General features: G+C 43.1%; 3 non-coding genes across 3 annotated transcripts; 1 reads left to right on the top strand and 2 right to left on the bottom strand.

Moving 5' to 3' along the window:
- Positions 1 to 30,665: 30,665 nt before the first annotated feature.
- Positions 30,666 to 30,740, bottom strand: Trnas-cga (transfer RNA serine (anticodon CGA)). Its single transcript has one exon. It is a non-coding gene; the product is annotated as a tRNA-Ser (tRNA).
- Positions 30,741 to 30,965: 225 nt separating this feature from the next.
- Trnal-caa (transfer RNA leucine (anticodon CAA)) lies at positions 30,966 to 31,040 on the bottom strand. Its single transcript has one exon. It is a non-coding gene; the product is annotated as a tRNA-Leu (tRNA).
- A 544-nt stretch (positions 31,041 to 31,584) lies between these two features.
- Positions 31,585 to 31,659, top strand: Trnas-cga (transfer RNA serine (anticodon CGA)). The gene has a single exon. It is a non-coding gene; the product is annotated as a tRNA-Ser (tRNA).
- The last annotated feature ends 40,430 nt before the right edge of the window (positions 31,660 to 72,089 follow it).

Genomic DNA, 72,089 nt, shown 5'->3' on the forward strand with positions numbered 1-72,089 from the left:
CAGCCATCTGCCGCGTTTGTAACCGCAGCTGCTGCGCCTGCGCACCCTAGCGACAAGTGGACAGATAGCAGCCTTTTGTGTCCGTGTGTGGTGTCGACGCACCGAGCTGCTAATCTACGCCCCCCTCCACGGTGCACAGACGCCAAAGCGTCGCACGCGGCCGCATAGCTGAATCAGCGCACCAGAATTTATTCCGAGATAAGGCATTTTCCATTTGCTTGGAACGCCTCCATACGCTGGCCTTTGAAGGGTATCGAGCAGCTAACATCCTCCACGTGCTACGTGCTCAATTCCACCTCGAAGTCTTGATGCTGCCAATAACGAGGGGAAGGCACGAGATTGCAGACTGTGAGACAGCTAGAGGTTGTTAGTCACCCCAATCTGATTCTATTTCTTCCCTGTAGGACATGGGCTATCATCTTCAGTTACGACTGAATTTTGGGTATAGAGTGTTGATGCAATTGCCCACTGTAAGAAACGAATGATTTCATTTCTGTCATCAAAATGGATAAATCACTGCCGATCATTTCCCTACGTTGGGTATAAAGGCGGTTCCTCACCACTGCTTACATCTACATCTACATCTACATCCATACTCCGCAAGCCACCCGACGATGTGTGGCGGAGGGTACCCTGAGTACCTCTATCGGTTCTCCCTTCTATTCCAGTCTCGTATTGTTCGTGGAAAGAAGGATTGTCGGTATGCTTCTGTGTGGGCTCTAATCTCTCTGATTTTATCCTCATGGTCTCTTCGCGAGATATACGTAGGAGGGAGCAATATACTGCTTGACTCTTCGGTGAAGGTATGTTCTCTAAACTTTAACTACACGAGGAATTCGCCATCATCAATTAGCTTTCCTGAGCAGCAGTGGTTTTATTCATCGTTGGATCAGTTTTAAAATATTATTAGGCATGGCGTGATATCAAAATTTAAGAACAACGAAAGTAATGCAATTCATATGCTGATAAAATTATTGACATACATACATCTAACACGACATGGATGATCGGTGTTACGCCACCAGTCGTCTCTGAAACTGTCCCCCAACTGTTTCAGAATGTTTTACGCTCATTTCCCTTAATCTGATGGCCGATTACCGACGGTGCGTATTGTAATTAAAATCGAGATTCTGTACCTCCCTTTATTGCACTCTGCTCACTTTTTTTTCCTTTTTTTTTTTTTAGCATGCTGGAGGGACTGACCAGGTGAAAGCCTACGAGCTGATTACCGATGGAGAACTACCATTTTAAGAAGAGCTGGCCACCATAAAAATGTTCCAAACCGAGGAGAAATTTCAGCCGCAGCTACACGATCATGTATTCAGTACCCTAACTCGACGCTCTCCTTACATGATATCGGCAGCCGCCTTCTGTCGAAAAAAGTATTATTACTGGCAGAAGCCTTTAAGCAAGGTAACAGATCTGTGGTCAGGTGTCGATTCCCCCTCGAAACAATGTTCGGTTTAAACTTTCAGAACCGTGCTTTCTGCTTGCTTGTTAATGTATGTTTTTGTAGAGGTCCCAGTTTCTCGTCCTTGCCTACGTCTCAGGCTTCTTATACGTTCTTTTAAGTATTGTGCCACGTGATTGGAGAGATTTTCTGCCCTCCTTCACACCTCGGAACGTTGTTGGTTGAAAATGGTAAAAATCCGCAAGACTAGGATATTTTTAGAATCCGTACTTAAATTATATTGGGCGAAAGTCGCAGTTACCATCAGTGTTGGCCGGCGAGTACCTGCTCTGGCGAAAAAGCTGCCATATTACAGAGCGTCTAGAAAAAGAACGGTACACGCTTAGCCTGTATGGTAAGAGATGTTGTACTGAAGACTTGTCGCTCGGCGATCGATGAGGCGAACCTTGTGGTCACACAGAAAGATGTTGCCACTTGTGTATTGTGGACAGAGAGAGCTGAACGCAAAGTCTCCTGCGCTGCCGCAGTTGCCTTCCGCATTAATCTGCAACTGAAGATGTGCCATCGTCGCGGTAAGAGTTCAATGGGGATAGGGTATTAGTTCACTCCCTTCACGATCCAGTTATTGCGTTTTAATACAGGGTGTTTATAAATGAATATCGGTTTTTTTTAACGCTTTATAATATTTATTACACTAAACTCACAGTTATAAATGATATTTCAAATGAAAGAACAACTCAAACAGTTTTACCAAGAACCTCACTGGCATAGCGAGGAACACGACTGGTTGTACTTCACTGTACCCAAGCGCTGGATGGGCCGCAAGGGGCCCAATGACAGGGATTGCTTTGCATGGCCTCCACGTTCACCCGACCTAACGCCATGCGATTTTTTCCTTTGAGGCTTAATCAGGGACCCTGTGTACGTGCCTCCGCCGCCAGCAGGCCTCCCTGAATTAAGAAACCGGATTGAAATAGCTGTTGCTATAACCACAGAAGACACACTTATCAACGTTTGGGAAGAACTCTGCTGTAGACTTGATGTGTGCCGTGTGCCAAACGGGGCCCATAGTGAACGTTTATAACGTTCTTGGTGAAACTGTTTGAGTTGCTCTTGCATTTTACTTATCATTTACAACTGTAAGTGCAATATAACAAATACTATAAAGCGTTAAAACCCCGATATTCATTTATAAACACCCTGTACTTCACAGCCAGCTAGTTTGCCTTCTATATGCGTTTTGGCGATCTCATTGTTGTTGTTCGAGCTTCTCACTTCGTATTCTTCCTATAATTTATAAACCATACTTACAGCCACTGGTTATATTATTGTATTATCAGTATAAACTTGCATGTATCGTGCCCAGCCACCTGTGCCAAGGTTACAGTTCACCAGTATAGGCCCCCTCCCCCCATGTTGAAGTATTCAGTGCTCATATATATCGACAGGTAACTCAAGGTTTTCTTACCGATAACAAATCTGATTGTTACAGTGACCATTTGTGTTTCTTATAGATTAGGCAATCCTCCTTTTCATGAACATGTATATGTACACTGTTTGGTACCCGTATTGTTATGGGCGACAGGGCCACCCTTATTAATTTTTATTTCCATTACGCAACATTGTTATTCCTTTTAATTAACTTGCATGATCGTATGGGATGTTTCCCTTCTCTGTCTGTCACCAGAGATCGTACTTCAGCGCCATATTAGTATGCAAAACAGCGCAACCAACAGCTCCCTACAGGTAGTCAGCCATGGTCTTATATGGGGAACCACATTTGCATTAATTAATTTAATACAATTGTCACTTATTCTGCAGTCTCAGTTACACGTTTTTAAATACATGACATATTTCGATCTCTCTGGATCATCTTCAGCTCTATGTAGTTGCATCAGCAACCCGCTGTTTCGGTGTCAGATCACAATATCAGAGTATTGTAATCCAAACATGTCACGAATTTAGAAATGTGCAACTGATATTTAATTTATGTGCTATATTGCGGAGTACTTAAGGGAGACCTCAGAAAACCTAAATCGGGATGACCAGATCAAGATCGGAATCTTCATCCTCCCGAATTTCAGATTAAAACATTGCTACATCCTTCAGCGTACTCCTAGTGTAGAAGAATGTTTTGTAAAAGAGATATTTCATAATGTAGAAGGCTAGTGCTACACTGTTCATTTATTTCTCGCTCCCAGTCACAGCACCCACTACACACGGCATACGCACATTATTTCATTATGTAGCCTTATGCTCACTATTACCTCACGTCAGAATCACAGCGGCAGTTTTTGATTTGTTTTGTGTACTGCAACTCTACATTAACTAGCCTGAAAAATTCAGTTAGTAAGGCTAAGGTGATAATACTTTCCACTGAGCAGCTTTCGCAGTAGGTGTTTTCAGAGTATAAAAAGGAAAAAAAAGAATAACGTGACAGTTTTGTGTGAAATGATAGATGTTTTATTGTTATTAATATTGTTATTACTATCATTTACTTGTGTTTCATATTTCACCGAATCCCTGTCTGGAACCATCTAAGCAACCTTCAGTGTATAGACTGCACTTCTTATGAGGTAGGTCCTACTGTTATTTGAATACATTTCTTATACTCGTCTCTTTAATCTACTTGGACAGTTTTTCATACAGTTTTATTTCGTGTTGAAAATGCTGTTTTGTGTTTTATGTTTATTCTTTCTTGGTAAGCTCACTCTTGGTCTTGTTCCGTGACTATGGGAAGAGCTGTTGGTTCAGTAATTATCAGTGTCATCTTTGATGTGCATAACTGATGGGTAAATATACTCATTTGGTGTAGTTAAAATCCCCGCGTTTTTGACAGGCTTTTACATTTTGGGGGAAGTTGCGGCAGGGGGCTCGTAATACAGATATTAATTTTTCCATGTGGATTAATGAATTTGTTAAAGGTATTCTTACTTGAGGAAACCTCCATAAATAACTTCTACATTACGTACAAATATTGCAATTATGAAGGCGAGACACTATTGGAAAGCACTTTATGAACTCAAAATTTTGGGAAATACACTACAGTAGTGGAAATAGGGAGTAATCAGTAATAGTCTTTCAGGCAATTATCTTACGAAAGATTTTAGAAACGCTTTAATCTCTGTGTGAAGTGTTCTGAGCTGGAGGACTATTACACGTTTTGGAGACAGACATTACTACATCATCATTGTGGTGTACTCTTTGGAAAAATGTGGTCACTGTCGTATCATGTTTGAGAGAATTATAATATTATCTTTCCATTTTTTTAAAGTGTACTTAAAGAAAATTACACCTGTGTGGATATTATTCAGTTCGTTTCCTTTACTTTGCCGATATCTGTTATGCGTGCGTGTTGAGAATCATCTTTCTGTTTTGTTTCTTAAAGGTATTATCTGTAACGCTATATGGTTCATCTGTTGTTAACATTCCAACAAGAACGGCTAAAAAAAATCTTACGCCGTAGAAAAGAAGAGGATGATTTTCAAAGTATTTTCACTTGGGGCCTTAAATTTTCCAATTATTTCGGCTACAATAGTTAAATATGACATGTCGCAAACGTCACAGGTACACTGAAGAATCACTTAATGATGTTAGATTCAAGACTTGTTTATCGTATAATAAATAACTTATTCTCAAAATGTCACAGTTCTTAAAAACAAGAAGAAATCATTTTCTTGCTCTCCAGTTTAGAGCGTGGCTCACCGACCTGATTTGCAGACTTCATTAAATTGCTTGTCTGCTACAGGCGTTCTGGAATAAATCTTGTCACTTACAGACTTGTTTTCAGTTGCAAAAAGTTACTTGATAGGAATGTTAAAAGTATACAAGCACATAGTTTTACTCTGTTCCGACGGTTTAAAAATTCAATGATTAAATTCGTGTTTTCCCTTAAGTGTTTAACTGAGTAGAGAGAAGCAGGTGTCATCTTTGATACTGTGCCACTGATAAAATCTCTTATAAGTGTGAATTGAAATTCAGCATCCAGCAGCTTTCGAAACGTTATATGTCAGTTAATGAAACGAGCAGACAGTGTTTTAAAATAAGTTTCACTTATATCAACAGTCCATTGCCCCATGTTACTAACAGCACTGCAAATGCGGCTTACTCTTCTCTTTACCGACATATTTTAATATTGATAGAACCCAAATGTTGATATAAATGTCCCGTGTAAGAAGATACTGTTATAATTCAAAACAGTTTCACCATTATTAGCTTGGAAGCGTTTACGTTTGATGCACAATATTTCAATCATAGCTAGACAGAATGAGGGACGCTTTTGTGTAAGACGTTACTCATGATCAGATCGGAAACAGTCCATTATCGGCACTGGGTGAACAGAGTATTGAATGTCAACCCGAAGTGACATTTCACAATTTCGTAGAACATTACAGAAGAGAGAAATATGTTGAGTTGAAGTAATAAACAACTGACTGCGTGATGAAATCTGATACCAGCATCTTTGTTTTCCGAGAATGGTCTGAAGATGTCCAGACAATACAGTATACCTACTTGGTAATAGATATGTCTCTCCGAGCTTAGGATCACACATGCCGCCTGACACAAAGCTATCATGTACGCACGGAGAGTGATCAGATGATTTTTCATGCAAAAAGCTTCCCGAGGCAGGAAAAAAGTGGTGTGTTTTCTGTCATCGATGTACACGGGAACAGCAGTATTGCCTTTTTTATTGCTGAGTCACATTTCACACTTGGTTGAAGATTTTCATCGAGACCCTTTCACAAACTTCGTAGCCACGTCAGCGGTGTGGGAAAGACGTGGACAGCGACAACAATATTCCCCTCTGGACCGCTTTTCGTGTTAGGAGAATGTTCGCAATGGCATGAGTTTCGTAACGCTGCCGTGCTATCGCGCATGCAGTTGTCTGTAGAGATTACGTACTGCAACGGCGTGTCTGCTTTTGTAGTGTTGAACACTGAATTCGGTTAATCCGGTAGCAGCTAATACCGGACCACATGCGGCTCGTCTGGCGGAAGGCCGAAAGGCACCCATAACAAGTGGATACATGCGCGGACAGAAGGGAGAAGGGAAGTGGCGTGACCAAGCCCCCTCCCCTACCCCCTCAAAAACACATTTGATTTAAAATTTTTGAATTCTGATTTATATCGTTATCAGATGTAGGGTGAAGAAAAATTCGCTCGCTCTGACTTGGCAGCGTCATTCCTCACGTACTAGCAATTCAGAAATACACTCCTGGAAATTTAAATAAGAACACAGTGAATTCATTGTCCTAGGAAGGGGAAACTTTATTGACACATTCCTGGGGTCAGATACATCACATGATCACACTGACAGAACCACAGGCACATAGACACAGGCAACAGAGCATGCACAATGTCGGCACTAGTACAGTGTATATCCACCTTTCGCAGCAATGCAGACTGCTATTCTCCCATGGAGACGATCGTAGAGATGCTGGATGTAGTCCTGTGGAACGGCTTGCCATGCCATTTCCACCTGGCGCCTCAGTTGGACCAGCGTTCGTGCTGGACGTGCAGACCGCGTGAGACGACGCTTCATCCAGTCCCAAACATGCTCAATGGGGGACAGATCCGGAGATCTTGCTGGCCAGGGTAGTTGACTTACACCTTCTGGAGCACGTTGGGTGGTACGGGATACATGCGGACGTGCATTGTCCTGTTGGAACAGCAAGTTCCCTTGCCGGTCTAGGAATGGTAGAACGATGGGTTCGATGACGGTTTGGATGTACCGTGCACTATTCAGTGTCCCCTCGACGATCACCAGAGGTGTACGGCCAGTGTAGGAGATCGCTCCCCACACCATGATGCTGGGTGTTGGCCCTGTGATCCTCGGTCGTGTGCAGTCCTGATTGTGGCGCTCACCTGCAAGGCGCCAAACACGCATACGACCATCATTGGCACCAAGGCAGAAGCGACTCTCATCGCTGAAGACGACTCGTCTCCATTCGTCCCTCCATTCACGCCTGTCGCGACACCACTGGAGGCGGGCTGCACAATGTTGGGGCTTGAGCGAAAGACGGCTCAACGGTGTGCGGGACCGTAGCCCAGCTTCATGGAGACGGTTGCGAATGGTCCTCGCCGATACCCCAGGAGCAACAGTGTCCCTAATTTGCTGGGAAGTGGCGGTGCGGTCCCCTACGGCACTGCGTAGGATCCTACGGTCTTGGTGTGCATCCGTGCGTCGCTGCGGTCCGGTCCCAGGTCGACGGGCACGTGCACCTTCCGCCGACCACTGGCGACAACATCGATGTACTGTGGAGACCTCACGCCCCACGTGTTGAGCAATTCGGCGGTACGTCCACCCGGCCTCCCGCATGCCCACTATACGCCCTCGCTCAAAGTCCGTCAACTGCACATACGGTTCACGTCCACGCTGCGATGGAGCTCCGTATGTCACGGCAAACTGGCTGACACTGACGGCGGCGGTGCACAAATGCTGCGCAGCTAGCGCCATTCGACGGCCAACACCGCGGTTCCTGGTGTGTCCGCTGTGCCGTGCGTGTGATCATTGCTTGTACAGCCCTCTCGCAGTGTCCGGAGCAAGTATGGTGGGTCTGACACACGGGTGTCAATGTGTTCTTTTTTCCATTTCCAGGAGTGTATATCTCATCCTGGACGAATTTCGGGCAGTAGATGGATGTTAACGATTTTCAGTCTGGCATCACTATAGTCGCGTGAACAGTAACTACCACTGTCATCGCATAGCGCACCACTGTGCAGATCGTGTAGCGGCTAGCGTTTTGTTTAGCATCAGGAGGTCGATGATTCGATTGTGGGCTGAGGCGTACTTGTTCTCATTTGCTAAATGTAGTTTGGGTGGTATGGTACCAGGCGTTCTAATCGTCATTCAGCGATTACAGTGGGTGTTCTGCAAAACATAAGCAGTTGTATACTACTAACACTAGAAATGGAAGTACAATCGTTTTCATTGGTTATCATTTGTGCTAACTTCCAAACCTGTTTTCTGTGTACCCTCCCTCGATTGTGCCATTGAGATTGTTTTCAAACGATATTTTCAGCCCTGTTGGTAACGTAAGACCCTAATGAAATGTAATGGGCGTGAACATGGCAAAACTAATAGTTGGTATCAACCGATGGGACTAATTAGGGGAGGGTACACACAAAACAAGTTTGGAATGTAGTAGATGCAGTGGCGGGAAATAATTCGCGTCCACGACGTGCAAAGGCTTCTTTGAAAGGTGACCAACGAAAACGATTGTACTTCCATTTTTGTGTTCGTAGTATGTAACTGCTAATGTTCTGTGGAAGTCCCACTGTAAACGCTGTATGAAGATTAAGACGCCTGGTACCGCACCACGCTGACTACATTTAGCAAATAAAAACAAATAGTCCTCAAGTCAGAGTAGAGCCCTGGACATCTTGCATGCTAATCCAAAAAGCTATACACAGCACCAGCTGCACACCATTAATGTCTATCCTGACAGAGGTAGCTACAGTACGTGTGATTGTAGTATTGCGAGAATGCAAATCTTTAACGTCCATTTACTGCCCGAAATATGCGCAGGACTGAATTGTGTGACAGACATTTATGTGTTGTTAGTATGTGAAGAGTCGGAATACGAAGTCTGAGTGCGGGAATTTTTCTTCACCCTGTATATCAGACACGGTAAAATGCCTTCATATTTGAAGAAAGAAGAAATAACCATCTTACGGTTGAAGCTCTTTTTGCCGTGTTTTCTTTAAGAATATGTATGTTTTTGGATAGGATTCACCTTTAGCAAAACACAATTTTTTTTAACCCAAACGTATTTCACTGTAGTTGCAGCATCTTCAGTGGGCTTGTATTTTATGGCTGTTAAAGGTAAAGAATATTCTTTAGTGTTTGTATACATGTAACTATTAGTTTTTAAATCGTAATTACAGATATTTGAAAAAAAACACATAAAATTATGAATTCATAACTTTCTGCCTCATTATATGGATTTTCTGATGCATTGTGTGTGACACACACACACACACACACACACACACACACACACACACACACACACACACAGAGAGAGAGAGAGAGAGAGAGAGAGAGAGAGAGAGAGAGAGAGAGAGAGAGATGAAACAAAACAGTCACTGTAAAACACAAAACATCAGAAAAACCACACCATGTGGCAAAAAGGTACGAATTCATAATTTTATGTGTTTTTCAAATACCTGTAATCACGATTTAGAAACTATTAGTTACATGTATACAAACAGTAAAGAATATTCTTCATCTACAACAGCCATAAAATAAAGGCCCACTGAAGATGCTGCAACTGATTCGGTTAAAAAACAAAATTTGTTTTGCTAAAGGTGGATCCTATCCAAAAACATATGTAAAGAAGATTAACGGACCATCAGTTTAACACACTGAGGAGACAAAGTCATAGGTTAGCGACATGCACATATACAGATGGTGGCTGTATTGTTTACACAGGGTATAAAAGGGCAGTGCATTGGCGGAGCAGCCATTTGCACTTACGGGGTGAAAAGCGTCCGATGTGATTGTGGCCACATGACTGGAATTAACAGGCCTTGATCGCGGAATGGCGCTGGAAACAGGGGACATTGCATTTCGGAAGTACTTACGGAATTCAGTACTCCGAGATCCACAGTGTCAAGAGTGTTCCGAGAATAGCACATCTCACACATTATCTTTCAGCACGGAAAGCGCAACGACCGACAAACGTCATTTAACGACCTAGAACAGCGGCATTTGCATTCAGCTGCCAGTGCTAACAGAAACAAAACGCTGAGTGAGCTAACCACAAAAATCAATATGGGAAGAGCATCCGACGCATCCGTTAGGACAGTGCGACGAAATTTGGAGTTATTGGGTCATGGCAGTAGACGACCGATGCCAGTGCTTTTGCTGACAGCACGACATCGCCTGCAATGCTTCTCCTGGCCTCGTAACCATATCGATTCGATCCCAGACGACTGGAAAACCCTGTCGTGGTCAGATGAGATTAGATTTCAGTTTGTAGTAGCTTATGGTAGGTTTCCAGTGTGGCGGAGACCCCACAAAGTCATGGATCCAAGTTGTCAACAAGGCATTGTGCAAGCTGATGGTGACTCCATAACAGTGTGAGCTGTGTTTAAATGGAATGGACTGTGTCCTCTGGTCCAACGGAAACGATCATTGACTGGAAATGGCTATATTCGGTTATCTGGAGACCATTTGTAGCCATTCATGGACTCCATGTTCCCAAAAAACGATGTAATGTTTATGGATGACAAAGCGTCATGTCACCGGACCACAGTTGTTCTCGTCTGATCTGGACATTTAGAGCGAGTAATTTGGCAGCTCAGATCGTCTGACAAGAGTAGCATCAAACATTTATGGGACGTAATCAACAAATCAAGTAGTGCAGAAAATTCTGCATCGACAACACTTTCGCAGTTATGGACGGGTAGAGGGGAACAATGGCTGAATATTTGTTCATGGGACTTCCAACGACTTGTTAAGTCTACACCACTTCGCGTTGTTCCTCTATAAAGTGCAGAAGTTGGTCCGATTCAATAGCAGGACATATCAAATGACTTTCTTCACCTCGGAGGAAATCATGATGGTTGCAAACACTTTAACGATAAATACATATAAAATAATGAAAAAGCTGGTGGATGCCGATCTCGATGACGATCATTTTGGATTTTGGAGGAATGTAGGAATATACGAGACAATACTGTCTCTATGACTCATCTTAGACTTGAGAAAATAAACTTTAGTTTATACCAATCGTAGATTTAGACAAATATTTTGATAACGTTGACTGGAATGTAGGAGTATATGAAATTATGAAGGTAGCAGGGATAAAATACACGGAGCAAAAAGTTATTTATTTTTGTACAGTGATTAGACTGCAATTATGAGTCGGAGGTCGCGAAAGGAAAGCAGCGTTTGAGATAGGAGTGAGATCCATTCTTAACCCCTCCTCGATGTAGAGTCGCTCACTTTGTCGTCCACTTCACACGGTGGAAGAGTGGTGAAAGTAAAAGAAAACATGTCTCGGCTAACCCGTAGATAATCGACAGTTGCTGTGAAATGACGGTTACAAATTTCGTCGTAATTTACATTACCTTTAGCTCACGGTGATCTCAGCCGAGTTCGTGGCACCGTGTATAACGTCACGGACTGTCACTCTTGCAGTCCGTGTTCGAATCCCGATTACCGTTATTATTTATTTATTTCATTTATCCATCCATGTCCGTAGACTACACGAATGTTTCTTATCCAGTTGGTAAATACAAGGGCGTCATATCAATTGTAATATTACAACCGCCTTTCACAATAGGTACTATACATTTATGACATACTGTATACGTGTATGGTATTGTAAGAGGTTAAAACCTTTTTTAATTCTCATGGTCTTATAGTTGAGTAACCCAGATAGAAAAGACGCTAGCTGCATAATGAGCGAAATGGAGATAATCGCTAAAAACTCATCCCATCTAAACTACTAAAGACTTCATTTCCTTTCCAAAAACAATAAAAAATAGTTAATTACATGCTATTAATGGCTGAAATCTATGATTATATTTTATACGTTAAAATCGTAAGTGAAATATTGACTTAACGGTTTTTGCACTCGATTTATGCAGTTAGTGCGTTTTGCAAATTTGTTGATACAATTACATAACATTCATTCGGTTGCAAAATCCGCTATCGGTGCAATTAAGGGATGACAAAAAGGTGGGATTTAATTATTACGAATATAAACAGAATACGATTCATTTCAAAGGGAAATCTGAAAATCGTACAGAATTCTCATATAAAAATGAACCGAACGACTTGTAATAACTATCACAAGTGTATGGTACATCCTCGCCTATACCTTTCCATGAATCCAAAAATGTGTTCTGAATGCGGAATGATTGTCCCGGCTAGTAGAACGGGCAGAGATTAAGGACTGTCAGTAGGGCTACATAACCAATAACTTCATCTCAAAAAACTTTTTCAATTGCAGTAAGCGTACTAGGCCTTAATTGCAAGAGAGAAAATAAAATTCAAGGCGACAGTAGCGAATTCGTTTGTCGAAAACAAATTCGTTTAGAAAGAAATTGATTTATACTTCGGGTAGAGATAATGGACTACCACATGGGTCATGTTTATTACCTATGAGAATGCTGTATACAAATTATCCAGTTATTAGGTACTTTAAAACAGACGGGATGGTGTTTATAGTAAGATAACGTGAAAATGGAGTCTCTTAGTGGTCATTAGTAAGTTAGCTTCTTAAAATAAGAGTATGAAGCTGGACATCCACGATGGCCTTCTGCCTAGAATAGCCAAGTGTCTCTTACGTTACAATTTTCCTTAATTAGTAAGTTTTAACGCAAAATAGGTATGCTGTGTCAGACGACTGTTAAAAAAGCTTTCTAATTATAACTTTTTCGTATCTACACAATTAGTCTGTGCTGAGAAAGAGAGATGTTGACTTGAGAAATAATATATACAATGTTTGTGACAGAAAGTAAGTAGCATGTTCTCCTACATGAAATGTGTAAGAGGACAATTAAGACCTAATGGTAAAGTTGATTTGGTTTCACATACAGCTAGCATGTTTCTATGAATCAGGTGTGTCATGAATGGTGTAAAAATTTAAAAACCTTTTACTTTATGGTCAAACTTACATTGCCAGCTGTAGTAGGTCCTCTTAACTGTAAGCCATTACAAACTGTTTCAGAAAACTTCTGTGTGGATACTTTCAGTCTTTCAGTCTTCAGTCTTCAGTCTTATAAAAAGTCAAATGCAGTGAGACACTCGTAGATGTTGGCTTTTGAATTCCCTGCTAATGAATGACCCATTTTGGATAATCGTTTCCGTGTTGCTTTGAACCAAAAAATAAAATTTCGTCTGACTGTCAAGTTCTGCCTCGTGACTATATTCAGAGCTCGAATTATGCTTCCGAAAAAGGACATTTTTGGTACGCTAAATTATCCTGAAATATACATTTATATGTCCTCAGCTTTCGAACATCATCTTTCTTTTACTGTTAACTATTCCGACACGCCGCGTGAGTAGTTTGAGGTTACTACTTGCTCGCGATGCAGTGCCTTACTGGTCCCGGCAGGAAATGCTTGTGGAGTTCGGTGAGAGGGTGCGGTAATCCAGCGGAAGGAACTGAGAAACTGTTTCTGTAGTGAAAGAGGCAATACATTGTTGTCAGTTACATTTTCACAAATACGATTCATAAGCGACAGTTTCGCCAGCACTATTCGTAATGTGATAGTTCCATTTTCTCCGATGTCGATATCTAGTCCTTATTCCACCACCACTATATTTCATTTTTCTTCTTCTTTGCCGGCTCTAACCCCCTCAGAGCGCTAGCACTTTGTGTCAAATATATTCTCCTTCCGTGCGCCCTCGAAGGATCGAGAAGAAAACTCAATGTGAATACGACGAAATAATTCAACATAAGAGGTCTCCCGATACCCGCGGGCAGGGGAGAGGCGCTGGAAGGAAATGTTGCCGTCTCTGCAGCTTCCACTCGTGGCGAGAAAAAGTTTCAGCGCTGTCGAAAGGTGTATCACACACATTTCTCATAGTTTCCAATCTGTTCGCGTATCTGAACGAAAGTCCGAACTTAACAAGTTCTTTGTCCCTACCCATCGACCTGGAGCATTACTAAAGCACAGGACTCTTTTTTAAGGATACGAGCGTTCCGATTTCAATGCGTCATTTCCCAAAATTATCCTACAGAGAGGTTCGGATGGCTGCTTCAGAGACGAGGCCGATGATTCAGTAACTATAACTGCAAAACAAGAAACAGTAAAACCATAAAAACTTTACCAGCGTCCATTTGCTGTCGTCATGCTTCCTACCTGCAATCAAAATAGGAAATAATTAAGAAATGGAACATACAAATTTATGCAGCATGCGTATTACCACTGAAATCGTTGCAGTTCGATTTATTGAAAAATTTTAATACCTTTAGTACACAGTACAGCTGAATTTATTGCTGTTACCAGCTCGAGGAAGGGATTTCCTGGGCTCCATTATACGAGCCATTAGTCTAGGCTGTGGACGACACACCGTAATGAGCGACAAGGGCCAAGCAGTGCCGAAAGACCGTGAAATGTCGATGACCTATTGTGTCAGTATAAGCCAGAATACTGGGGCAGGTATGTAGCACATCGCACTGCTCGCCTTTAATGTCCGTTTTTCGAAGGTGAAGACCTATGGTTTACTTCAAGTAGGTTGTGAGATTAACTCTGTAGGTTCAGTGCTGCCTGTGCCAGAAAAAGTTGTCCGAAACTGCCTATATAATCTCAACTGATTGAGCTCTAGGCACCTCCGCTAAGGTACATTAGAAATGCCACGAAGGATTCACCCTCTACGTTCATGGAAACTACGCTAGTATCGTAGCACTAATTATTTCACTTTCAATGGCGAGTTAAACCGAGATGCCAGATAAAGAAGGTTAGAGAATTCCCTCCCTAGGCCCGACAAGACGCCTCCTGAGACGCGGCGAGGCAGGAGTAGCCAAAATGCACCAGGGAATAACAATATTAATGTGCTAATAGTAAACTGCAGGAGCGTATATACAAAGGTCTCAGAACTGCTCTCATTAATAAACGGTCACAACGCCCATAAAGTACTAGGGACAGAAAGTTGGCTGAAACCACATGTAAACAGTAATGAAATCCTAAACTCAGATTGGAATGTATACCACAGATACAGGCTGGACAGTGAAGGGGGAGGCGTGCTTATAGCGATGAGAAGTGCAATAGTATCGAAGGAAATTGACGGAGATTCGAATTGTGAAATGATTTGGGTGAAGGTCACGGTTAAAGTAGGCTCAGACATGGTAATTGGATGTCTCTATAGGCCCCCGGGCTCAGCAGCTGTTGTGGCTCAGCACCTGAAGAATAATTTGGAAAATATTTCGAGTAGATTTTCCCACCATGTTATAGTCCTGGATGGAGATTTTAATTTGCCGGATATACACCGGGAGACGCAAACGTTCATAAATGGTGGCAGGGCCAAAGAATCCAGTGAAATATTTTAAGTGCTTTATCTGAAAACTACCTTGAGCAGTTAAACAGAGAACCGACTCGTGGCGATAACATATTAGACCTTCTGGTGACAAACAGACCCGAACTATTTGAATCAGTTAATGCAGAACAGGGAATCAGCGATCATAAAGCGGTTACTGCATCGACGATTTCAGCCGTAAATAGAAATATTAAAAAAGGTAGGCAGATTTTTCTGTTCAGCAAAAGTGACAAAAAGCAGATTACAGCGTACCTGACGGCTCAACACAAAAGTTTTGTCTCAAGTACAGATAGTGTTGAGGATCAGTGGACAAAGTTCAAAACCATCGTACAATATGCGTTAGATGAGTATGTGCCAAGCAAGATCGTAAGAGATGGGAAAGAGCCACCGTGGCACAACAACCGAGTTAGAAAACTGCTGCGGAAGCAAAGGGAACTTCACAGCAAACATAAACATAGCCAAAGCCTTGCACACAAACAAAAATTACGCGAAGCGAAATGTAGTGTGAGGAGGGCTATGCGAGAGGCTTTCAATGAATTCGAAAGTAAAGTTCTATGTACTGACTTGGCAGAAAATCCTAAGAAATTTTGGTCCTATGTCAAAGCGGTAGGGGGATCAAAACAAATGTCCAGACACTCTGTGACCAAAATGGTACTGAAACAGAGGATGACAGACTAAAGGCCGAAATACTAAATGTCTTCTTCCAAAGCTGTTTCACAGAGGAAGACTGCACTGTGCTTCCTTCTCTAGATTGTCGCACATTTGACAAAATGGTAGATATCGAAATAGACGACAGAGGGATAGAGGAACAATTAAAATTGCTCAAAAGAGGAAAGGCCGCTGGTCCTGATGTGATACCAGTTCGATTTTACATTGCCCCCCTTCTTGCAGCGGTGTACCGTAGGTCTCTAGAAGAGCGAAGCGTTCCAAAAGATTGGAAAAGGGCACAGGTCATCCCCGTTTTCAAGAAGAGACGTCAAACAGAGGTGCAGAACTATAGACCTATATCAGTTGTAGAATTTTGGAACACGTATTATGTTCGAGTATAATGTTTTTTCTGGAGACTAGAAATCTACTCTGTAGGAATCAGCATGGGTTTCGAAAAAGACGGTCGTGTGAAACCCAGCTCGCGCTATTCGTCCACGAGACTCAGAGGGTCTTAGACACGGGTTCACAGGTAGATGCCGTGTTTCTTGACTTCCGCAAGGCGTTTGACACAGTTCCCCACAGTCGTTTAATGAACAAAGTAAGAGCATACGGACTATCAGATCAATTGTGTGATTGGATTGAGGAGTTCCTAGATAACAGAACGCAGCATGTCATTCTCAATGGAGAGAAGTCTTCCGAAGTAAGAGTGATTTCAGGTGTGCCGCAGGGGAGTGTCATAGGACCGTTGCTATTCACAATATACATAAATGTCCTGGTGGATGTCATCGGAAGTTCACTGAGGCTTTTTGCAGATGATGCTGTGGTGTATCGAGAGTTTGCAACAATGGAAAATTGTACTGAAATGCAGGAGGATCTGCAGCGAATTGACGCATGGTGCACGGAATGGCAATTGAATCTCAATGTAGACAAATGTAATGTGATGCCAATACATAGAAAGATAGGTCCCTTATCATTTAGCTACAAAATAGCAGGTCAGCAACTGGAAGCAGTTAATTCCATAAATTATCTGGGAGTACGCATTAGGAGTGATTTAAAATGGAATGATCATATAAAGTTGATCGTCGGTAAAGCAGATGCCAGACTGAGATTCATTGGAAGAATCCTAAGGAAATGCAATCCGACAACAAAGGAAGTAGGTTACAGTACGCGTGTTCGCCCACTGCTTGAATACTGCTCAGCAGTGTGGAATCCGCACCAGATAGGGTTGATAGAAGAGATAGAGAAGATCCAACGGAGAGCAGCGCGCTTTGTTACAGGATCATTTAGTAATCGCGAAAGCGTTACGGAGATGATAGATAAACTCCAGTGGAAGACTCTGCCGGAGAGACGCTCAGTAGCTCGGTACGGGCTTTTGTTAAAGTTTCGAGAACATACCTTCACCGAAGAGTCAAGCAGTATATTGCTCCCTCCTACGTATATCTCGCGAAGAGACCATGAGGATAAAATCAGAGAGATTGGAGCCCACACAGAAGCATACCGACAATCCTTCTTTCCACGTACAATACGAGACTGGAATAGAAGGGAGAACCGGTAGAGGTATTCAGGGTACCCTCCGCCACACACCGTCAGGTGGCTTGCGTAGTATGGATGTAGATGTAGATGTAAAGAACAAAACTTGTCTGGATTCCAGTTTATTGCATAAAAAATTATTATAGTTATGTTTCTCCCATTGATGTGTTCAAATGGCTCTGAGCACTATGTGAGTTATCTTCTGAGGTCATCAGTCTGCTAGAACTTTGAACTACTTAAACCTAACTAACCTAAATACATCACACATATCCATGCCCAAGGCAGGATTAGAACCTGCGACCGTAGCGGTCGCCCGGTTCCAGACTGTAGTGCCTAGAACCGCTCGGCCACACTGGCCGGCCATCGATGTGTAATATATAAATAACACATAACATTTAATGTGCCCTTTACAATGAGTGACTCATTTTATACAGAACTGTGGAAAAAGAAAAGTGAGGGAAAGTATAAGGAAAGTGGTTTCATGAAGTTTCTTCTTCTCCTTTCTTTTCACCCTCTTTGGGGTACGCTGTATCAATCATTTGTTTGCGCGTTGTTCTTTTCTTAGGGCCCAGTATTTCGTCATTATATCTGATAATCTTTTCCTCTCTCCTTCCGAGATGCAGGGTTTGGACTTTTGTGTAGATTTGTCTTGGAACCTTATGTATTCATCTTCAGTAATTAATCTAGCTGTTAGATCAATAAGTGAATTTTCTGAAATCCTTAATTCTACTAGGTCTTTCTCAGATTCTTTAAACCAGTTGGGTTACGTTTTGCGGTTACGGAAAAAGTCAAAGATTTGTTTAGTTAATCTGCTGGAATCCATTCTGAGAAAATGACCTTAAAATATTATTCTCCTTTTTCGCATAGTATCTGGAAGTTTTTCAATTTTCTTGTTGAGTGTTTCATTTTTGATGTATATAATCTTATTGTCTTGAAATTTTGGTCCTATGATTTTTCTTAAAATTTTTCTTTCCTTCACCTCGAATTACTCCATTTGGCCTTTGAAATTCATGTTTAGTGTTTCTTCTGCATACAGTGCTTCTCCCTTAATCACTGTCTTGTAATGCGTAGTTTTGAACCCCGCCCCCCATGAAAGGCATTTTTTGTTAGAATATTCACGGAGTTTGATACAGTGAGAAGAACTAAAACAATAATTTGGTGTTAATTTGGTTGAACAGAGAGACAAATGTTCTATTTGTCAGACTGCTGATACCACTATAACTTATTGAATGTTATAACTCGTGTTTCCTTTTCAAATTACATTTTCTAAGGTATAGGAAATTTTGACGCAGGTAAATACAAATAATTCGTGTTTTACCGCTGACGAAGAAGATTAAATTTTTAAAGCGCTGTAGCTCTCGCTGTACTTCGTATCATAGGGATTTCAGAAAAATTGTGATCTCGTTTATCGGAATTCGATGTTTGTTTTATTACACATCAATATTTGGCAAATATTTGCTTAAGAGTTCCAGCAGAATCCTTACGATTCTCGGACACATCTTGAAATCTAAGGCTCCCTCACAAAATTAGTTCTTTTTTTTTCTTCAATGTTTTCTTCTGCTCGTATCCTGTCAACTTCTTACCACGTTTATTGCACGATGCTCTCCGAAGGTACTCCTATTCTGAATGCTCAGATTCCTAAATCAGTTTAGTTCATGTAGTACACATGCTTTATCAAGTTACGAACTTATTTGTTCAATTTTTTTCAGAATTTATGTTCAAAACACGGTTTATTGTTGGCCCACCCTGCATATAACCAGCACTCATCCCAGTAACTGGTACATTCAGTGGCACTGTATTAAAGATGACGACTGCCATTGCATCAACGGAAGAAAATGGCAGTTATTTTCTAATGTTCTTGGATAAAGCGCAGGTGTGCCTAGTTTTCAAGAAATGTCATTGAACAGATGTTCATTGGGATAATTATAGTCCTACATCTTCGTTACACAACTGGTACTGGAAAGTCTATACATTCTGTATACAACCTCAATTGAAATGACTTTTTACGGGTTGTAAGTGTAAGCATAAGAGGAATTTGTCGCCCATTTATACTTCCATGTGAATAAACGATTGCGAAATAGAAAATCAACTGAAACTACTCAACAGTGGAAAGACATCTCGATAGGATGATCAGCTATGAGACTGTCCTTGTCGGTAGCAGCGCGGCCTGCTCGGTGAACTGTTGACCGATGGATCCTTGTTCCACTTCCGGCCCAGTTTGAGATCTTTTCCGCTCGTCGACTGCGTGTTCTGTTGTCCTCACGTTCGTGTCGTTGTAATTGATGTTATACTACTGAGCCGGCTCTATTGGGAGGTCCCAAAAGCCAGTACATAAAAACTATGAGGTTATGTATCGAATATGTGAAAGGACTTGCTTCTGTTCTAACAGCACTTTCTCGTACAACTTCTGAGCAAATAAGATCGTCCAGAGATCGGACAAACGCAGGTCATTCCCGCTTTCAGAAAGGGTCGTTGGGCAGATTTATATAAGAGATAATTATAGTCTTACATCTTAACTGTAGCCCCATATCGCCGAAGTAAGTCTTTTGTAAGATTATAGAACAAGTTTTGTGCTCATGCATTATGGTGTTTTTGGATAACGAAAATGTAATCCATAGAAATCAACACTGGAACCCTGAAAAAATGAACCTGCTTTCAGAAGAAAATGTGTTGAAATATTTATTGGTCACTCCTCGTAGCCGGCCCTGGTGGCCGAGCGGTTCGAGGCGCTTCAGTCCCAAACCGCGCGACTGCTGCGGCCGCAGGTCCGAATCCTGCCTCGGGCATGGATGTGTGTGATGTCCTTAGGTTAGTTAGGTTTAATTAGTTCTAAGTTCTAGGGGGACTGATGACCACAGATGTTAACTCCCATAGTGCTCAGAGCCATTTGAACCATTTTTGAACCAAATGTGACAAAACTAACGCGTGACATAGTTGTTTCAGGAATGCTTGTCTTCTGGTACAGTTTTTACTGTTCCCAAAATAAATCAGCTACGCATTGATTTAATTCAGAGTACTTATTGCAAAATAAATTCATAACGGGTAACTCTCATTTCTCACAACGTTACAATGGACATAATATTGGAAACCACGAGGAAATACCAGTATTCGCTGGCGTCACCGAGCACAGGTAAATTTACAGCAATATTTTGGATCACTCTCTGTGTCGTTGGAACTCATTTTCATTATCTATTTGTTCCTTTGAATAATGTAACTGTAGTTTTCCTTAAGTACTTGTATGTCATATTGACGGCCGTCTTTCTCTTCTCTTGAATCTTGTTGCCGAACTTCAACTTCGTTTTCACAATCTTTGTCCACTTCATTTTCAGAATCCTTTGAATTTGATTATTAAGTTCTTCAAAAAACAGCTTTTGGGTTTACTCAATATGTTTCGGGTCGAGGAGCAGGATTAGCCTGCGTGATCTGGTACATTACAATAAAATAATAACATTCGTACGAAATAACGCAATCAGAGGCGGTGTATAAGTTTCTTAATTTATATTCGGACAAAAGTAACAAATTATAAACGATCCAGAAACGAAAGAAATGCATTTTAGATGTTGAAGTAGAGCTGTACTACTTACAAATGATGTTGACTCCGAAATAAACATAACGCTGAAATGAATTGAGAACGGGAGCCGAGTATCAAACTGAGCTACAAACGCATATGTTCTCGTAGACAACAGAGCAGTCGCCCTGATACTCAAACAAAAAACGACATAAACGCTTCGCAGAAGAGAAGTTACTATCGAGGAGGCGTCATTGCTGTCGATTGTTGATAAATAACTGGCAAAAAGACTTCTCTCAAATCGAACTGGTCTCTCGATATGTGACTTTCATATGGGAGTTTCTAAAAGACCTAGACTGTGAGAGTTCCATTCCACAAATTGGTGTAATAGACCTAAGAAAATAATTCCACTCTGTGAAATAGGGCAATATGTTCAAAACTTTCAGAAAAGCAGGTGTATGGAAAAACGGGCGATATGTAATAAGCACAAAAACGAAGGTGAACAATAAAAATGAAAGGGCGAGAACGACGGCCTCGGTTTAAAAACGGTGTAACACAGGAATGTAGTCTTCCGCATCTTCCATTCGCTCTATTCATCGAAGACGGAAAGACAAAAAAGATTCAAGAGTGGGATTAATATTTAAAGTGAAGGAGTATCAATGATGATAAGGGTTCGCTAGTGTCATTGTTATCCTCTGTGAGAGTGATGCAGAATTTTAGGACCTGTTAAATGAAATCAACAGTCTAACAATCGAGCAACATTATATGAGAGTAGACTGAAGAAAGACGAAAGTAATGAGAAGCAGTAAGATTAAATTAGCTATACAAATGGCATGAAAACAGGTGACTACGAAATATAGTAAATAAAGGAATTCTGCTACCGTCGAAGAAAAACTGTACATGACGGGCAAAAAAGACATAAAAAGCAGCCTGTCACAATTAATATGCTCATTTATAGCAAAAGAAGTGTACCAGTATCGAATATTGGCCTTGATTTGAAGGAGGAATTTTGAGGAACGCATGGTTTGAACACAGCATTGTAAGGAAGTGAATCACACACTGTTGGAAAATCAGAAATGAATGCAATCGAAGCGTTTGAGCCGCGATGCTACAGAGGGATACTGAAAAGTAGGTGATGTAATAACATTATAAATGAGAAGGTTGCAGCAGAATCGGGAGGAGAGGAATATACGGAAGACATTGCCAAGAAGAAGGTATAGGATGATAGGACATGTGTTAAACTGTGAATTAATAACTTACAGTGAACTTCAGGGAGCAGTATGGAGTAAAAACTGTAGGGGGAGACAGAGATTGTAATACGTGCAACAAGCAATTGATCACGTTGGATGCAAGTGCTCTTCTGAGATACAGAGTCCTGAAACATAATTATTCTTCCCACATACGTCTCGCGAAATGACCTCTACGAGAAAAACAAAGTGCTCTTAAGAATGTTTACCGAGAGTCGCTTCTGCCCTCGAATGGTTATGATGGAGGGAGAGAATAATGAAGTTTCCGCCATATTACGTGAGGCAGATTATGGAGTATAGATGGATATGTATGACGGCAGCACAGATTTATTACGAAAACCACAAGGTTTCGTGACGTATTGTGTTAGTTTCGTGAAGGTGCAATGCCGTGAGATATGAGACTGTTTACCTATCGACCGCTCTTGTGTCGACGGAAAGTCGGAACCGCGTATCACCGCTGGACAAGTCTCCGTGGCGCCCCTTTAAACTGTGGATCAATGGTCATTAGTTAATAAAAAGCCATCCCTCGACGCGCTGTTCAAAGGCAGATTGCCACTGCTTCATCGATCTTTCCATCATAAATAGCGGGAAGCCTATAGAGGCGGGTGAGGATGACAATGGGAGTCTAAAACCGCGTACAATGGACGTCGCTGCCTTTGCAGAGAAGAAGACGAATTGTCCGTCGCGGTGCAGAAGTGTCGATGGAACGGGTTTGGGGAATAGTGGGGCCGGAGTTTGAGGGAGGGGGGGAGAGGAATAGAGAAATGGCAGGCGATTGGCGTGAGACAGCTGGAGGTGGCAAGCATAAATAACGACGTGTTTCCAGTGCACCCTTGTGTCCGCAGAGACAAGTGCCTTCTTATTCACAGCCGATCAGTCAACACTGAAGTAAAGGGCTACGGAAAGCGTCTGACTTGATAATATAGTCACTCTGTAAACGGAAAAGCGACTTATGTTTGTGATAGGGATAAGTGGCATTTCACGTATGATACACTGAGCCATTTCTCGTGATGTTTGTCCAACACTTGCACCGGGTGGTTATAATCAAAGCGCAGCTACACACTGAGATCCACTGTAAACTGCAATTATCGTACGTCAGCGGAATTGGATGGATGTTCTGATGTGTTAATACGGAACGGATTAGGCTGGAAACAAAATTAGTTCCAGTTTTAGCCACTAGGTGCAAATCTGGCGCTGTGAATGGCAGAAAGATGTATAGAAATGTTTCCGTATGTAAAGGATAATGAACCGGATGTGGGGAGAAAAGGTGAAACAACTGAGAAAGGTGAGCCGTGGCGGCTCATATCGATAGGGCCACTCTGGTGGTTTATCTTTCCTGCCACGGTCAGGTCGGAAAGCAGCGCCCTCTGGGGCCTACGCGAGGAGTAACGAGGCGAGGTCCTGTGTGGTTGGGTGTGCTCTGGGACGTCGTGGAAGACGGTTGTCGGGTTGACGCAGCGAGTGTGGGACCGGACCTATCTCATGGAGATATACAAGTTGGCTCTGAACGGAAGGCGCCGTAGCAAGCAGCGGGAAGCGGGCGTCCTGTAATTTGTGTGAAGGATTAACGATTTTTGCATTGGATGTCCCAGTGGTTCCCGAGAAATGCGGTGGCTGCTTTCGGAGAAGAGAATTGGTAAGATCTCGTGTCTACGCTCTTTTTCCGTACGATATTGCTGCCTGCCGTTATAAACGGATGAAAATCAGTAGCTTGTATTACATGTGTGATTGAATCTCACTTGTACTGTGACAATTTAGAGGCGAAAACTGTGGTGGTTTCATTAGGTCTGTTTTTTTTATGTGCAACTATGGGAGTCAGTTATTTGGGGTCACTGAGGGAGCACCATTATGTTGGTCTAAGTGATACGTTCTCCACGTTTTGTCCATGGGTTTGCGAATCGAAATCGTAGGGGAGTACACGTGTGAGTAATTTGCTATTATATTGATGGTTATGTAGTAGTGACTGTTCTCTGGTGTGTTAAATCACGCACTGATTTGTAGCCAATATAAGCAGAAGTTACCATTGCTACTTACTTATGTGCTACTGTCCTTATGGTTGGCGTTGTTTGTCTTTGATTGTGGGCGTGCTCACGTTTAAAAAAAATTACGCCTACTATTCATATGGGTTGTCTAGTAAGGAAATTGCTTAAGCTTTTATCATATGCTGGTCTGTTTGCCTATCAAATGTTTCAAATGGCTCTGAGCACTATGCGACTTAACTTTTGAGGTCATCAGTCGCCAAGAACTTAGAAATAATTAAACCTAACTAACCTAAGGACATCACACACATCCATGCCCGCGGCAGGATTCGAACCTGCGACCGGAGCGGTCGCTCGGCTCCAGACTGTAGCGCCTAGTACCACACGGACACTCCGGCTGTGTTTGCCTATCACATTGGCTTTCTATGCAGTAACTGAAGGAATGTGTATGGTGGTTCAAGATTGTAGGCTGACTAGTATTTGAACTGGTGTTTAGGTTAGCATCCCGCAAATCCGCACGCTGCGCGTGGTTAAATGTTGCGCTATTGGGGAGCCGGCTCTCTGTCCTTGGATTTTGTAAGGATACGTGATGAGTGCATCGCTGTAGCTTCTCGCGTGCTAAATAGCGGGGCGTCGGTGCCGTCTTAGGGCTAGACTTGTGATGTATGTTATGTTGAAAGGGAATTAACTCTACCAAATTTAAAAGAGCTTTTAGTTTGTTTTAGGTCTGTACATGGAATGATGTTGATATTTTCTCGATTGCGGCAATAACTTGCTGTGTGGGCAGATCCTCTGAGGGACTTGTATTGTACTGTTGCAGTGCAGTCCATCTGAAACGTGCTGCTTAAAACTTGGGACTGCAGCTCTCTGATGTCATATATTACTGTTTAATCTTAAAAGTCTTGGATGTAATATGGTTGTTGAGGATTATGTAATTAATTTTCATCGCTGGTTCTTTAAAGGATGTGTTTCGTTTTGAAATATGTGCTCGGTCAGAGCTTATTTAAATATGATTTTAACTCATCATTCAAATTTTCTAGTCTTGCTTTCTTAAATGCTTTCAGTTAAATGATTGCTATTTGCCTGTTTAAATGTTTGAGTGACTTAAAGGAAAAGATTATTATTTTGTAATTTGTACTGATTGTTCCTTTTGGGTAATACCTGACTTATGTGACAATAAATGAGTGTCTAGTCGATGGTGATGTACTGTTCTATTGCTAGCCTAACCCTTCCACTCCACAGGCTATTGAGCTGCTTTGTGTCGAAATAGAGTTCAGAACACCCCTCTGACCTGACACCTCAAAAGGAATAATGTTGACTTCATTATTAACCATCGCCTTCATAATATCTTCAATATGAGGAACCGGATACGTCGACAAGGTGATGTAGAGCGCCATATGTGCACCTGGTAGCCAAAATTGGAACTAATTTTTTCCAGCGTAAACCGGTTGCTCTTCGAGGCATTAGAATACCCACCAAGTTTCTTTGCCACATAGTAATTACAGCGCACACTAGATCGCTGCCAGTAGCTACACTTTAATTATAACCACCCAATATATAAACTAATTTCTTTGATATGGCTGAAATTTTTAATTCCTCATGCATTGATTTTATAACGAGGTGACATTCAATCATAATACGACAAAAATGGCGTTTATCCGTGGTACAATAAGCACAGACAGTTGCAGTAAGTCGTCAACGACTCTGTTAGCTTCCACGCATACTAGTTCTCCGGCCTGAACACCTATCATTAAAAGGAAACGTCCAGTAACAAATACCCCCGGCTCCTTACGGAACGTAAAGACGTCTGCCGTAAATGACAGCCATTCACGCTCCTTCCTTGCAATGGATCTCGCCAGGGTGCCTCCTCCTTCGCATCAAGTGGTGTTCGCTGTCGGCTCCAGTCGTGACAAAAACAGCGGGGGCGTTCCCACGGGTAGGAGACTCACAGTTCACTCCCAAGTTAGGCGAGGTTGTCGCTAGAAGACGCAGAGTCGCGAGCTCCTCCCTCTTCCACTTCCATTCGTCCCCTCCCACCGTCCCCACCAAAACCCGACGGCGGTTTTGTGAGCCGAAGTCGGCAACGTGTTACTCCATGGTCTCACATCCTGAACTGTGCAACAAGAAAGAGACCTCATCTCTTACTTGTGATACTAGCAGCACGGGTAACTTAGGCCAGACTGACTGTTTACAGGGACATATAGGCGAGGCAAAGACACACATATACTCCTGTAAACAAAGTGACTGCCTAAACGTACGATTCTAGTAGCCGGCATGGTAGCTCAGCGTGTTCGGTCAGAGGGTTAGCTGCCCTCTGTAATAAGAAATAACTGAGTTAACGGATTATCAACGAACTTAAACAGATGTCTTACGACGTCCACCCCGAGCAGATGCAACGAACAAAAGTGAAAAAAATCTGATTACAAATAAATAAATTTATGTTTAGGGCTCGGGCTATTACGCCAGAGGTCTCCAATTCGATTCCTCCTCTGGTACTTTTTTTCCTTCTGTTTCATTTTCTTTTTTATTCCATCAATTGTTCAGAAAGATTCCCAAACCTACATTATCTTTAACAAATTAGTTACATTATTGAATAAAAGTTATTTTCTTTATGTCCAACAACACAGTTCATGGCGGTGGGTTTTCCATTTTTCATTGTAAAGTATATGAGGAAAAAAATGGGTTTTTACTGAGAATAACAAAGTCGATTGGGAAACATTCAATTTTTATGCATATAATAATTATAAACAAGAACCGCCGTGGTAATTATCGTAAAAACAAACAAAGCAATAATTTTTGCGACATCTTGCGCAACACATGAAAGCGGATTTTTGACAATCACAGGGGCGTTTGCAATAAATCTGTACAAAAACATGCCCCCTTAACATTTACGAAAATGGTTTGAGTTTCCGAAAATTTTGAGGCAAACCAGGAATATGGAATCATGTCTCGGAATATTGGTGACGATAATTGATGGTGAATTATAGAATGAATTTTTATACTATCTTCGCGTGAATTAATTTCACGATTCTCCTGGAACAATGCGCTGTAATTTTGCAAGCAATAGAAGGAAAAAAAAAAAAACATGCGGGGGGGGGGGGGGGGAGGAGGAACCGAATCCGAGACCTCGGGCGTAAGAGTCCGAGCGCTAACCACGTAGGCCATACGGCGACTCGGGAATGGAATAAAATTTTATACACATACGGCACCTAAGAAACTTTGTATCGATTTTTCTCGGGATTTTCCGGGTAGTGCATTCTAATATTTTAACCAGGTGAGGTGTTAGGGGTCCTCTTTCACCACACAAAATTTCGGACAAAACCCTGAGCCCATGGTCATGCCGTCTCCTTGTAAGTGCAAACCTTTCCTAAGACGCGTCTATAGTCGTGCGACAGCAGAAACAATAAAACAGAGCTCGGATTGACTACTCTGCGATTGTCGCTCGACTACTAATACGCTATTGGAAGGCTCCTAGTTTATTCTGCGGATCGGCCAGCTACTGACCCATCTTACTGGTAGCAAATTGCGTGTGAATGTAAAAGTGCCTAAATGTGTAACTCTGACAATGAAACTATCTACGCACTGACGCATGTGCACATATAGTGTAGCATGCGCGCAACATGTGGTATCCTGCCAAAGTCCTCTACGCTGGCATGTCTAGTAATGGCGTTAGAGTATCTGCTACCGTTACCGGGAGGACGGTGATTATCGCGGGCTCAGATACAGTGAAGACAGGTCACCACACTGACGCTAATACATGCAAACCAACACTGATATGAAACACATCCGAGGCAGATCATGTATGTTTAATAGTTATGTATCAAAATGTGAAATACCCTGTAGGACACACGACACCCAATCTGAGGATAATGGCCTGGTGATGCAACCACTCTCTTCTGTCATCGGCTGTTCGTCTCAGTTCCAAGTAATTATCGTACCTTATTCTCTTCTCGATGCCTTCTACGCACTTCCTCCCAGGCCGTCATCTCCCCTTCTTTCCTACCACTCTCCCTTCAGAAACTTTAATGATAAAGATGTCAGACAATATGTCCAATAAAATTTTACTTTTCTCTTTTCCATTTCTTTTAATAATCTATTATCTTCTTTGACCTCGTTTGATACTTCCAGATAGGTTTTCTTTTCGTTTATTTCCTTCTGTGTCATTTTCCGCCTGATCCACAATTCAACAGTTTCTGGTTGATACCTTTCCAATGTACCCAGAGTACAACATCCGCTTCCATAGAGCAGTGTACTCCATACAAATGCTGCTACGACATTTATGTTCGTATATTTGCTCGTAAAATATTTTTCTTATCCACAAATTCCTCTTTTGCAAACGCAGTGCTCTCTTCATTTCCATTAAGCATCCTTTGTTCTATGTGGCTACACTACCGACATAAAATTCTTTCATCTGATCAAATCTGAAGTCATCAATAACCATATTAGTTATAACTTCTTCCACACTTTTCCGTACGCACATTACTTTGGTTTTTCATTTATTCACTTTTCATTACCTTAGTTTACTAGAGTGTGGTAGGATTTCCGACACACTATTTATTTCTTTTTCGGAGTCTGCGACTATCACTAAATCATAAGAAGATCTTATACAATGTATCCTTTTCACCTTTGGCGCCTTTACACCATGTTTTCACCTTCAAAATCTGAATAGCTTTCTCAACGAACACTTTCAATTAATAGGTGGTAGGGGACATCCTTGTATATTGTGTAACTTCTTTCTTCATCGTGGCCGCTTCCTCTACCTCATTGCTGTTTGGCTTTGTGTTTAGGTTATGAGACAGTTGTTTAATCACCCTACTCTTCCAATCAAGTGCTGTTGTTTTCATAGTTCTAAACAGTAGCAAATAGTTCAGATTCTCAAAAGCTTCTTCTAAGTCAATGAAGGTAGTTTTACTTCTGTTAATACTTTCCACTAAATATAAATAAAACAGTTTTCTTTGTCAGCCATGTTTGTGTTTTGCCACTTTGCATTTTATGGTAGACAGCGTCATTTTCAATTGGTGCTTTAAATAGTTGCAGTTTTGGTACTGCAGTGTCTGTACTCTGAACTACAACCAAGACTAAAACTTCGTCATTCCACACCTGAAGTGACTTAAGTAACATAATAAACAAGAGAACAAAGCAGAAATCTGTGCCATTGACGCATAAATCTCAAAATACTAAGAGGGTGGCAGGGGGGAGTGGGAGGGGGGGTAGCTTTGTGCCCGCCTTTCGATAATATCATAATGTAGTCGGCTACTTCATATTTTCAAATTTTGAAAAAAAATTATTATTTTTCATGTTTTCTTACATCATTTCGCGAGACTCTTTTAATTTTTCAGTAAAATTCACCCAAAAATTTAAGTCTTAATAGTGAGTGTGACTTCTTGCGACGAACGTCATCTTCGTATTTTCAGGCTCTGTACAATACTTAAACATCAGTACTTATTAAAAAAAGTATGTTGTTGATAAAAAAACTCATTTCACTATTCTTTCAATATTTATGGTGGTGTCCACAAAATATCGATGCCTGATACCACGCGTTATGGAAAACATGTTGGTATTGCTCACCTTATCTCTCAGTCGCAGTCTTCATGATGCAACGCTATATGGACAGTATAATTACTCCGTATTAAGTAATGTGTTAATTAGTTGTCACGGCTAATTGATTTAATATTCAGAATGAATGTGTCACTCTTTGTCAATGTGACGCTGTTCTAAAGCTTCTTGGTATATTAAAATGCGTAACGTAGGATTATTCAAACCTGGAACGTTGCTTATTTACTAAAGAGCTATCCACACACGATGTACGACTTGCCCTCAAAGCTTTACTTCTGCCGCTAATTCCCTCCTTCTTCCTAAACAATTTCAGAGAAACTCTGTCCACCTTCTCGGAAATCATTCCTGGAGGAAGGAATACAGCGGGAAATTTCATAGTCACACAACACGGATGAGTCTCTCGAACGCCGAAACATTTTATTCAGGTGTTTTATTACAGGAGTAGGTTACTGCCAACAGGAAAGCTCAGAGGTCATATCATGAGTCACTCGTAGATAACTCAGTATGTACGTGTATTACCGCGCTACGGCAGAAAATTTTAGTCTCAATATGCTTCTACACTGAAGAGCCAAATAAACTGGTATACCTGCCTAATACAGTGTTGGAGCCCTGCGAACACGTAGAAGTGCCGCGAGACGACGTGGCATGGACTCGACTAATGTCTGAAGTAGGAGGGAACTGAGACCATGAGTACTGCACGGCTGTCCATTAAACCGTAAGAGAACGAGAGGGTGGCGATCTCTTCCGTACAGGCATCCCAGATATGAAATTTCCTGGCAGATTAAAACTGTGTGCCCGACCGAGATTCGAACTCGGGACCTTTGCCTTTCGCGGGCAAGTGCTCTACCAACTGAGCTACCGAAGCACGACTCACGCCCGGTACTCACAGCTTTACTTCTGCCAGAATCCGTCTCCTACCTTCCAAACTTTACAGAAGCTCTTCTGCGAACCTTGCAGAACTAGCACTCCTGAAAGAAAGGATATTGCGGAGACATGGCTTAGCCACAGCCTGGGGGATGTTTCCAGAATGAGATTTTCACTCTGCAGCGGAGTGTACGCTGATATGAAATTTCCTGGCAGATTAAAACTGTGTGCCCGACCGAGACTCGAACTCGGGACCTTTGCCTTTTGCGGGCAAGTGCTCTACCAACTGAGCTACCGAAGCACGACTCACGCCCAGTACTCACAGCTTCACTTCTGCCAGTATCCGTCTCCTACCTTCCAAACTTTACAGAAGCTCTTCTGCGAACCTTGCAGAACTAGCACTCCTGAAAGAAAGGATATTGCGGAGACATGGCTTTGCCACAGGAGTGCTAGTTGTGCAAGGTTCGCAGGAGAGCTTCTGTAAAGTTTGGAAGGTAGGAGACGGATACTGGCAGAAGTAAAGCTGTGAGTACCGGGCGTGAGTCGTGCTTCGGTAGCTCAGTTGGTAGAGCACTTGCCCGCGAAAGGCAAAGGTCCCGAGTTCGAGTCTCGGTCGGGCACACAGTTTTAATCTGCCAGGAAATTTCATATCAGCGTACACTCCGCTGCAGAGTGAAAATCTCATTCTGGAAACATCCCCCAGGCTGTGGCTAAGCCATGTCTCCGCAATATCCTTTCTTTCAGGAGTGCTAGTTCTGCAAGGTTCGCAGAAGAGCTTCTGTAAAGTTTGGAAGGTAGGAGACGGATACTGGCAGAAGTACAGCTGTGAGTACCGGGCGTGAGTCGTGCTTCGGTAGCTTAGTTGGTAGAGCACTTGCCCCCGAAAGGCAAAGGTCCCGAGTTCGAGTCTCGGTCGGGCACACAGTTTTAATCTGCCAGGAAATTTCATATCAGCGCACACTCCGCTGCAGAGTGAAAATCTCATTCTGATCCCAGATATGCTCAATAATGTTCGTGTCTAGGGAGTTTGGTGGCCAGCGGAAGTGTTTACACTCAGATGAGTGTTCCTGGAGCCACTCTGTATAAAGTTTGGACGTGTGGAGTGTCGGACTGTCCTGCAGGCATAGCCTAGGTCCGTCGGAATTGACAATGGAATTAAATGGATGAAGGTGATCAGACAGGATGCTTACGTACGTGTCACCGAACAGTCGTATCTAGACATATCAGGGGTCCCACATCACCAAAAGTGCACACGCCTCACACCGTTACAGAGCTTCCACCAGCTTGAATAGTTCCCTGCTGTCACGCAGGGTCAATGGATTCATGAAGTTGTCCCCATACCCGTACGCGTCCATCCGCTCCTTACAACTTGAAACGAGACTCTTCTGACCAGGCAACATGTTTCCAGTCACCAATAGCTCGATTCCGGTGTTGATAGGTCCAGGTGAGGCTTGAGGCTCTGTGTCGTGCAGTCATCAAGGGTAAATGAGTGGGCCTTCGGGTCCGAAAGCGCATATCGATTATGTTCCGATGAATGGTTCGCAGTCTGACACTTGTTGATGGCCCACCATTGAAATCTGAAGCAGTTTGCGGAAGAGTTGCACCCCTGTCACACTGAACGATTCTCGTTAGTCGTCCCTGGCCCCGATCTTGCAGGATCACTTTCCGACCGCAACGATGCCGTACAGAAGATATCGCCGCCGTTCTAAACAAACAGTCTACAAGACCATCTAGAACATCGAATTTGCCACAACAGCTGGAGACAAGAAGAATCGTATTCCAGTTAAGTCTGTCGCTGCACAAGCTTTGCTGGATGGGCCTGCTGTTTTCGTCAGCTGTAGACTTAATTTTAGTTTAGATATAAATGATACCTTTGGTCATGGTAACGGATGGTTTACCGTAGCTATTGTTCGTGGTGGTACAGGAGTACCAAGTGTTGGTGGACTTGAAAGTTTTGTTGACAGAGACATTATTGCTTTTCGCACTTACCATATTTCTGAATTGGCTAATGAGGACTTTGGAAAATCTGCATATGTTTCTCCTTGTTCTTTGTCGTTATATACTCGTAACAGGAGGAAAATATCTGTAAACGAATCTGTATTTATTTGGGTTAAAGGCAAAGGTGTATGTGAATATGTTAAGTTTGTTGGTGATTGATGTTTTTGCGGATTCCTGATATTCACACTTCACTCGTGAAATGGTCAGACGGGAAAACCCCCACTTCATCGCTACCTCGGAGATGCTGCGTCCCATTGCTTGTGCGCCGATTGTAACACCACGTTCCAACTCACTCAGATCTTGATAACCTGCCATTGTAACAGCAGTACCGGATTTAACAACTGAACCAGGCACATGTTGTCCTATACGGGCGTTGGCGACCTCCTGTTTATATATATCTGTATTTGAATACACACACCGATACCAGTTTCTTTGGCGCTTCAGTGTAAATAGTACATGCTGTTACTTACCTTTAGGTAAACCAGAGGCCGTATCAGAACGAACTTCAACAAAAGGGTAATAAAATAAAACATATAATAAAAATATGTGCGCTGTAGCCTAGAAGGACCACCAAGTGCCGGTGAAAACGTTGCAATACGAAACTTTGTTTGAACAGATAAAAAGGTGAATTATGTACTAAGGTGAATTTAGTAACTGGGACATTGCGGCCTCCTGCAACCTCCAGTGACCGGTTGACATCGTTTGCATCCGTGTGAGCATCGTGGCGTGGAAGCCGGAGAGGGCTCCAGAGCGGGCCTGCTCAGCCGTATCGGCTTTCCAGCCGGCTGGCTCCTGATATCTCGGCTACACTGTGCAGCGTGCCAGTTCCGTGTGTGGCCTACATGCCGGAACACGAGCATGCAGCTGCGACTCTAACAAATGACACGGAACCGCCAAAGAAACTGGTATAATTGGTATTCGTATTAAGATAAAGGAATACGTTGCTGCGGTCGGCAATGCCTATACAAGACAACATGTCTTTGGTGCAGTTGTTAGATCGGTTACCGCAGTTACAAAGGCAGTTTATCAAGACTTAAGTGAGACTGGACGTGGTATGTAGTCGGCGTACGAACGATGGGAACACAGCATCTCCGAGGAAGCAATCAAATGGGGACATTCCCAAACGACCTTTTCACGAGCGTGCCGTGAATATCAGGAATCCGATAAAACATCAAATCGCCGACGTCGCTGAGCCCGGGAAAAGATCCTGCAAGAACAGGAACAACGACCGTTTAATGTGACAGGAGTCCAACCCTTCGTCGAGTCCATACCCCATCGTTCTGCGGCACATCTGCGTGCTTGGGGGTGGGGGCGAGGGGTGGGCGAGGCTACATGGTATTAGGCAGGTGTACCAGGTTTTTTTTTTTTTTTGCTCTTTAGTGTAATATAGTACAGCCCCACCAAACATGGTATGACTACCCGTCACATACACATAAAAAAATAATGCCTGCATATGCCTGCGGATCGGTATAAATAATCGGAGATCATGGTTAATGTATGTAGGATGGGCAAAATAAAAGTGACCCAGAAAGTATTTAAAGCGCCTGAAGATAGGCAAACCAACTTACATCACTTACTCTCGGAGCAGATGCTAGAAGCCATTTCCCTTTTAGGTGCATGCAAACTTTAAGAGGCGTAGAGCGAAGTGGATGATTCGGTAACGTCTTCCGGGTATGGATGGCATAACAGAAATGAAATACCTCTCGTTAACGAACATTCAATCCAGTGTCTGATAGGGATGTGCGGTTGCGGAAGGTGCCTGCATTTCATACAAGGACAGTATCCAAAACTACGGAGGCGCAGTTGTGTCTATTTTACAGGCAAAATATGGCTATCCCCTTTGTTAGATCAATATACATAGGTAAAAGTAGATAACTTCAAAAGGGAAAGAGTCACGATATTTTATCGATGACCAATTTCTGGAATGTGCTAATACATTTACAAGTAGAAAAACTTCAGAATTTTACATAGTAGTTGGTGAGGAACTACTCGAACCCGAAAGGACCTGCTAAGATAGGATGGACAGTGAGATGATATGTAGCATATTTCTCATGAGGTCAGCTTAAAGGAAGGTATATAGTAGTAGTAATTACGAGAAAGGAAGTGTAAAAATGTGTGGAAAATGAAGAATAAGCAGGCTAAAACCAGTACAAGAATGTGAACTGACTATACAGGTCTATGTGCCAGTTTCAGAACATGATGGCCAGCTCACAGAGAAAAGCGTGCAAAACAGCAGAGAAAATAGTGGACGACTATCAATGATGCTGCAGAATGATATTGGGTGAACGGAATGTCATCACGAGAAAAATGAAAGGGGAGACAACACTAGGTCTTAGAAGGAAGAACAGTAAACATGTGCCGTTGTTGACGTCTATAGGGAAAGACAACCATTAGTGACAAATACATAGTACAAAAATCAACAGACGAAGGGTATACAATTGTAACGCATCAGGGAATAGTTGTAGAAACAAAACTGATTTTGTGTTGATGGGATAAAGTACAAAAATGGAACCAAGGAAGTGCGTAGAGATATTAATAGTGTCCAAAATATTCTTATGTCAGAAATATAAATGAGAATGGAAAAAATGGCAACAGTTCGCTGAAGTTAAGAATTGCTTTTGTACTGTTAGAGACACGGTTTTCGGGGAAGATTGAGCGTCATTTCTGATGCTTCGACGATGCATCATACCTAGGAATCATGAGAATAAGTTTAGACACATTATGGTCTCGTACAGAAGCACACAGATTCTCTTTTTTTTACATTTTTGTTAAGTGAACAAAACAAAGTTTTAAGAAGTAAGACGTGCTTGTGAAGTACAAATGAGCATGTAGATTCCACCTTCCAAGTATAGTAACATAACATAACGCTTTCTCCAAACAAATCTAAAGAAATAATGTTGTTGAGAAAATGAAGGAAAGTAGAGCTCATATCTAGGCTAAAATCCAGTGGAACAGGACAGGAGGAAAATGATTGTGACACTGAAGTACCCTCCACCACACACCATAAATTGGCTTAAGGAGTAAGGACGTAAATGTTGTGATTAAATGGATCGCTTCGTAAACTATTCATTTCGAAAATAGGAATTTCAGTTTAAGTTGGAATGGTTTCTGTTTTTGTAAATTGAACTCCTTTATGTACTGGGTGATCAAAAAGTCAGTATAAATTTGAAAACTGAATAAATTATAGGAATAACGTAGATAGAGAGGTACAAACTGACACACATGCTTGGAATGACATGGGGTTTTATTAGAACCAAAATAATAAAAACGTTCAAAAAATGTCCGACAGATGGCGCTTCATCTGATCAGAATAGCAATAATTAGCATAACAAAGTAAGACAAAGCAAAGGCGATGTTCTTTACAGGAAATGCCCAATATGTCCACCATCATTCCTCAACAATAGCTGTAGTCGAGCAATAATTTTGTGAACAGCACTGTAAAGCATGTTCGGAGTTATGGTGAGGCATTGGCGTCGGACGTTGTCTTTCAGCATCCCTAGAGATGTCGGTCGATCACGATACACATGCGACTTCAGCTAACCCCAAAGCCAATAACCGCACGGACTGAGCCTGGGGACCTGGGAGGCCAAGCATGACGAAAGTGGCGGCTGAGCACACGATCGTCACCAAAAGACAAGTGCAAGAGATCTTTCACGCGTCTAGTAATATGGGGTGGAGCGCCATCCTGCATAAACATCGTAAGTTCCAGCAGGTGTTTATCAGCCAGGCAGGGGATGACGCGATTCTGTAACATATCGGCGTACCTCTCACCCGTCACGCTAGTAGAATCACGCATTTCCTAAAACAAAAAAGGCCCAATAACGGTAGATGTGGTTAATCCAACCCATACCCCGACTTTCTCGTCGTGCAATGGAGTTTCCACGACAGTTGTAGGATTTTCGGTAGCCTAAAATTCTGCAGTTGTGGGCGTTGACAGACCCTCGGAGAGTGAAATGAGCTTTGTAGGTCCACAACACGTAACCCAACCAATCGTCATCTTCCGCCATCTTTTGAAACGTCCACACCGTAAATGCCCTCCGCTTCAGTAAATCGCCAGGTAACAGTTGATGATGCCGATGGATTTTGTAAGGATAGCATCGGAGGGTACGCCTACTTGCCAACCAAACAGTAGTGTATGGAATGCCGGTGCGACGTGCGACTGCACGAGCGCTGACTTCCCTGTGCATAGACGAACCCGCTAGTCTCTCCATTTCTTCCTGGACTGTCTCAGCAGAATTACGCATTGTGCTCGGTCGCCAACTACGGGGTCTATCGTCTAAACAACCTGTGGCTTTGAACTTCGAAATCATTCTCGCCACAGCTGCATTTGTCAACGGACCTTTATTATGGCGATAGGATTGTAACGCTGAACTAGCACATTCCCCATTCTGATAATACAGCTTCACTAAAAGCGCCTTTTCAGGTAACGTCAACATGCTGCACCTGCTGGCGCATGTCATTCTCTCTCTAATTACCGCTCCTTTTATACACGATTATCATGCGCAGTCACTGACGTTTTGCTGTCCAGCGCTATCTGTCGGACATTTTGTGAGCTTTGTATTTTTTTCGTTTCTAATAAAGCCCCATGTCATTCCAAGCATGTGTGTCAACTTTTACCTTTCTATCTACATTATTCCGTGGTTTATTAAGTTCTCAGATTTATACTGACTTTTTGATCACCCTGTATAAAGAGCATTCAGATGAGCCGATTACGAAAGAATTCGTTTGACTACCAATTGGAGAACTTGCTGGGTACACTTTCAATAGGCATCTACATTGATGGGTGAAACCATTGCGACCACTTCCCACCGCCACTGGTGGCGTGAAAGGCATGTAAAGCCATCATCCACGGGAATGGTTGCTTGTAACATACAACACGCCACTAAACTAGTCGGATGAGGGCAATATTATGATTGTGGGGACTTTAACATAGGGATCCACGAAGACTGTGCTAGTAATAGAAAACACAGTGACAGCTGTGGCTTACGTGAATTTCATTGCGGACCACCTGCATCCCTTCTTGCTTAATATCTTTCCCGGCGGAGTTAGCATATTCCAACAGGGGAACTGTGTGTCACTTGACCATAATGTTGCAACAGCGGTTTCAGGAGCATGATAGTAAAGTCACGCTGATGTCATGGCCTCTGAATTCAAGGGAACTGTCTGCAGAAACCAGTCCGGTAACGTAACAGGTACTTCACGGATCCATGCCACGCAGAGTCCTTTCTGTGTTTCTTTCAGAAGTTGGGTCAACTTGACATTAAGGAGTTGATCATAATAATTTGGTTCATTAGTGTATTGTACAAAGCAAGAAAATCAGGGCATTGCCGCATAAAGCCTTTTAAATAGAGGCTTAAGGAGTTGTTACGTACGCTGCCGATTGGTATCTAACAACGAAACCGATCATCGATTTAGTCGAAAATTTGTAGCATATTCAAGGCTTCACCAGAAATGCTAGTGACAAAAATGTAAGTTCCAGAGGACCAAGCGTTTAGAAAAAATAGCATTTCTGACGCGGCTTGGGCGAGGCATAGCCATTTATGCTAACGTAGATTGTTGAGAGCGGTTGGCGCAGCGGAAAGAACAAGGATCGCTAATCCAAGGGTCGTGGGATCAGCTCCTTCCATGGCAATTCCTATTTCACTTTTAGTTTACTTACGTTGCAAATAAACCGAGATAATATATTTTACTTATTCGTATTTTAACAAAGGTTTGAAAAGAAAAGCAAAAAGAAAATTATATGTTTTATTTTATTTGATGAATTTCTACCTCAGGACTAATTTGCCCTGTTAATTGACCCGTGGGGAGGGAAATCAAATCCATAGATGTACGACGTAGTTTTTGAAGACGGAGGAGGACTGTCATCGCGCATTATTAAAGTGAATCCCCCCAAATGCACACTGTTACCGCAACCCTGTGATGTCTATTTGTATCGCAATGCAAGGAATTTGGCTAAGGTGCTTCAAAACTGCTCTTATTTCGCAGTGAGAGAGAATGAAATCACATCCCGTAAATATTACATCAAAATACATTCCACTGTACATCACATCCTGTCCTCGCCAGTATTCGACGCAATGACACGTTGCGCGCGGGTAGCTGCCAAACAAAATCCATGATAAATGTAAATCAAACTTGATTTTTTTTCTATAGAATCTCTAAAACAACCTAGTAATTGTAAAAATTCGTCATTTATAAGGTATTTAAGATGGGAAGAAAATCAATGCTTCACCTCTTTCTGTCAGGCGCGGTGGTCAAGCGGTTCTAGGTGCTCAGTCCGGAACCGTGCGACTGCTACAGTCGCAGGTTCGAATCCTTCCTCGGGTATGGATGAGTGTGATGTCCTTAGGTTAAATAGGTTTAAGTAGTTCTAATTTCTGGGGACTGATGACCACAGACGTTAAATCCCATAGTGCTCAAAGCCATTTGAACCATTTTCCCTCTGTTTCTACGATGAATATTACAAGTGTAAATCATCAACACTAAAATAATGAAAGTATCAAATTTTATATCTAAAGTTCCCATGTACACTTCACAATCCCTTTCTAAAAATTTATTTACAATTTCAAATTTTCCTTCGGCTTTTCCTTTCATCAATTTTATGGATATAATAATAAATACAGTTTCTTGGGCTTTATTCGGTTCATTTGGAGTGTAAGTTACGTAAGAACTAAAAATAGAAGTACTCACAAAGGGACTCGATCCCACGACTTCGAATTATCGTTACTTACTCTATCCGCTGCAACACGTGCTGCTTGGAACCTACGCTAACGCAATTGGGACAAATCTGCAGTTATGCTCCACCAAAACTACTGTTCGATAGTTTTGGTACAGTACGGAAATGACGTACAAAATAGTAGGTTTACGGTAGCACTGTTTGGGAAAGAAACGTAAATTAACGTGTTGGAGGGAAATTGGGAGACAACGACTTCTTGTTGTTTTGTTTGTTTTATTGTTTATTTGGCACATTAGCAGAACTGTACATCATCAGTGTTAGTCTAATGTGTACTTTATATCCTTGCAGAAAATAAATTACATTTTATAAGTAATAAAAATTGATTGTTCGCGAAACTTCTGCACTTACATATAACTAATGCAATTACTTTCGATGCAGTATATTTCACATGCATCAAAATAAATAATACATAGATTTATTTTTATTTTCTAGTCATAAGAAAGCTTTTAAAGTTCAAAACCCTGAGATTTGCCGATGACATTTCAAAAAACCTGGATGGACAGTTGAACGGAAAGGGCAGTGACTTGAAAGGATGTTATAACATGAAAATCATCAAAAGCAAAGCGAGGATAATGAAATGTAGTTCAACTAAATCAGGTGAAGCTGAGGCAAATAGGTTAGGAAATGAGATGCTGAAAGAAGTAAAATGGTCGAAGTAGGGAGGATATAAAATGTAGACTGGCGATGGATAGGAATGCGTTTCTGAAGAAGAGAAATTTGTTTACGTCAAGTATAGATTTAAGTGTCAGGAATTTTTTTTCTGAAAGTATTTGTATGGTTCAAATGGCTCTGAGCACTATGGGACTCAACTGCTGTGGTCACCAGTCCCCTATAACTTAGAACTACTTAAACCTAACTAACCTAAGGACACCACACACATAGATGCCCGAGGCAGGATTCGAACCTGCGACCGTAGCAGTCTCACGGTTCCGGACTGCGCGCCTAGAACCGCGAGACCACCGCGGCCGGCAGTATTTGTATGCAGTGTAGTCACCTATGGATGTGAAACGTGTTCGATGAACAGTTTAGACAAGAAGATAATTGACGCTTTTGAGAAGTGGTGCTAGAGAAGGGTGCTGAAGGTTAGATGGGTAGATCACGTAACTAATGAGGTGGTACTGAATAGATGTGAGGAGATGAGGAATTTGTGGCACAACTAGACAAGAAGAAGGGATCGGATGGTAGGACACGTTCTGAGGCATCAAGGGATCACCATGTTAGTATTGTATGGAAGCATGGTGGGTAAAAGTCGTGGAGGGGGACCAAGATACGAATACACTAAGCACGTTGAGAAGGATGTACGTTGCAGTAGTTGCTCAGAGATGAAGAGGCTTGTACAGCTTAGAATAGGATGGAGAGCTGCATCAAGCCAGTCTTTGGACTGAAGACATCAACGGCAACAGAACGTTCTTAGTCATGATCGAGGGCAGGAGTTTCCTGTTGCTATTGATAAATGCAAAATTTGTCTGTGATTAACAGAAACATGTTTTATAAAAGTTCGACGAAGTATTGAAGCTATATCTGACATTTTTGTTTCGCGCTTTTTTATTTTAGCTATTTTTCCACGAAATTGCGATTTCTAGTGCTATATTATAGATCTGTATTATTTTCTTTCTTTTTACTGCATGATCTCTCTGTTTCACGTTATAAATAAGCAATTTTCGAAGTAAGCACTGAAAATTTCATTTTTTTCACAAATACTGTTCATTTTTGCGTGACACTGTTGAGGCTAATTATGAAGAAGAAAAATATTCCATAGGTTATGCGGCGCTATATATGTCCTCGCTTACTTTCTAGATGTTTCACTGCTTTCTGCTTCCAGGGAAATCTCGTAAGACACTGATCGCATACGTAAAAAAGCAACCCTATTGCAACACACCTAACGTATAGGTAACGCGGCTGCGACCTTAATTGACCAAAACTATGGTTATCTACAACAATCGATGGTAGGCTAGAGTATTTTTGTAACTCTGCTCATGCCTCACCCGACCCCCGTAATAAATGCTGTTTTTGTTTTACTTTTTTTAACTAAACGCTTGCCCACCTGGAGATCCGTCGTCCTAACCAAGCCCTACATGTACCATAAATTTGGATGAAATGGGTGACGAAGGGTAGGTACGAACCTCTCGTAAGTTAGAAATGGGTGTCAGTTTTAAGCTAGTGGTAAGGGCTGCGCACTTTCTCAGTCAGGCAGTCGGGAGTCGTGAACGCAGAACTGCGGAAAGCCATTAGGGAAGACACTGGGCGTCGTATCTAGTTTCCCAGTTTCAAAGTCCGAACGTGGCATAGGAAGGCGACTACGACGGCGACGTCTGGTGTGTCCTGCGACCTCGTTTTACGAGTACTGGCGTCGCGACGCCGACGTCGCCGCGGAGCGGAAGGCGGAATCGATGGCGCGGCCTTTATGTGTCGGCGAACTCTGCGGCAGAATACAGCCAGGCGACCCTGGAGGACGAGACGCCGGGTTGTTGACAACTGGCTCCCACGTGCCAGTGAACGCCCGAGGGCCACTGCCTCAGCGACACACGTGGAAAGTCCCGACGACCGAGCACGTGCGCTCGCGTCCGTAAACATCTTCCGCCGGCGGGGACGAGTTGCCTGCGATGGTTATTACGGCGGGGGCGGTAATGACTGGGAAAGGAGTGGGACAGAAGGGGAGGGGGAAAGAAAGAAAGAAAGAGAGAGACAGACAGAGAGAGAGGGGGGGGGGAGGAGAGGGAAATTGGGCTAGGGATAGGGAGAAATTACTGGGATCGCATCAGCTGTCGCCAGCGTTATTGCCTCGTTCGCGTTTATTGGCCGCTCTTGTCGCCAGAACAGAGATCAGAGCGTCCTTCTTTACCATCTATTCGTCGGAAAGCTCAAATTTCTTTGAATTGTAACTGCAGACTTCTAAGATTACAGCCACAGACCGAGAAGTATCACATGTAACTTACAAAAGATAGTACTTAGAAACGACGTCCTGCAGTGAGCTACTGTAGGATTGCGCTAACAAGTAACTGAACAGTCCCCCTTTCTCCCTCAATGTCTCTCTCTTTCCTATATTTTATCGCATCACATGGGTTTCCACACTTTCGTAATTCTATTTCTCTTTAATTTTTATGGTTTCAGGCCTCCGTCTGTAAGAAAATTGAACTCCCATAGGGTCACTTTGTTGGTTATGTGTCTGTCTGTCCGACTATAAAGAACCCATTTTCAGAGGAACAGGTAGATGTATCAAGTTCAAATTTACGTCGCGTATGAAGGTCGATGGTCCTTTGGAAGTGTAATAATTTTAAGCCTCTAAGACAGTTCCATCAACAAATATTGCCATTTATGTCAAATATATTTTGATACTACAAAACACTCTCGTCAAAACCTATAGCGTACTTTCTGTTGACCTAGAATCATGAAATTTGGAAAGAAGAAAAGTTTCACAGTATAAGTGCAGGAAAAATCCCGAAATTGTTAATCTGTAATTATATCACACAAAAATATTTGTTTTATCATCTGCTATCCGCCTTCACACTTGAAACTAAAACATTCTCGAGGGCCTTCGAATCCCTGGGACTGATATATTGGCAGCACCAGTGTTGATAACAGGCAAAAGTCTTGAGTATTATTTGGTATCCTCGCTTATTTTCGATTCATTATGAGGGGTAGGAATCATTGTAAAATAAATGAATCTGAATCAGTTTCAGACAGGGTAAAAGGTACTGACAATTGTAAAAAAAAATTAAACTCGTCAGTGATCTCACCCATCATAAAAGAAATTAAATAAATTATTCCCTTTCCTTTATCCTTATCAAAAAGAACAACAAATCGCTTACTTAATGAATGAACATATTGCATCAGCCACATTGGATACACTTTGTCTGAGCGTTGACCTCATTGATTACGCAACCGCTTACTTAATTCAGAGACTGGGCGTTAATATAATCCATACCCATATTAATACTATAAATGTGAAAGTAACTTTGTCTGTTACATTTTCCCGACAAAGTGTCTGAAGAAATGTATGCGGCTCGTGGTCTAGTGGCTAGTGTTGCTGCCTCCGGATCACGGGGTCCCGGTTTCCATTCCCGGCAGGGTTGGACTGGATGTCTGCGTTGTTCTCGTCATCATGATCATCATCATCATTTGTGACAGTGGCTAGATTCAATTATGAAAAAACTGGACCGTGCAATAATTGAGACTTAGTACGGGCGCCTATGACCGCGCAGTTGAGCGCTCCACAAACCAATCATCATCATCATCATCATCATCATCATCATCATCATCTGAAGAAATATCGATGAAATTTTGTGTGGAGATAGGCGAAACCCAGAAAACTTACACAGGTTATTTTATATAGTGTGTAGTAGAAGCTATTTGTTTATTTGAATTATGTAACGTGGAGTGTGGGAAAGTATTTTCACTGCGAAAATGCTATTCACTCTATCTGGATCATATTTGTCAAAATGCTTTTATCTGTTGATATGTTCTGTTTTTCTATGTACCACGATTCAACGTAATGGATACAAAGGTTAAATAGTCCTCAACATGTTCAATCCATACTTCTATGACGAAGTCGTTATATGCGAGAGTTCCTGTTACGTTTCCCTATTAAATATCTGAACTAGTTCGATGAAATTTGGCATCTAGATTAGCTCTTGTCATAACATACACTCAGTGCATTTTGAAAGCGTCTAGTTCAAGTTAGATTAGGGTATAGCTTACAACCATCTGTTTCAATCCAAAATTCAGTTCAGGGAGATAGCTTCCCTTAGTTTACACACTAAATTCAAGTTCTAGGAAATAACTAGTCACTATAAATGAACGGTTCAAGAAGATCGAACCAGTTTCAAGCATAGAGCAGCTTAATTCTATATGAAGGAACTACTCGATAAAGGTTGTAATTGAGTGGGCGAAATGATTGAGTCTGTAAGGTGAGAATGAAGATCTGTTACTGTTCGTGATGTATGCTAATATTGACGGAAGCTAGGCAAGGCCGTTTGCGAGTAACAGTGAACTGTAGAGCAAAGTTTTGTTGAAATAAATTGTAGGGATGCCAGAAGGTGATCGACGATGGATACAGGAGCTGGCTGTTAACAATGAACCCACTAAATGCAACGTATTTAACATTAAATAGGGGAAGAGGCATTACAGGGTGCCCTTAAGCTGACTGGCCAAATGAAACTTGTTTTAGGGGAAACAGATGCTAGCCGGAGCTTCGAAAGAAGGATTACAAGCAAAGGCTAACTTGCCCAGAAAATCCTTGTTTGACACATGAGCATCATGAGCATCATGAGCATCAATAGTAAATTTAGTGCTCGTACTAGGTAGGATTAACGGAGAAGGTTGCGAAGATTCAAAGAAGAGTGGCGCATTTGCGGGCAGATCGATTAGCAAATGCGAGAACGTAACCGACCTATTTAGCGAAGTCCAGTGATATTTCCAGTTATGTTTAAGTAGTCCTAAGTCTAGGGGACTGATGACCTCAAATGTTAAGTCCCATAGTGCTTAGAGCCATTTGAACCATATTATACCAATCTTCCTGGATAATTAAAACTATGTTGCGGACGTGGTTTCGATGCTGGCTGCACTAAATGTGTTATGACAGGCCGTGGGTCATGTTTAGGTTATGCAGTTGGTGGAGTACCTGCCCGCGAAAGGCAACGGTTGTGGTTTTGATTACCTGTCCGCCACGCAGTTTTAGTCTTCCATAAACTTCCAGTGAGAGTGTGTAGAAACGAAGCGTTCTTTACTATGGAGAGCTATTATTATTAAAGTATATGTCCATTCGATGCAGAAACATAACTTCCCACACAGATCTCACGGAATGGTTGTTACAGATAAATCAGAGAAATCAATGTGCTTTAGACAATGTTGACTAAAAAACTTTTTTTTTTTTATATTCAGGTGGTGACAGGGGTAAAATGCAGAGAGAGAACTGCTATCTAGAGATTGTATAGAAAGTAGAGTGCAGAACGGTAGAAAACGAAAAGGAAGTAGAAGTTGAGAAGAGGGCCACAGATGGAGTTACAGCGTATCCTTGATTTTGTTCAATGTGCACACTGAACAAGCAGTAAAACAAAGCAAGCAGATGATTTGAAATGGAAATAAAGTTCAGGTAGAAGAAGTAAAATCTCTGAGAATTTGACGACGACATTGTTACTCCGTCATAAGCGGCGAAGGACTTGAAAGTTGGGTTAAAGGGAATCGACAACGTATCGAACCATGCAATAAGGACAGCAAGATATTTAATAGAAGGGTGATGGAATGTATTAGCAGTAAATTAGGCGATGCTAAGGGAACTAGACAAGGCCAACACAAGAAGAAGTAGATAAATGTTGTATTCAGGCACAAAAACTGACGATTTAGCGAGTACTGAGGATATAAAATTCAACCGGGCAATAGCATTTCTGAATCCGAGAAATTTTTTAATGCGGTATATAAAATTAATATTTCCGTTGGTGATGGTCTACAGCCGATACATAATTTGAAAAAAGCCTATTTGTGCCATCACTTGTACAGTTTTCTTTTTATTGTCAACCGATTTTTTTCTTGTACAACCATCTGCAGGTGAATGGATCAACCACACGTTTCCGTCATATTTGAGCCATACAAACGTAGAACATATAGAACTGTCATAAAGTCTGTCTTAACAGAGTCCATGCAAACACGCTGTGCCTTAGCGCAACCATGGTAGTGCTCCTACTATTGTAACTGTACCAAGCCACAGTGTGTTTATATGGATTGCGATAGAGCAGACTATTATGACCCTTACACCAACGGCCTTACCGCAGTGGTAACACCGGTTCCGTCAGATCACTGAACTTAAGCGGTGTCGGGCTGGGCAACCACTCGGATGGGTGACCATCCGGTCTGACTAGCGTTGTTGGCAAGCGGGGTGCACTCAGTCCGTGTGCGGCAAAATGAACAGCTACTTGGTTGAAAAGTAGCTAGCATACGGCCGGAAGAGCGGTGTGCTGACCATATGCCCCTCCATATGCGCAACCAGTGACGCCTGTGGGCTGAGGATGGCACGGCGACCAGTCGGTACCGTTGGGCCTTCCAAGGCCTGTTCGGACGTCGTTTAGTTTGTTTTGTTATGGCCGTTAGGTATGTTCTACATTTGTATGGGTCACGTCTGTAGAAAATATATGACTGAACCATACATGTACAATGTTTTTTCCTCCCTGAAGATTTCTGTAACAACAGAAACAATAAATAGAAAATTGTACATACGATGGCATAAATATGCTTTTATAAAAATAAATGTAAGAATTAGTGTAAGTATTAGGAAGTCATTTTCAGAAGATGTTCGTTTCAAGTGTACTGCTGTACGAAAACGAAAAGTGGTTGATTTCAAAGACTACTTATACGAGTGATGGCATCTTGCAGTGAGCCCATCTCTGGCGATCAGGCTTCTTTGAGACCTTACGTTGTCATAGAGAAAGAGAAGTTCGCTTGCATTTCTGTGGCGACGAACATGCTTCATGAAAATGGTTAAAATTAGATGAGAAGATAAAATAACTACACTCCTGGAAATGGAAAAAAGAACACATTGACACCGGTGTGTCAGACCCACCATACTTGCTCCGGACACTGCGAGAGGGCTGTACAAGCAATGATCACACGCACGGCACAGCGGACACTCCAGGAACCGCGGTGTTGGCCGTCGAATGGCGCTAGCTGCGCAGCATTTGTGTACCGCCGCCGTCAGTGTCAGCCAGTTTTCGTGGCATGCGGAGCTCCATAGCAGTCTTTAACACTGGTAGCATGCCGCGACAGCGTGGACGTGAACCGTATGTGCAGTTGACGGACTTTGAGCGAGGGCGTATAGTGGGCATGCGGGAGGCCGGGTGGACGTACCGCCGAATACTCAACACGTGGGGCGTGAAGTCTCCACAGTACATCGATGTTGTCGCCAGTGTTCGGCGGAAGGTGCACGTGCTCGTCGACCTGGGACCGGACCGCAGCGACGCACGGATGCACGCCAAGACCGTAGGATCCTACGCAGTGCCGTAGGGGACCGCACCGCCACTTCCCAGCAAATTAGGGACACTGTTGCTCCTGGGGTATCGGCGAGGACCATTCGCAACCGTCTCCATGAAGCGGGGCTACGGTCCCGCACACCGTTAGGCCGTCTTCCGCTCACGCCCCAACATCGTGCAGCCCGCCTCCAGTGGTGTCGTGACAGGCGTGTTTGGAGGGACGAATGGAGACGTGTCGTCTTCAGCGATGAGAGTCGCTTCTGCCTTGGTGCGAATGATGGTCGTATGCGTGTTTGGCGCCGTGCAGGTGAGCGCCACAATCAGGACTGCATACGACTGAGGCACACAGGGCCAACACCCGGCATCATGGTGTGGGGAGCGATCTCCTACACTGGCCGTACACCTCTGGTGATCGTCGAGGGGACACTGAATAGTGCACGGTACATCCAAACCGTCATCGAACCCATCGTTCTACCATTCCTAGACCGGCAAGGAAACTTGCTGTTCCAACAGGACAATGCACGTCCGCATGTATCCCGTGCCCCCCCAACGTGCTCTAGAAGGTGTAAGTCAACTACCCTGGCCAGCAAGATCTCCGGATCTGTCCCCCATTGAGCATGTTTGGGACTGGATGAAGCGTCGTCTCACGCGGTCTGCACGTCCAGCACGAACGCTGGTCCAACTGAGGCGCCAGGTGGAAATGGCATGACAAGCCGTTCCACAGGACTACATCCAGCATCTCTACGATCGTCTCCGTGGGGGAATAGCAGCCTGCATTGCTGCGAAAGGTGGATATACACTGTACTAGTGCCGACATTGTGCATGCTCTGTTGCCTGTGTCTATGTGCCTGTGGTTCTGTCAGTGTGATCATGTGATGTATCTGACCCCAGGAATGTGTCAATAAAGTTTCCCCTTCCTGGGGCAATGAATTCACGGTGTTCTTATTTCAATTTCCAGGAGTGTATTTAAAAGGTAATGAAATGAATTGAGGAAAAAGGAATTAATGGAACAAGTTGACCAAAAGGAGGGACGGTTGATAGGACAGATTCTACGACGTTAAGGATTTCTCAATTAAATAGTGGAGGCAAGTGTGCGGGATTAAAAATTGCAGGAGGAATCAGGGTTTGATTAATGTAGGCAGGATCACATGCATGTATGTTGCAGTGGTTACGCAGAAATGAGGACCCTTGCTGAGGGTAGGCTAGCGTGGAAATCTCCAGCAAAGCACTCTTCACAGAGAAAACGTCAACAAGAAACAACAACTGTAACAAAATCCATACTCCGCACATTCCGTGAATGAGGAACGAAGAAGGGTCATTGCTACTAGAGCACATAGTTCCCTCCACCGCTGACTCTCTGTAGAGAGATAGGTACCGGTGGGTAATTCACTGTGGCGAAATTAGCGTTGAGAAGTGCTCATTTACGCTCGAGTACAAGAGACACACTTCTGTTCCTGGTCGGTGTAGGCCAGCAGACTGCAGAGTCTCGTAACGGTTGGAATAACTGAGTACCTTCAAGCACATTTTTCGGATGCAATAATGCGTCTATCGTGTAGCCATTATTATTTTCTGGACGCCAGGCTACATCTCCATGGCGTCGCCAGTGTTCTACGAAGCGGAAGATCCACACTTTGCTGATCGCTTGGGTGATATTTCCGCATCGATCTGATATAGGGATCAGTGAAGTAAGAAGTACGGTTCCACTAGTTCGTCTCTCTGAGTTTTTCGTTGTCTGCGCCAGCTTAGGTAGCCGAGAAAAGAATGTGTAGCATTAATTATTGAACGCTCTTTGTACTTGGAGAAACTGCCTCCTACCATTTATAATAGAAATGGGGAGAACGGAATGGTCTGTATTGTCAACAATAACAAGTAGTCAAGAAGTTCACTATTTCACGAAATAACCATTTTTCCAGAATGCCTAACTATACGAAACTTTTCACAGCAAATAGAAACGTAATTCGAGTGCTATAGTTTCATTTCAAATTTATTGCGCTACTCCTCAGACACGTCTCGTCTGCGTTTAAAATATATCAAACGCACAGTTTCTGCGAGGAACACTGAGGGAAGGCATTCGTCGATATTGCATCATTTTTATCGAGAAGAGCAGAGGCACTAAGAGGCAGATTCCTTCTCCGCTGGCAAGGGAGCGAGGGATCCCGGGGAAGGCACGTTTGCTGCCAACTACGTACCTCCTATTGAGGCGTTTCCCTCAGATTCCTTCACCCCCGCCTCCCCTTCACCCCACTGAATATCTCAGTCAGGCGGCCGTTTATCTCTCAGGCAAGGGTGAAATACCGGTACATCGTAACTCGATTTAAGATCGCTCCTCTTTCACTCGGGGACGGCGAACCTAAGCAGCGGGATCCGGTCCCGAGAAATATTCTAAAAAGCACTCCGGCATCTCCACGACATTTATAGATTAGCAGGGAGGGCTACAGTCTGCACAGTGAACCAGAATACGAAGGTCGGTGCCTTGCGTAGTCAAATGCAATGCAACTCATTTTAAGATGGCATCGGTTTTAAGTCTCAATCTATAACGTACGACAGAATTCATTTCTTCACTAAGATGCAAAAACTTCGAATGAAACACTTTAAGCTTTTAGTACCAGAGTTTGTCGTTTTTGCTATAATTTTCAGCCGCACCTCAAATTAATTACTAGAATTTTACTTCACCCAGTCATTCTTTCATTATGATGCAGAGAGAGTGTAAATGCTAGTGCAACCTTTTTTTTTTTTTTTTTTTTTTTTTGGAGGTTAGAGTTATGAGAACTTTTGGGAGATTAATGGTATAATATACCCGATAAACTATACTTACATACCGCAAATAATAATAGAATCCCTACTTTGACCTGGACGGTAAGTGCTTTTTCTTTTTTTGGTTTGATCACCAAATCCGATAAATTTGGAGATGAATGCCAGTACTGTATCACGATAAAGCTGTTGATAAAACATTACTTCAACCGTAGGTTACATCATTTGTGTGAAACTAAATCAATGGAAGGCAGGGGAAAACAGGTGAGACAGATGTACACGAAGTTAATACTGTTTGAAGGACATGATGGGTTTTCTTGTAAACTGACATACTAAATGGAGATGCCAGCCACATTTTAGTGTCTGAAAACTATAGAACTGGGTAACACAGCATTATTTATTTTTAAACTTGTTATTTGCTGCAGACTGTAAACGTGGTCTATTTTTTTATCTTTATTCCTATTATCTTTAAAACAGGAATATTAAACTGACATTTCAGATGGGTGTTTCACCTCTGTACACAATGCACAAAAAAATTTGTGTGAAATATTATGGGACTTAGCCGCTAAGGTCATCAGACTTGTGCAACTTTCAAGTTTTCAGGTACGGATTCTTCATCGATCGAGCGGCTATACAGGGTGTTTCAGAAGTGATGGTCAATAATTCACACGTGGAAACTAGAGGCCAAATGTGGCTAGAAAGCTTCAATAAACATGGGTCCGCAAATCAACCGTTGTCAAGGTACGGCATTAATTCGAGTTGGAAAACAACTGTAAACGCCCCTGGATATCGCGGTATTTACGTTGGTATCTCAAGCATTGGGATCGACTATCTGTTAACGCATGCGCAACTACTTCCCTTTCTCCCTAAATGCATGACTGATGACCATAGCTGTTAAGTCCCATAGTGCTCAGAGCCATTTGAACCTCAATGCACTGTACCACATTGGCCTCGCAATCTGTTGCAAACGTGATGGCAGCACAGACAGAAGTTGCAACAATGAAGAGTACGCTGATATGCACTTCACGTATGGCAAAGCGAATGCCAGTGCTCTTGAGCCTGCAAGATTGAAGAAACTCTCCTTGTCCGCAGGTAGCCCGAAAGGTGTACAATTAACCGGTTAGATCAGCGCTTTAGAGAAACATGGAGTTTCGCACACCACGTATGAGGAGATCGGTCCAGATCCATAACGCCCGAAGTTGAGGAAATGGTGTTACGCATTGTGCACGAACCTCCTAACGCTTCAACAAGGAGGACCGCTGCCCAAGAGCGCCTCCTGACTCATAGCAGTATATGGCGGATTTTACATCGGCAAGCATCCACATCATCTCCAGCGAGTATGAGCCGTGAACAACGCACACTTCCCTCCTATTGGGAGTGTCTGCCAATGGGTGCAGCAGCGCTGTACCCTGTATCGCCTGTTTGTAAGCAATATTCTGTTCACGAATGAGGCTGGATTTACCCATGACGGTATTTTAACTACCATAACTGTCATATCTGGGCCTACCTCAATACCAATGCAACACACGCATCACGACAACAGCAACGTTATTCGTTGAACGTCTGGGCAGGACTGCTCGGAGGCCGCATGATTGGATCACACTCCCCACCACCGAGACAAACCGGACAGCAGTGCATGCCGACTGCACTTCCAGACGTACATGATGATGTCCCATTAAATCAACGCCTGAACATGTGGTTCATGCATGACGGTGCTTAAACACATTTTCAGTTACGCGTGCGCCGACTTATAACTCAGACGTCTGATCAACACTGGATAGGTTAAGGAGGGGGTCTGCCATGGCCTCCAAGGTCTCCGGAATTAAATACCATAAATTTCTGTATGTGGGGTCAAGTTAATAGCCTGGTATGCGCTACCGAGGTCAACTGTCTTGAGGAATTGGGCTTGCGGATTGATGCATCATTCCAGCGTTTATATAATTCCCAAGAACTGATTGAAAGGATTCGCAACTCATTTCAGAGGCGAGTTCAATGTTGCATTCAGACGAATGGTCAACATTTAGAACACCTACTTAACATTAGAGATACTATGTGTTCTTAGAGACACAAAATGGATTGTATCTCGATAACTGTTGATTTGTGGACACATGATTATCGGAGCTTCTTAGCTACTTTTGCCCTGTACTTTGCATGTGTGGACGGCCCCGATAGCTGTGTGGCCAGCACGGTGGTCTGTCACACCAAGGGGCCTGGGTTCGATTTCCGACTGGGTCGGAGATTATCTCCGCTCAGGGACTGTGTGCTGTGTTGCCCTCATTATCATTTCATCATCATCAGTGGAAGGTAACGGGAAACCACCACCAGAATCACTTCCCTAGACGATCTCTGACGAGGCTTCTTCCATGACAAGACCTGCTGTAAGGCAGAACACAAAGTTAAGTTTCATGCGTGAATTATTGACCATCACTTCTGAAACACCCTGTATATTATTATTATCTTTGGATCCCTTGTATCAGGTAACTCTCTAATCCTTACGTGAAGTGAACACACGTGGCTTAGCCTGTTAATCTAGACTGTTCTATTTAGAAATCTGAAAGATACAGACGTAATTAATCGCGACGTAATTATGCTGACGTCCCACTACGTCTCTCCGTGTCTCCATAGGCTGGTTTACTTTCTGACTTTAAAAATGGCAGAAGACTACCACTGACAGCTGTTTTGAGAGATGTATTTACTGATTACAAGAGTGGCTTACTAAGACTCGTACAGCTGATGAAGACATAGTATCTAAAATTACTTGTAGTATTAAATAGGTACGGATCTTATCTCGAGCGAGAGGTTGTATATCATTGACTTGCACGGAGCAACTGTGTCAGCATCGCTGGAAGGAATTAAACTGGTATACAATTTGGACTGGAACACTCACTCCGTCTTCAGGCCATGAGTGGCCTACCGGGACCATCCGACCGCCGTGTGATCCTCAGTGGAGGATGTGGATAGAAAGGGCGTGGGGTTAGCACACTGCTCTCCCGATCGTTATGATTGTATTCTTGACCGAAGCCGCTACTATTCGGTCGAGTAGCTCCTTAATTGCCATCACAAGGCTGAGTGCACCCCGAAAAATGGCAACAGCGCATGGCGGCCTGGATGGTCACCCATCCAAGTACTGACCACGCCCGACAGCGAATAACTTCGGTGATCCCACGGAAACCGGTGTATCCACTGCGGCAAGGCCGTTGCCAATTTGGACTGGAACATTTGACATTATTAAGTGAAAGTGTTGATTGTGTCTTGCCGCTGGTGTCTTTTACGTATGACCAGAATCTCTTTGGATTTTCTGCCACATTTTGGATGAGTTCCGTTGTGGAAGCTATTAAAATCATCTCACATACGTCGTATCAGGGAAGCCACTTGTTCCTGAACACATTGATCACTATCGCTCCTATCACCTATAATAATCGAACACACAATATTACAGAACACAGATAATTTATGGAATGAATAGGCGAACCTGTTGGGTTGAAAAGAAAATAAGCTTTCAGATGGAACTATTCTTACTTACACGGCATCCCATCGCCGTATAGGCGTCTCCAGACACGTCTTCGGCCTGGAATCTCCTTGACTGGAGTAGAATTGTCTTCAGTAATCAGTCTCGCTTCGAATAGAGCACAGACAACCAGGAAGATAGCAATGGGACACAAACCGGACTGTCCCTGCCATACAGCCCGATAAACAGGACAGATAGTCTGGTGTGCCATTTATTTTCTTAGCAGGACCTCTTTAATTGTTATCCACGGCTCACTTTCATCACAGCGGTACGTCGACGACATTCCACGACCCGTTTTCTTGTCCTTCATGAGAAGTAATCCTGAACTTACATTTCAGCAAGATAATGCCTGTTCGCTCTAGGCGAGAGTGTCTTCTGCTTCTCTTTGTGCTTGCCAGACCCTTCCTTGGCCAGAAATGGTTCCGGAACTCTTCCCAATTGAGAACATTTGGAGCATTATGGGAATGTCCGTCCAATCAGCTTAGAATTTTGACGATCTAATATCCCAGTCGGACAGAATTTGGCACGACAACCCTCAGAATAATATCCAGCAACGATGTCAACCAATGCTAAGTTGAATCACTGTTTGCGTAAGAATTAGAGTTTGATCAAAGAGTTATTGAAGTGTTCAGTTTGTGATTCTTTTTCTTTTGAATAAATGATCCATTTCATCCTAAATTTTAATCATTTGTTTGTCTGTAGGCCTACAATTATTCACACGTACTAATTTGGATAATTCCTTCGTAGTGGGTCGTTTCTTTTGACTTAGACCGCATAGTTAAAGTAGCGACAGAGGAAGAAGGGTTTCAAATACTAACCATAGAATAAAAATTAGACAATTAACTTTTATTTCTCGATGTGATAATTAGAACATTATGGCCAACCCTTATACTTGTACTCTCATTTTCGCAGCACGTGTTCTACATCTACATCTACATGGATACTCTGCATATCACATTTAAGTGCCTGGCAGAGGTTTCATAGAATCACCTTCACTCTTCTCTGATATTTCAATCTCGTATAGCGCGCGGAAACAATGAACACCTATATCTTCCCGTACGAGCTCTGATTTCCCTTATGTTATCGCGGTGATCGCTCTCCTCTATGTAGCTCGTTGTCAACAAAATATTTTCGTTTTCGCAGGAGAAAGTTGGTGATTGGAATTTCACGAGAAGATTCAGTCGCAACGAAAAACGCCTTTCTTTTAATGATTTCGTGCACTAAACCTGTATCATTTCTGTGACACTCTCTCCCATATTTCGCGATAATTCCAAATGTGCTGCCTTTCTTTGAACTTTTTCGATGTGTTGCGTCAGTCCTATCTCGTAAGGATCCTACCCCGCGCAGCAGTATCCTAAAGGAGGACGGTCAAGCGTAGTAGGTCCGTTACATTTTCAAAGCGTCCTTCCAATGAAAGGCACTCTTTGGTTAGCCTTCCTCACAATATTTTCTGTGTGTTCCTTCCAATTTAAGTTGTTCGTAATTGTAATACCTAGGTATTTAGTTGAATTTAGGGCTTTTATATTAGACTGATTTATCGTGTAACCAAAGCTTAACGAGCACATTTAGCACTCATGTGGATGACCTCATAGTTTTCGTTGTTTAGGGTCAACTGCTACTTTTCGCACCATTCAGATACTTTATACAAATCGTTTTGCAGTTTGTTTCGATCTTCTAATGACTTTATTAGTAGATAAACGAAAGCGTCATCTGCAAACAACCAAAGAGGACTGCTCAGATTGTCTCCCAAATCGTTTATATAGATAAGGAACAGCAAAGGGCCTATAACACTACCTTGGGGAACGCCAGAAACCGCTGCTGTTTTACTCGATGACTGTCCGTCAATTACTACGAACCGTGACCTCTCTCACAGGAAATCACAAATTCAGTCACATAACTGAGACGATATTCCATAAGCACTTAATTTCACTACGGGCCGCTTGTGTGGTAAGTGACATAAGCCTTCCGAAAATCCAGAAATACGGAATCGATCTGAATGAAGTCCCTTGTCAATAGCACTCAACACTTCATGTGAATAAAGAGCTAGTTGTGTTTCAAAGGAACGATGTTTGCTAACCCCATGTTGACTGTGTGTTAATAGACAGTTTGCTTCGAGGTAATTCATAATGTTCGAACACAATATATATTCTAAAATCCTGCTGCATATCGACGTTAACGATGTGGACCAGTAATTTAGTGTTGTGGCGTTATACAGGGTGTACTTGGACCCTGGATTTTGGCACCTTGTGGCGCTCCTTGATCAGAGCAGCACACGCTTCGCCAGTGACCGCAGGCACTCCCCGAGGCGCCACGAAGCGTGTAACGGTCAAAGGGAGCGGTTAATTAGCGCGCGCTCGCAGCCCGTTGTCCGGTGTGGCGCGCAGCGGCGCTGCGGGGCTCTGCCGTTGCCATGGCGACGCGCGGCTGCGCCGACATCGGAACGACGCCCCTGGGATGTGAGCGGGCTGCGCGCTTACCGGCCTCGCGGGACAGTCCTGTGTGCCCGTAATTGAGCAGCCAGAAGCCGGCGGCTGCGGTAGGCTGCTTCAGCCTACTGATAGTTGCGCGCCAGGCGTCGCGGAAGACACTCTGTCCCGGTTCGAGAGTTGGCACCGTCGCTGCCGCGTGCGATCTCGCAGCTGCTTCTCATGACGCTGTCTACTTAGTCTCAATGTAACCGCTTTGGGACCATAGCTTGAGGTGTCGAAGAGGTATACGCATTCTTTAACCGTCCGTCGCTCGCGGGTCATCCATATTACTTTCTCGCTCAATTTTGTCTGGCAGTGCAGGGTTGCGATCGCGCCATTTTCAGTACCTTTCTGTTAACTTTCCAGCAATTAGCTCCAATCGTTGTTGGCTTTCAAGTTGCGAAATATACAATGTTTATGAAACATTATTATGAGAGTTGGGCAAACTGAAACAATTTACTGTATCGAAACAAATGAAACAGTACGAGGTAATGTTTCGATACGCTGTTTCGAAACAGTGAAACAGTTTATGTTTTTTAATTTAATAAACCTACACATTTTATCATCTTGAATGTCTACTGTATAAGTACGTCCATATAAACACAAATGAGGTGCGAGAGCACTAATCATATCGCAGGAAGTATGAAACTATCACTTAACACGTCTTGGCTGTTTCGTATTTCATGCAGCAAATGCGCTGCTTTCGTGTCATTTGACTTTCTTACTTTTCAGTTGGCTGAGGACAACCATAGCTGAAGACAGAAGAACTATCACGAACGGAACTGGAGGTGGGAGCAAACTGCAGAAACAACGGATATGCTACTGGGATTCCCACATTCCGTTAGTATGGGTAATACACCCATCCAGCTAATTTCCATGCACACAAAGGGAATCATTGTGGATAATAGGGACAGTGACTATAGACTCACAAATAATTCGAATAAATAACAAAATATAACAGAAAAACATTTTGTCTTTCAAGGTGTTTCGAACCGTTACTATAAATTCACCTTGTTCCCAGCCCTTCCCGTTAACCATTACACTATCAGTGATATGTCAAACAGATTGCTTGCAATTATACCTACATCAGATTTGTATATATGTCTAATAACTGTCACTCTACGCCTTTTTTTGTTCAAAATGTTGTAGGCTTACTTGCGTTTCTTAATATGATTACTGTACATGAACAGAGAAGCGTATGTTATAAAAAAGTGTAATTTAACTGAATGATTTTCACATATTTATTATTCTGAATGTGAATAGTATGCGTTGTTTTGTTTGGTTAGTGTTTATAAAGCAGATGTTACGCCATTTCGGAATATGACAGTCAGCCAGAAACGAAGCTTTATTTTCGGACATCTTAAGCTCCATGCTATTGCTTGTCAAAAAGATTTCGACACTCTTGAAAGTGTTTCACGAAGTGGTATGTTGTGTTTCAGTACCTGTGCCGATCCCGAATCTCGTCCGACACAGAGCGGAATGAAACATCACTGTTTCGATACAATTAGTCCGTTCCAAGCAAAGGTCGACTGAAACAGCCTTATTTTGAAACAACGATACAGTTTCTGTGTCTGGGTCGAGATCGAGACAGGGGCGAAATGAAACACCACTGTTTCGAAACAGTAAACAACAGCCGTTCCGAATCACTGAAACAATTCCACATATCGATACAATGTATCGAAACATGTAAACAGTGGCCAAGTCTAATTATTATTGTCTGGAGGACACCTGTCATCCGCGAGAGCTCTGCTGCCACAATCTGAAACAAAGTGTCTGTATTGCGAGGGTCACTCCAAATAAAGGCACTTTTTTTTAGCCATCTTTTATTCTACATGTTTGAAAGTTTTACAGTGTGTGGATACATCCTTTAGTAATAATATTTTCATTTCTCCACATAATTTCCATCCCTCTCAACTGCCTTACGCCATCTTGGAACCAGCGCCTGTATACACGCACTGTAAAATTCTTGACCAACCTGTTGGAGCCACTGTTTGGCAGCGTGCACAAGGGAGCCATCATCTTCAAACCTTGTTCCACGAAGAGAGTCTTCCAGTTTCCCAAATAGATGATAGTCACATGGAGCCAGGTCAGGACTGTAAGGCGGGTGTTTCAGTGTTGTCCATCCGAGTTTTGTGATCGCTTCCATGGTTTTTCGGCTGACATGTAGCCGTGCATTGTCGTGCAACAGCAAAACATCCTCCTTTTGCCGATGTGGTCGAACACGACTCAGTCGGGCTTGAAGTTTCTACAGTGTCGTCACATATGCATCAAAATTTGCGGTGGTTCCACTTGGCATGATGTCCAGAAGCATGAGTCCTTCGGAATCGAAAAACACTATAGTCATAGTTTTTCCAGCAGAAGGTGTTGGTTTGAATTTTTTTTTTCTTGGTTGAACTTGCATGATGCCACTCCATTGATTGCCTCTTTGTCTCTGCTGAAAAATGATGGAGGCACGTTTCATCACCTGTATCAGTTCTTCCAAGAATTTCATCTCCACCATTATCGTATTGTTCCAAAACTTCGCTGCATACCGTTTTTCTTCTTTCTTTGTGAGCCACTGTCAACCTCCTGGAAACCCTCCTGGCACAAACTTTTTTTAACGCCTACAATTTCAGTATTCTGCAAACACTTCCTTCCCCTATCCCATCTTAGCGTGACAATTCGTTCACTGTGATGCGTCTGTCAGCGTCGGTAACCAACCAGAGGGACCCTGTAATGTCAGCAGATCAGCTGAAGATATTGTTCTTCTAATGGTCGAACTCTTTCAAATGTTAGAATATATTATACTGTATATGAATATTAAATGTATTAGATTTAGATGTAATAAAAAAACCATTAAATCAGTCATAAAGGCCGTTCGAAGTATACAAATAGACCGCATGCTTTGTGGATGACACCTGTCATCCGCACGAGTGACCATGTCACGAATTTTCGCGCAAGTAACGGAGGGTTAACTGCTCGAAGCTCCAGAGAATAATATTCTTTGCATAGTTGACTGGGTGTTGTGTGATGTCCTTATGTTAGGTTTAAGTAGTTCTAAGTTACAGGGGACTGATGACCATAGCTGTTAAGTCCCATAGTGCTCAGGGCCATTTGAACCATTGAACCATAGTTGACTTGAAGTCAACTGAGTAAAAACCGTAAAAGGTTTTGCTCATGTGTAAAATCAGTAAGCTGTTCTAAATCACCTGTTCATTAACCCAGCGACCACACTGCCACTGAAACGGAAGATAACAGAAAGAACGTCAAAGTACTGAATAAGCACTTCGGAAACTCGGAAGATTGTAACACGGTACCGCTTTTTAATCATTGTAACACGACGAAATGACAAACTTTGAGATATACGATCGCGGAATAAAAAGTTAACTGCAATTGCTTAGCAGTGGAAAGAGATCAGGAGCAGACGAGACAAATATGAGCCACTGAGAGCCGATGTGGTGTAACTCAACTTTTCCCAAATCTGATAAATGAAATTTTAACGTTTCGTTTGATGTAAACTAATCCTTTACAATAATTCATGATACATCTGATAAAATATACAAATTAAATATTATAATTACATTTACTACAGACCTTTTAGTTGTTTTGACCTTAAATTCCTATTTATAGCCCCTAAAATTTGAAGTACCACTTTTCCTCTCAGCAGTTTACCCTTAGTAAAAGATAAAGTGGTATGGATCAAGCTTTGTACAATTTTTTTTATAAAAGTTTTAGTGAACTTGGATCGCTGAGAAGGTTTACGCTGTCTTTTAATGTCCATAATTACAATTTGTTTATAAAACAGAATCATAATGAGATTCAGTAAATGTAAGTCTGCACCATGATAAATAAACTGTTGTTCCTAAATGTCCGAATTTCTTAAAGTGCAATTCTCTTCATGCCGATATTTCAAGAGGTTTCTAATGGAGCTCGTCTGTTTACTCAATATCTCCATCCACGTTGTCTTTCTCTGCTGAGCAGAAAGCTTGTCCAGGTCCAGATTCCTGAGCCGAACTTGCGGTTGTCATTTGGGCGAAGAAAGTTTGGTGCGCCAGAGGCATGTACGCAGCATTGTTGAGAATGTTGAGTTGAACACTAGACAAGCAAGAACGGCCAGGAGCATGATGTAAAGTTAAAATATCCAGATGTTTGAAAGCGATTCCTACAACAAGATATTCGTTGTATAAAACGAGATGTGGGCAGCCTTTCTGGAAACGACGCCATCGAGCGTGGAGCCAACTGAACTTTTCATTTTCCGTGTTACTCTTTCTAAATGTTCCACTTTTCTTTGGGTCCTCTGTTGAGAGAAAATCATTAAGTTCCATTCTACAAGCGGTAAAGGGTTGTTTTCTCCTTGACTTTTGAACGACGCTACACCGATCACCGATGTGAAAATTTGAGCGATATTTGATTTTCTCTCGACAACTCTGAAACCTCGACAACTCTGAAACCTCGACAACTCTGAAACCTCGACAACTCTGAAACCTCGACAACTCTGAAACCTTGACAACTCTGAAACCTCGACAACTCTGAAACCTCGACAACTCTGAAACCTCGACAACTCTGAAACCTCGACAACTCTGAAACCTCGACAACTCTGAAACCTCGACAACTCTGAAACCTCGACAACTCTGAAACCTCGACAACTCTGAAACCTCGACAACTCTGAAATCTCGACAACTCTGAAATCTCGACAACTCTGAAATGTCGACAACTCTGAAATGTCGACAACTCTGAAATGTCGACAACTCTGAAATGTCGACAACTCTGAAATGTCGACAACTCTGAAATGTCGACAACTCTGAAATCTCGGTAACTCTGAAATCTCGGTAACTCTGAAATCTCGGTAACTCTGACATCTCGGTAACTCTGACATCTCGGTAACTCTGACATCTCGGTAACTCTGACATCTCGGTAACTCTGACATCTCGGTAACTCTGACATCTCGATCGTTTCGTGGAAACGAGTGTCCCGATAACATTAAGTTATGGTCAACAACACGGATCTCATTGCTTTAGTTCTTTACAATCTCTATCCAAAGTTATCTTGGGAGCCTTTTGATGACAAAGTCTCATCCCAAATGTACATAAAGCCATCTCGCATGCCAATGTTCTGTTCATAGCTTTTATGAATAGACCAGAAAAGCATAATGTATAGTATATGTATTTAATGTGGCTTCACTTCTTAATTCGTGTAGGCTTTAACCTAGACTTTAACATGGAGTGTAAACTTCCTTTATAAAGACATCACATGTAGATATTACAAATGCAAAGAAAGGAACAATGCCAATACTTACTAGCACTGTTGCAATGCCTTTTTTTATGGAAATAGTATTTCACATAAAATGTCTAGCGTAACTATCCAGACCGACCATAAGCGGAACCACCATGTAAAAAAATCAGAAGCCAGACTTGGAGGGATAGGAAGAACCTTAAGGAAATGTAACACACCCACCAACTAAGCGACTTATAAGACGCTTGTTCTACCGATTCTTCACTACTGTTTATCAATATGAGATCCTTACCTGATAGTAACCAGAGAAGAGATATAGAAGATCCAATGAAGAACTCCGCATTTCTTCTCGGGGTCGCATAGCCGGTGCGAGGCCGTTACTCGGATGCTCAACAAACTGGAGTGGCTGACGTTACAAGAGAGGTGTTGTCCATCACGGAGAGGTTTACTGCAGAAATTTCGGGAGAGCACTTTCTACAAAGAGTCGGACAACATGTAACTTCCTCCCACATAAATCTCGCATAATGACCGCGAAGAGAACATCCGAGGAATTAGATCCAGTACAAAGGCTTACTGACAATAATGGGGTTTACTATTGAGATTTCGAGAGAGCACTTTCTACGAAGAGTCAGGCAGCATATTACTTCCTCCAACATAAATCTCGCGTAATGACCACGTAGTTAAATCCGAGGAATAAGAGCCAGTACAAAGGATTATTGACAATAATTCTTCCCATGCGCTACTAGTGATTGGAACAGGGTAAGTGGAATCAGTTAATGGTACCGGAAGTACCCTCAGCCACACATCGTTAGGTGGCTTGCGGAGTATGATGTAGATTTAGGTAGCCCTTGGCAATACATAAGGCCAGTAAAGCAAAGACGGATAGCTGATGCTGCACGCAGTGCAGCCACAAAACAGAGGTTATGGCCACGTACTGTAAGAGCTGTGCTTCCAAACCTCCGGTGGACCAAAATAAATTACAGAGAGGGGATGTGCCGTCACTGAGTTGTCCACACAGAGTGCAGTCAGAAGGCGTAACCAGCACGCAAGGAAAATTATTCGGTTTACTGCTGCAATATGTGTCCATCATCGCTCTGAAAGGTGAAATTGAGTCACCTTTCAGGTCCAACTAGGGTGACCAGAGCATCTGACCAGACAAGGAAATCAGGCTTCGTGATGTCATGGCCGCCTCACAGTGGCAAAGGACACAGGACAGCCCTGTATAAATATACTGTAGTGTCTAGAACCGCTCGGCCACTCCGGCCGGCGGATCTGTGTTGACTTGTCATCTACAAAGTTAGTAGGTGTCCAGCTTAGAGATTGTATCTATGTGAGTGTAACTCCTGGTCTTCTAGCCTCCTGCACTATCAAATGGTTCCACCTCGGGGAAATTCCTGCTGCTAGCTGCAGCGCCACCAACTGAGTCAAGATCAGTGGGGAGCTCTTGGAGCTATCTTCCAGTGGGCTTTCTGGTGGCGTAGTCAGCAGAGGCAGTGAGCAGATCATCATTCGTCGTCATCGCGGGGTGCCTCTGCTAGCACTCGCCTGTATTCTTGTTAGCAGACTTTGATGCTGCTGGCTTTTCTTATGATAAATGCATGCACTCTCAGCAGTGTTGGTGGGTGCCTTCGGAGGCGGCATATTCAGTGCAAGTAAGTGCTTGCTTCCCAGTTACCAACTTTCTGGAGCTCCCTGTGATTGTACACAGTGTGGATGGTAACGCTAGTACGGTATGGATAGTGACCCTTTGATGCTGGTGGGCACTACTGCCTCCCCGGCTCCCTCTGCTGCTGTAATTGAAACAACACACAGAACTTAGGCATTAGCGCACTCCAACTTGACATGTGCCATGACTCCTCCTCTGCTGATGCAAGCAAACCGGTGAATCAAGAAAATTGTGTATCTTTGAACAGAAAATGTTTATTTTGTTAAGGCCGTTTTTTTGGTACCATCGGGTGCCAGACAACGCATCCCACACGTAGCCTCTGCTAACACACACCCGATCCATCAAGATTCTGACATCGAGGACCTATAAGAGCCATCCAGAGAGCGTTACATGGCATTGCGAGTGTACAGAGTGCAAAGAAACTGTACGGAAAAGCTTACAGGCGCCCTAGGGGTGTTTTGAATAACGAAGGGAGGAGTCTAACCCAAGGAACTGCATCGTTGTTGTGTCTGGAATGTGTGTGTTCGAGGACACTGAACGCCATGGAAGCTCTCAGAGAAATTGGGAGTACTTCTGATTCTGGTTCATCAGCATATAAACCTATCTTTTTCGCACAAGGGTGGTCTCCTACAGTTGTAGCACTATTGGCCGGTTGTTTCCGGAGATTGACTACTATCGTTATGTCTTTCCTAAGACACTATCTACAATCATTCGAAGTTTGTCGGTATGGATTCGTTGGTCAAAAAAGTTCCGCAACGTCCTCGTGAGTAGCATATTCGCAGTTCTTTTCGGAATCAACTGTCTCAATGAAATTTTCAGTACAGTATGTCACCACGTACTCTCATTTGTTTAATAGCCATCAATGTAAATCTGCATTCTCCTCGCAGTTTAATAGAAGAGAAATGGGGAACACTGCTACGCTCACACACAACCGGCCATTAAAACTGCAGCACCGTTCAAATACAACAAATGTTAAATTGTCATGAAATGCTTGGATGCACAAGTAACTGGCAGTTCAACAGCACGGCGCAAAATAAGTAATAGTAATGCAATCTTCATTCTACACATAAGGAACGTTTATACAGCGTGTTTTCCTTTCAGATATGGCGTTTCAAAGCAGGATGAGGTGTTGTGGTCATCGTCTACCTAAGTGAAGGCCAGAGTCTTTTCCCTGATGCCAGAGAAGATGGCAAACCCAGCCAGGTATAGAGAAATGTTGTTTCGCTATTACTGTAAAGACGAGGCACTAGGAGTGTGCTTTAGTGGCCTCCTACGTTTCTCAGCCAATTGTTTATTGATCACATTCAGACTAGTCTACGGCGAGTGCTGTGAACAATAAAGTGTTTAGTGCCTGAGAGAACAAATGTTTCTGACATTCGTGTTGGCACTGTATTAGGTACCTGATATAATTTTGGATGAGGTCAAGTGGATACTGAAACAAACGCAAAGTATTGGATCACTTTATCTAGTTAAACAGAAGTAATATCCGGCGTTCCGCAAGGAGGTGTTATAGGTCCTCTATTGCTCCTGATCTATATTAACGACATAAGAGACTATCTGAGTAGCCGTCTTGGATTGTCTGCAGATAAGGCTGTCATTTACCGTCTTATAAAGTCATCAGATGGTCAAAACGACTTGCAAAGTGGTTTAGGTAAGATATCTGTATGTTGTGAAAAGTGGCGGTTGACCCTTAATAAGGAAAAGTTTGATGTTATTCACATGAGTACTAAAAGAAATCAGCTAAATTTCGATTACGCGTTAAGTCACACAAATCTGAAGGCTGTAAATTCTAATAAATACTTAGGGATTACAATTACAAATAACCTAAATTGGAACAGTCACATAGACAATATTGTGGGTAGAGCAAATCAAAGACTGCGATTCATTGGCAGAACACTTAAAATGTGCAACAGGTCTACTAAAGAGACTGCTTACACCACGCTTGTCCGCACTATTCTGGAGTATTGCTGTGTGGTGTGGGATCTGCATCAGGGGAGACTGACGGATGACAGCGAAAAAGTACCAAGAAGGGCAGCTCGTTTTGTATTATCGCGAAATAGGGGAGATAGTGTCACAGACATGATACGTGAATTGGAGAGCAATCCTTAAAAGAAAGGCGTTTTTCGTTGCGACTGGATCTTCTCATGAAATTTCAATCAGCAGTTTCCTCCTCAGATTGCGAAAACATTCTGTTGGCACCCACTTACTTAGGGAGAAATGATCATCACGATAAAATAACAGGAATCAGGGCTCGCACAGAAAAATTTTAGTGCTCGGTTTTCCCGCGCGCCGTTCGTGTATGGAACGGTAGAGAGACAGCTTGAAGGTTGTTCATTGAACCCTCTGCCAGGCACTTAATTGTGAATAGCAGAGTAATCAAGTAGATGTAGATGTACATGAGGTGTGAGGGTTCTGTAAGTATGAGAGTGCAATTTTGCCGTCCCAAAAATATCTTTACCTGGCGCCTCATATGTATAAAGGAGATAGGAATCTTAAGAGGTTCGTTCTTTGAGGCACCGAGAAGACAGAGCCAAAACACATTTCTTTCTTTATCTGTAGGCCTCTGGGAGTGAAAATGCGGGAATTTCTTCGGTCAGCCTGCTCTGACGCGGTAGGTTTGGAAAATTATTGAAAAGTGGGAGGACGCTCCAGGACAACCGACTCGTATCATTGGATGACTACACGTGAGAGGCTAGGTTTTCCTCTCAAGGAAGGGCGAATGTCACGTGGTAAAAGAGGAGGAACTAAGGCGGAACTTAGTCTGTTGCTAGAAAGAGGATTTCTTCGAATTCTGCTCGCAGAATTCTCTGTGAGAAGTAGTCATTTCACTTTAAAGCTCCTACTGTAGCATAATTTAAAGTTTGCGTTAGGCAGCTTTTGCAGATTCACAGCCATCGTCCGACAAAGTGGCCTCCGACAGCACCAATGTCGCCAACACAAAGACCCTGTTTTTAAAAACAAAAGGTGAAATCTGCAGTCAGATTAGGCGTGTATGGGTCACAATACACTCAGTGAACATTACATTTTTAAGTAGTAGGTGGAAGACGCCCTCCTGGTACGCATAATTTTACGAACTTTAATTTTGGCAATCACTGTTGTCAGATCGCAGAAATGGATCAGTGTGCCAATAATGTAGTAACCCACGTATCGGTCCCTTGTCTTTAATCTCTACCAGCTATAGTTAATCGTAACTGTTTCATGTTCTGTAGGTAATTTGCCAGTGAATAACATAGTATTAAAGATGTTTGTGTTGTCGTGTTATAGTTCACTGCACAACTTGCTCTCGGTTTGTGTGAGGATTTTTAATGAACAACAGAACTTATAGTAACTTTGATTTTCATTACAAACGTATCACACCTGGCCACAAAATTAAATCATGTCGCTATTCCACCACCTTTTGAACTACGTAGAGTCATAATTTAGCCTTCATAAAAAAAATCTTGCATAACAAATTATAGTTTACAATCTTCATTGGGCATCTACGTACAGATACAGGCTAATTACCTAAAGGCGTGGGTGGTGGGGTAGTACACCACTTTCTTCGTGGATGAGTTACATTTCCTTAAAATTCTTCTTATGAATCTCAGTCAAGCTCGTGCTAGCAGGTACCGAAGGTAATTTCATTCTGTTGATTCTTTCTTCCAGTGGAAGGCGATCACGAGAAGGACGCGATATGCTCGTGTGTAACGCGTTGAAAGCAAACCTAGTGCTGAAATGTTGTTAGCAGGGACGTATCGCGATACGTAAGAGCCCTTAAACTACCCTCGACATTGATGAGACGTGCCCGACGTACCATCATGATACAGGCCCACAATGAGTAGGACCCAGCTCCCTCAGAATCCCATCTCTGGGACAACCATTGGCATCTGCCCACCTCCACAATTGTCTATGTAATCATCAGACGTGATTCAAATAATTCGTTCACTGCTGAAGAGCTCCCGAAAGTATTAATTCAGCTTTCATTCCGAGTGTTTTCGAGCTACCTAAATCACGTACCACCTTACTGTGGGGTATATAACATGGTTCGTAATTGACTCCCAGAGACCAAACGGATCCAAAGACAGTTCCACACTGTCTGCCTGTACGCAACAATCAGAGTTGCTTGAAAAAAGGCGGCGCGCATTACTTTTGAATTCTCCTCAGAGTATTTACTTGCTTCAATCTGTTTGTAGTGGTAATCAGCTGCTGCTGTTGATTGCGGACAGCCGCTGCGATGCAAACATTAAATGTTTTGGTCGCATGATACCACGCGAATGTTCGAATGGATTTTGCGACACCTGGGTGGGAAACCGACTTTCCTGAAAATGCTTCTTGTCGTAAAGTGACAACGTCCGCACAGTCTCGGCTTGTAAAGACCCTTCGAGGGACATTCAGCGATTGAAAAGTGAACAGAGGCCGCAGTGAGCTTTTCACGATTGGTGAGGCAGCACGCTGTACTCAAAAGTAGGGAAAACTGAGGTTCACTGCTACCTCTGCCATACATCTGGCTGCACGCAGCAATCTTCTACACTCCTGGAAATGGAAAAAAGAACACATTGACACCGGTGTGTCAGACCCACCATACTTGCTCCGGACATTGCGAGAGGGCTGTACAAGCAATGATCACACGCACGGCACAGCGGACACACCACGAACCGCGGTGTTGGCCGTCGAATGGCGCTAGCTGCGCAGCACTTGTGCACCGCCGCCGTCAGTGTCAGCCAGTTTGCCGTGGCATACGGAGCTCCATCGCAGTCTTTAACACTGGTAGCAGGCCGCGACAGCGTGGACGTGAACCGTATGTGCAGTTGACGGACTTTGAGCGAGGGCGTATAGTGGGCATGCGGGAGGCCGGGTGGACGTACCGCCGAATTGCTCAACACGTGGGGCGTGAGGTCTCCACAGTACATCGATGTTGTCACCAGTGGTCGGCGGAAGGTGCACGTGCCCGTCGACCTGGGACCGGACCGCAGCGACGCACGGATGCACGCCAAGACCGTAGGATCCTACGCAGTGCCGTAGGGTACGCACCGCCACTTCCCAGCAAATTAGGGACACTGTTGCTCCTGGGGTATCGGCGAGGACCATTCGCAACCGTCTCCATGAAGCTGGGCTGCGGTCCCGCACACCGTTAGGCCGTCTTCCGCTCACGCCCCAACATCGTGCAGCCCGCCTCCAGTGGTGTCGCGAGAGGCGTGAATGGAGGGACGAATGGAAACGTGTCGTCTTCAGCAATGACAGTCGCTTCTGCCTTGGTGCCAATGATGGTCGTATGCGTGTTTGGCGCCGTGCAGGTGAGCGCCACAATCAGGAATGCACACGACCGAGGCACACAGGGCCAACACCCGGCATCATGGTGTGGGGAGCGATCTCCTACACTGGCCGTACACCTCTGGTGATCGTCGAGGGGCACTGAATAGTGCACGGTACATCCTAAACGTCATCGAATCCATGGTTCTACCATTCCTAGACCGGCAAGGGATCTTGCTGTTCCGACAGGACAATGCACGTCCGCATGTATCCCGTGCCACTCAACGTGCTCTAGAAGGTGTAAGTCAACTACCCTGGCCAGCAAGATCTCCGGATCTGTCCCCCATTGAGCATGTTTGGGACTGGATGAAGCGTCGTCTCACGCGGTCTGCACGTCCAGCACGAACGCTGGTCCAACTGAGGCGCCAGGTGGAATTGGCATGGCAAGCCGTTCCACAGGACTACATCCAGCACCTCTACGATCGTCTCCATGGGAGAATAGCAGCCTGCATTGCTGCGAAAGGTGGATATACACTGTACTAGTGCCGACATTGTGCATGCTCTGTTGCCTGTGTCTATGTGCCTGTGGTTCTGTCAGTGTGATCATGTGATGTATCTGACCCCAGGAGTGTGTCAATAAAGTTTCGCCTTCCTGGGACAATGAATTCACGGTGTTCTTATTTCAATTTCCAGGAATGTATATCCCAAGGAGTGTGGAGAAAGAGGTTTCAAACTCAAAAAGAAAAATGAACTATAAAAGTTATGAGGATGAAGACAAAACGCTTCTCACAACAATTTTTATACTTCGATCGCATTCACTGTAATGGATTTAAATATTATTTTGTTTGAATAGATTAATTTTATTGACAAAAAACGAGAAATAGCCGGGAAAAGAACTGGGAACTACAAAGAAGAGTCTATGGAAAACGGGTAGGGATGGGATGCAGTGATACTTGTAATTTGTCAGGATGGTTTTGTGGACCTGTAGAGCTTCATTTGACGCTAATAAAACATGAATTGGAGGTTAACAGTTATTCGCTAGATCAGCTCTGTGTCCTCTCGACAATTGTGGCTGAGCCTCGTGCCTGCGACAAGGTGGAATTCGGCTGACCTCCGCCGTTGGCTCGGCTTGCTGTTCGTCGGAACCGCTATGCCAGCAATTCGGCTGAAGTCTTGCGGGCTGCCGTTTGACAGTGTGCAGGCGACGTTGTAGTGTGAGGATACGCTCCCACACTGTTAGAGCGTTCTCGATCCCATTCCAGAAGAAAACGCTGACCTGTAATGTTGCAAGTTGTGCTGTCGGCTGATCCTGGCCCCAGCTAACGGGTACCCAGTGGTGACTATGGTGATCACCAGGAACAAAGGCACTAGAAGGCCTCTAACACAGAAGTGATAATGAAGTTAGTGCGATAAGCTGTGCTAGATGTACTGGTGTTCAAAGACTCCTCAGTCTTCCCTTGAGTGATGTGATAGGTGGCAGAAAGTGCAAAATGCCACAAGTTGCAGGTTACGGTTACTTGGATGTTGTCATCACAGGAAGAGCAAGCGGTGTAATCACGTGAAGTGCTGGAACATCTAATGTATGGCTATTACTAAACTGTAATAATAACAGATCGAGTGCTTCAGTACAAAGACCATAGATCCTAATGACCAGCTGGATTCAGAGCTGGAAAATTGCGGTGTTTATGGACAAAGGTGGGGCTAAAGCTGAAAGTGGCCTGCTTCTTTACCAATTGTCAGTGGTCCTCTTTCCACTGTGTTCCCTTAAAAATTTGTTACAGGCTATTAACTGCATTGTCAAGTCTTTGAAAGGTGTTATTACATCCGGAGTAAAGCTCTTCTCTCTCTCTCTCTCTCTCTCTCTCTCTCTCTCTCTCTCTCTCTCTCTCTCTCTCTCTCTCTCTCTCTCTCTCTCTCTCTCTCTCTCTCTCGGTGGATATTTTGCTGAACGTAACTGTGCAATTTGTGCTTGGTGACTGTTGCCTATGTAGCAGCATGTGTTCATGTATGCAACAGTATTACAGTGCTGATTGTTCCTTTCTGCTGCATAACTACGTCAACACCTCTGCCAGCTGTAGCCTGTGGCTGTGCCAGTACGTACATATGAAGTTCAATGCCTTCCCCCCTAGTCTGTGACTCCCCGACCCCACGCTCGTGCCGTCTCCTTGTGAGGCACATCTCCCACTTAACTGCCTCCAAGGCAGGATCGTTATACGGCGCTACGCCTCAGGGTGTAAGTGCTGTTATGAAATGTAAAGGTTGGCAGAAAAGAGCAAGTCATGGCAGCCTGCATAGAACCCTTCAGAACACCAGTCATAAAAAAAAAAAAAAAAAAAAAAAAAATTGAAAATTCCTGCTGTACAATATATTGGACAGCGTGTGTGAAGTGAGAAAAATTTAAGGCCCTGCTGAGTTGGTATTCTGTTCCCAGTCACCTCTGCAGACGAAGCGCTTTTCTTGGAACTAGCCCCCTTTAACGCGGGCGCGCGGGCTGTGCCGCTCTGTGCTACCTTCCAGCCTCAGAGACCGGGTTGCGTGTTCTCGCCACGCGGGGCGCCCCTGTTCTGCGGCCGGGCGCGCAGCTGCTCGGCGCCACTTTCGTCGCGACATCGACTCTAATAGCGAGCAGCCGCTTCCGAGCGCCGGGCTGCTACGGAAAGGACACGTGGCGGCGGATTACCAAGTCAAACGTCGCTCATCTGCATACAACAGGCGCGCCGGCGCCGTCTCGCCATCCGGCCCGCACCTCTGTAATCCCTGCCGCAAGGGCGCTACCGGCTGTTTTATGGGCACCACTGCCGGATGCCGGAGGTGAAAGCTGCTGCTAGTACGCCACAAACTGGATCTCTCTCGCCGATACGAAACGTAAGTTCGTCACATGTCCCTTATCTACCTCGACATTCATTCATGAGAAATACTAGGAAGTGCATGGCAGGGGATATTTGCATTGTACGAATAGTACGTATTAAACATAGTGATCGATCCCGTACTTATAACATGTACACGCTGCAAACCAGTGTGATATGCTTGTCAGAGGTTACTTCTCATTGTGTCACATATCAGATACTACATACTTATGTGCCTCATACGTAAATATACACTACACCCATGACACTTCCAAGATTGACACATCCCAGCGATGAAACTGCCCTTAGCTACATCTATATTCATACTTCGTGAAATCTTTCTGAATTGCATGTCAGAGAGAACTCCCCATCATACAGTACACTGTATATCAAGCATAGTCTCGAATTTCAGTTTTATTTCTAAATCTGTACTCTGCAAATCGCCTTGAAGTCTATAACAGAAGGTACTTTCCATTGTACCATGTACGAATCCTATCTAGCCTAAATGTACAACCACATCCTTACTCTTCGAACCACTGAAGTGGTTGACAAAAGGTACTTCCTATTCTACAATATATCAGCATTTCTTTCCATGATGTTCAGGGACGATGTATGGTTAAACTTTTCTGTGTGTGCTGTGACTACTATCACATCACCATCATGAGACATCGTGGGCAGGAAAATAAATATAACACCTAATACTGCTTCTTGAAATTATTTTATGGGGTAGGTACCGTTCGTCTTAAGAGAATTGGCGAGTTCACGTTATTCGGTCTTTTTACAAGTGTCAAATGTATTAGGCCATGATTAAATTTAAACACAAGAAAGTCAGAACTGGAATGGAAATACGCTTTCTTTTTAACAGTGGAGGACCGTCCACAACAATGAGTTGTAAATCGTCGTTTTTGATTATTGAACTGCACAGGAACCTATTAACCGGCCCATTTGTGCCTGTGGCGACCAGTACTTTCAGAAAGATAATG

Source organism: Schistocerca gregaria, chromosome 3, assembly GCF_023897955.1.
Source record: "Schistocerca gregaria isolate iqSchGreg1 chromosome 3, iqSchGreg1.2, whole genome shotgun sequence".
NCBI lineage: Eukaryota > Metazoa > Arthropoda > Insecta > Orthoptera > Acrididae > Schistocerca > Schistocerca gregaria.